Genomic DNA, 72,089 nt, shown 5'->3' with positions numbered 1-72,089 from the left:
TTAATGACTTAGTGGTTAATGACTTAGTGATTAATGACTTAGTGATTAATGACTTAATTATTAGTGACTTAGTGATTAGTGACTAGTGTTTAATTGGACCGCAGTGGACACAAGCTGGCCAAGAGTATGTGCGTAGCTCTCGCGTAGTCACGACCACCTTAAACAACCATACAAGCAAATGGCCTTTGTCTCAATTTGGACCTGGACTAAACAAAGCCAAATGGCGATGATATCACCAATAACTGGGCAAGGTTGGTGAGTTGGAAGCCTTCAGCCCGGTTTCACATATTGGCGCCGGATCTATGAGAATCGTCTCCCAAAGCCACATACGACATAACCATCTCAAGCCAAATTCGATTTGAAGACGTAACCAATGCTCGGACACGAGCTGGAGCCGACGACGATAACTAACAGCATTTCTTTAGTGACGGTTAAGTGCCAGAATCACCATCAAGCGGCGTTGCTTTGACTCTCGGGTGTTATCTTGAATAACACATTTCAGGACTGCTCTTCATTCAACGGCACCCAATGGTTGGCATAATTCTCAAGCAACAACATTTCAAATGCAAACGGAAACTTTACTCTGCTAATCTCGATGTCAGTGGTTTAAAGCCTTTACACGTACGCAAAACTACCAGTACCAGGAATAACTTATCAGAGGCTTTGTCAGTCTGAGGATAAAGATGCAATAGGCTACCACATACAGGCGAGTGAAGCTTAATGGCTAATACTGTAATATAAAAACAAATTATGCTTTTGATGTGTTTTCACAACAAAACGAAACCTCATCAATTTACTTCAGATAAAACAAACAGCAACGTCGCAGATGTCATTACACATTTTCGTGCAACAAAGCGGATGCCGCAGATGTCATTGCACAAAGCAACTTCGAGATCTCAGTTCACGTGCAGCGAATTTGAAAACCTCTCTACGTCTAACGTCAGTAATTTCCTGTGTGAGTTATAGTCATGACGCAAGGAAGCTACCTCGTCTATTCTTAACTTCAACTTCCTTCAAAACAAATTTCGTTATTATGATCAAACAGACAGCTTGTTCAACAACTCTATGCACGCACGAAACGTTGTTGTTTGTTTTTTCTTAGTTCCTCTGTTTTCCATTACGATCAACCACTGTTGGGAGTTAAGACGATGATTTTCATACTGTTCCCCTGCAAGTAACATCAAGTAAAAATGTGAAAGTAAAACACAAACGCTCGGAATTCGATTCAAACTGTTTGCATTGCACAGAAATGGTTCAGACAGAGTCTTCTAGAGCTCAACAATTCCTGTGCCGACAAGCAGTAACGTTTTGCTTTATTCGTTTTAAGCACAGAGGGCAACACATTTATTACTGGAGTGGCTTCAATATGAAAAAGCATATTTGACCCTCAGTTGAGGGTAACTGAAGCTGAATGAATTCTTCCACTCTAAAGTCCTTGATTCTCCCAATAGGTGCAACATCCATGATGTCGACCAAGTATAGTCTTGCTGGGTTGACGTTGTTTTCACACAATAATATGCTTGACATATGTGTAAACGTTTCAACGGAAAAATATCGTTTATTCGTCGTTTTTTTAGTAATAATGATAATGCTATGGTTCTATGTATTGTCGCTCCACAATTGCTGAGATGTTTTTGCCACAAGCCTTTTTTCTAATTTATATGAGGTTTACGATTTCATCACATTGTTACTCGATTCATTCTCACTGCGTTATGCAAGAAAGAACAATATAAGTACAGTTGTTAAAGTCTTCTGTATGATTCGACCTAGAATCAATTTATAACAGGTTTGCGAACCGTGCCAAATTCCTTTCAACTTAATAACTTATTTTGGTCAAATACTCAGTCATGGTGTGGTGCTGTATGCCAGAACAATAGATGCTATGTTCTTAAAAGATTGAAAAAAAATATTGTACACTTGAAAAGTTATCGAGTTTTTTCCGTAAATAAGGAGCTTTGTTACGTTAGTTTCGTCATAACCAAGCAATTAACAGATTTGACAACAATTAATAAGTGATAGAAACGGTCATTTCATATTCCAGTTGTGACTTCACGCTTAAGGATATCTGAAACATAAAAGTGTTTTAGAACTTAGCCAATTATATTATACAAGTGAATAGTTCTACAGGCTAGCTTACATTTTACAGAAACCGAATGGTCATAAACAAGTTGATAATTTAGGCCCGGTACAAATGAGATTCTCAGGTTTCAAATCAGGACACTTCTAAGAAAAACGCGCTATATGCAAAGAATAGGCGGTGGTTTCTTCAAGCTCCCTGACCCCTTGAAAAGGTTACGGGCCTCTAAAGTCTTTCCGGGTCCGAATCCAAAACTACATCCTACATCCCCCTGTTAACCTAGACCCCTATGTCAACCTAGACCCCCTGTCAACCTAGACCCCCCCCTGTCAACCTATACCCCCCCTGTCAACCTAGACCCTCCCTGTCAACGCTACTGGTCATTAAAATGTCCTTGCAGCATTGAAGCATTAAGATAGTTAACCACGTAACATAAACATATAACTTACATTGTTGTTAGTGAGATTAAGGTTTGGATGCAGCAACAACGGATCTTTAAATCAGAGGATTAAGTTAAGCGTTCGATTTTGTCATCGCGACTGGTCATTAAAATGTCCTTGCAGCAGTGAAGCATTAAGATAGCTAATCACGTAACATAAACATATAACTTACATTGTTGTTAGTGAGATTAAGGTTTGGATGCAGCAACGACGGATCTTTAAATCGGAGGATTAAGTTAAGTATCTTATTAATTGTTCAAAAAAACAGTTTGCGCAAACTTTTTATGTCGATCAAAACTGCGATTGTAATAGGCCGATTAAGGTAGGTGCAAACTCAACCAATATAGTTCGTGAAGTAAGTTGCTTAATCAGCATCAGTAGAGTAAGTAGAGTAAGTGGTTGGAATTTCTGTCCAAAAACATGTTTTTAGTTAAGATTAAGTTTTGAAGATTTTTTTTATGATTTGAAAGCATTTAACAAGAAATGTTTATTAGCTTTGAATGCAGTAAATAAATTTTGAAACTTTTAGATATGTCAACACCTTAGGCAGCATTCACAGAGTCTTTATGGTCTTTCAGAGGCTCAGCACTCTACATGAAGACATGCGGATTCAACACAGCCAAGTACAGTGCTTCCCTGAATCTATTCCCTTAATACGTCATCAACACTCGTCATAATTTGATGACGTGCCAAGACCGATCAACCTAGCAATAATTGCGTATCAATCCTTTTAATTGTCTTTTTTTTTTTTTCTTCTTCGCTCAAAGCAATTTTATTGTCTTCATTTATATATATTTTTACTACCAATGTTTTTTATTGTCTTCATATATTTTTTTATTCAATTTTTTATATGTTTTCACTTTTTTAATTTCTCAAAGTGATACGAAGAAGAATTAACGAAGTCCTCCTTTTTCTAAATTATTTAAAACTTTGCGCGCGATCATTTTTGTCTATAAGTTGAATTTTCATTTTGCATGTTGAGTTGATTTCAGCAACATGGTCCTGTGTTTTGCCATGCTAGACAGGTAGTCACTACCTGGTCTAGCCCCCTGAAGAAGTCAGTCGTGTCTGATTGACGAAACGTCGGAATAGAAGCAGATTGTCACTGTATACATCTTGTGATAGTTTAGCTTAATTTGCACCAGTAGAACATCTCATATTGTTTAATTTAATGCCTGGTGAACAGCCTCATCCAATTTTCAATATATTTTAAATATTTACAAATAGTTTTAACAGTCGAATGTTTTCGGCTTAACTTGAGAGAGAGAGAGATGCTTGTTTATTTGCCTTTCTAATACGAGTCGAGAAAAAGAAACACAATTACATAAAAATCAAAATATAGCAATAAAAATGTCTGGCAGCACCGAACAACCTTGCGGTTAACCGTATCTGTTACTGCTTGCTTTTGGCGGCAAGAGTTACTGGCCGATACCATCAGGTCTACGTCTCTCTTATTGCTAATTACTCCGTCGGCTTATATCAAATAACAACGGAAAAAAGTATGCCATTGGTCAAAAGCCTTATCCATCACTTCAATCATTTTATTTCGCAATTATTATATTCGTGATTGTGTATTTTAGGTAGAAAAGGTGATAAAGACTCGGTTTTTGACCTATTTTCGCCATTTCTTGGTTAAATTTCCCAGTTCACATTTTATTTTGAAAGTTCTCTTGCATTGAACACAGAATTTCATCAATTTTGTTTTTCCGTTTCGGTGCAAACAGTATTCCATGCACTTTTTGCATTACAAACCAGTTTGCGCCAATAACAAATTACCTTCCTTATTGATGTCTGCCAGCAAAGAATGACTAGTATTGCTTCAGAGACCGACTCTCTACACAGACAGCAAAATCGACATTGAATCAATGTAAAAATGACAGATTTTGACGCCTGGGTAGGAAATGGAATTTTAGCACCGTCACGTAATGACTGACAAACACAACATGAAATCGCACGCTAATAGTAAACCGTCAATCAAGCTATTGAATATATCAGCAAATTTCTTGCATTTCATAACTGGCTGTGACAAAAGGTTTATTGTGAACTTCACAATTATCCGATACCAACTTATTCGGTATTAAAAGTTGGGGCAAGTAAAAAAAGTAAAAATCAAGAAATCTCAGGTTTCTAGCGTCACTGCTCTATGTGAAATTGCTGAATTAGCAGAGGGCGAGACCATAGGGTCTACACCAGTAACAGGTACGGTTAACCTGTCAAGGTGCTTCTTATAGGCCAACTTAACCGCCTAACTTGAGCCCTTATCAGAAACTTGAAAATAGTTATAAAAATGCAATAAATTTCAACTTCTTAAGGTAAAATTACATTAGGAAAAGGCAACTACATGAATAACTACGAAAAAATTGCACCACAGAGAACGTGATACATCAAGTAAATGTTGAGGAGAATGGACGCGCCTCCAGCAAATAATTGTTGATTTAAATTTGGGTTGTAGCATTTGGTTAACCCTTTGAGGACCGTTAGTACATATGTGTACCATGAACTTTTTCCACGATTTCTAATCTTTTTCTTGTAGTTATCAAAAAGTATTTGTCTCTAAACGTTTCTTAAATAGATAACCTATTTATAAATAAAAAAAATTTGGAAATTGTATTTAGTTTTAGCTTTGCTTTAACTGGTTTTGTTTGGTGAACTGGTCAGGGTTTGAAGCGGTAAACTTTGAAAGATCAACAAGACAAGTAAAAAATAAAAAAAAAATATAATTTTTATTCTACATCAATGTTTAGTGATCAATCTGACTTATCCCATCAGTAAAACCAGGGGTGTGCAACGTGCGGCCCGCGGGCCAAATGTGGCCCGCGAAGAAAAATTGTGCGGCCTGCAGAGATGTGCCAATTTTGAATTGCGTGCGGCCCGTGAAACGTGTTTATAATTTAGTTTAGTACGTGTGAACAATTCATTGTGGAGTGGATTAGGCCTATTATAGATTTCGCACCTTCTGTTAACCATTTTAGAAATCTCCCAGCGGCCACCGCTAATCAATTGTGTTTAATTATCTGAAACGTAAAAATGTATGGTCACATAAAAGGCTTTATGAACTAATTACGACTTTGGAAAGCTCACCTACAGATAGGAAATCTTTTCCACTTTCCAACTTTGAGAGACTACGGAATGCATTCTGAGAAGAAAACTAAATTAAAAAAATTGTTGTATCAATTTTTGGCTCTTCAAGGACTTCAAATCTCATGAATATTTGTTTGGTATATTCTCTTCGCCATTCAACACAGACATTGACAAAGCACCATCTGATATCCAGCTTGAACTGATTGATCTTCAAGAGAAAACGGATTTGAAAGCAAAGTATTTAGAAATGAATTTTGGCGATTTTTACCGAAAACATCTCAACCAAGATGACTTTCCACATTTGAAAAAAATCTATTGCTTCTAAAATGGCTCTTTTTGGCTCAACGTATTTATGCGAAATATTTTTTTTCTAAAATGGGCCTCATGAAATCTCCCTATCGATCGGTTCTGACAGACGAACACTTGGAAAATGGACTTCGAATTGCCAGCACTTCCATTAAAGTAAATTTGGAAAAAGAGTCGGGAAAAGAAGCCAGCTGCAAACTTCTCTCTGAACTCGTTTAAAGACTATGTGATAATAAATTGGAATAACAGTTTTCTTCAGAAATTTATGCGTCTTAACTTATTATTTCTGCAAGGAGATAACCCCTAATAATGCCATAAGAATAACATGAATAACAAAAAAACTCCTTTTTGTGCCTGCAACTAACTAGAAATCATATATTAAATAACCGTGCGGCCCGCGGTTTCACCCAGTTATTTATATCTGGCCCTCCCGTAATAAAGTTTGCACACCCCTGAGTAAAATTATAAAAAAAATTAAAAAACATGTTGCTAGACAATGCTAAACTTTTGTGGTACACATATGTACCAAAGGTCCTGAAGGGTAAATTCTATTAGTCTAATGGAGGGATATAGTTATGTGGGATAAACTTAAAAATTAAGACTGTTGTTGTGAAATTTTAATATAAATAACATGTAATTCTTTAGGAATGTATTTTAGATCTACATGCAAAGGTAAATTTAACTGATAGCATTACTTCTGGTTGAAAAATTTCTATCATTTGGCGCAAATTATGTCAATAGGCCTACTGTACAAGCAATTATGATTTTTGTCGTCGTCGCCGTGTGAGCCTCTGAAAACAGCCCTACCTAACCGAATAACTTTACAGACTTTTTGAAGCTAGTTTTTAATTCGCAGAGTAGCGATGAGCCATGAATGTAGAAGTGTTAGCTGTTATTATTGTAACTGTCTCCGCCGCCAGTGTGGCCAAATCGTTTGGCATCCGCTGGCTTCGATCAGTCTTTCAACAAGGTTGATAGGATCTCCATTCTGTTTTGTCCTTTGCGATGTTTTGCAATCGATGGAGATGTGGTGTGCTGAGCAAGGATCCCAGGCCAGCTTTTCTGATGTCAGATCTCAGCAGTTGTAATAAATTGGTACGGTGACGTCCGGTTCGGCCTTGGTACTTTTTGCTGCCAATTATTGCAAATTCAAGGGCTTTCTGAGGAGGTGAGTCCTGGTGAAGTCTCAGAATGTGTCCAAACATGTTCCATCTCATGGTGGAGATCTTGCAAGACAATGGTTCACTGTTGCATATTTTGTAGAGATTTTTGTTCGAGATAAGACTGTTTGGCCAAGTATGACCAGTTATGACACGTAAATGTCTTCGATGACAGGCATCCAATCTTTCAAGACTTGCTTTGGTAACAGACCAGCTATTACAGTTGTAGATCATAATTGGGATGCAGTACGCGTTGTACAATCTTAGTCGCAACTGTAATGGGATTCTCGATTTCTTGCTCCATAGTTTCCAGTGTGATCTGAAAGCGACATTGCCTAAATTGCAGCGGGATTTGACATCGGCAGTGCTGCACAAAAATGATCCCAAAAGTTTGTGTGTACGCCATTTTTCGTTTCCTCGAATCGGTAGGCTATCAGTATCAGTTTCATTTGTGTCTGCAAGAAATAAGTGGGTGAATTCAGTTTTAGTCTCATTCATGAAAAGATTGTAGTTTTTCAGGTTCTTTGTAGCAATAGATTGTAGCATATCAAGTGGCTGTCTTTCCTCATCTAGAAACTCAACATCGTCTGCATACTCCATTTCCAAAGGCATGCATGTGTCAGATATAGGGGGGTTTGGTCTGGAGGACTGCTCTCGCACTGAGCTCAATGCTGCAGATAGGTAGCAGGTGAAGAGTATTGGGGAGAGGCTGTCTCCTTGAGGGGAACCGATGGTAGTCTCAAAGTTTGCGGACATTTCGTTGTTAATGCGCACATACAGTTTCGTGCCAGCTAGCAGGGCGTGGGTTAGTCGCAGTTCATCTTCATCACAGCCAGCTTGGTCTAAAATTTGAAGGATTTTTTTGCGTTTGATGGTGTCAAAGGCTTTGGACATATCTATTCCCATTTTGTGGAAGTCCCATTTTCTAGCCATTACCACTGAAACGAGCATACGTTGTGCCCAGACAATGTCAGCACAGCTTCTGCCACGTTTGAAACCGCTTTGGAAGGGTCCAGTGAAGCTGTCAATTTTGTCTCTAATCCGATGCAAAATGATGATGGAGAGGATTTTTCTGATGCTATTGAGGAGCACAATGGGTCGAAGATTAGCTGGTGGTCCTTTTGGTTTCTTGGGTTTTGGTATAGCAATTAGTATGCCTTCGCCGATGGTGTCTACTGGTTTGTGTTGTTTGAAAGATTCATTAATAGTCTGTGATATTAAACCGGAGGTTATGTCTTTGGAGAATTTGAAGAGTTCGTTGTTGACGTTATCAGGGCCAGCAGCACGACGGTTTTTCAAAGAAGAAATTGCTGCAGACACTTCCTCAGTGGTTATTGGTGTTTGCAAGGGTCTTGCTTCTCCGGTGAATGGTTGTATTGGTTCATCATCTGAATCTGTAAATTGTTGCTGAAACCATTTTCTTACAATCTCTACTTTGCTTTTGTCTGAGAGCACAAAACTGCCATTGACATCTTGAATCATGATGGGGGTAGGAGGCTTTCTCGCTTTAAGTAGTTTTGCTGCTTGGAACATTTTACTGCTGTCTTCAGATGCGGATATTTCTTCTGCCAAAGAGTTGGCTTTTTCTATTGCAACCTCCTTTAATCTTTTAGATATGCTGTGTAGGATGTTTGTACGTTTCTTTCGGAGGTTAGAGCGTTCCATGTTGTTTGTGCTTTGATAAATTTGTAGCCTTAAGGCTTTTTGTTGTTTGGACAGATCTGCTACTTGTTGATCAAACGTATGTTGTGGTGGGTTGCTTCTTGTGATGCCGGCAGCTTTTATGGCTGAAACTTTCATGCAGTCAAGTAGATGGTTTATAGTTGTGTTTGGATCATCGTTGCGGTCTAATTCGCTCAACATATTCTTCAGAATTTTCCTATATGATTGCTGGGTCTTTCGATCATCTCTCAGACGATGGATGTTGATTCTCTGTTGCTTGGATTTCTTTGGATGGCGTTTGTGAATTAAATGAATTTTATCAATTCTTAGTTTCGTGGAAACAAGCTTGTGGTCAGAGTTTAGGTCCGTGCCTGCAAAAGACCTTGCGTTTTGTAGTAGAGGGCGTGCTTTCTGTTGACAGATGACGTAGTCAATTTGGTTGTAAATAGGCTTAATTAAGTTGGGGTTGTTTGGATCTTTAATAAAGTGTTAGCTGTAGAGTTAGAGTATTCAACAGGTTATAGGAAGTGCTAGTCCAGCCTAGGGCATCTCAAAATCACTTGAACCTTGTATGCAACGGCTAGGCTAGTCAAGACTAAGCTCAATACTAGTAAAGTTTGTCTCCAAAGCAATACTATTAGCTTTTTTAAAATACAGCTTAGGAATATCAACTTTTCAATAAAGTTTGAATGCATTTTTTCAAAATTTGGGATAAAAGCGTGCTCACAACGCACCAAATTTAATGTGATTTTTTAAATTTTTCTGGGAGGAGACCCCCCAGACCCTCCGTGAAGTTGTTCGCGTTCGGCGAACTCAGCGGCAGGCTTCGCCCCCCCTCCACTATTCATTGCAGCCCCACTGCTCACAAACAGCACTAGCCGCCACTGTGTAAAACCATACCAGCAATGATACTAAACACATTACCCTTAAAGACCAATGGTACACATATGTACCACAGCGTAACTACTATTTAAAATAAAAAAAAAATTTTTTTTTTCAAATACCTCTTTAAAGTGATAAACTTGTAGTAAAAATCATCAATATTTCAATAAAACATGTCTCAAAAGTTTATGGTCCTCAAAGGGCACTGCTTTCTGAATTTTAGTGTCAAATTGGGATTTTCCTTTGCGTAAAATTTTAAATGAGTCAGCAGAGAATTTTTGATCTGTGCGAAAAGAACACTCCATGATATGGTCTTTGATGGCACTTTTTCTTTCTCCCTGACTCTAAAGTTTAGAAACTTTAGATGCTCCCGTTTTCTCGAGCCAAATGTCTGCTGGACATAACCGATGTACCGTACGTCAATGCCAAGTCACACGGACAATCGGACATGTAAAACCAGGACCGGATTTAGCTGATGGAGGGCCCGGGGCACTTTTAGACCGGTGGCGCCCGAGCAAAAAATTTCACAAAATCATACTTTTCCACGTCGGGGGGCCCTTCAAAAGGGAGGCCCGGGGCATCTGCACCCTCTGCCCCCCCTAAATCCGGGCCTATGTAAAACTGTATAGGCTACGACATTTGAGCAGAGAGACAAAGGCGTCTGGGACTTTAGTTGAAAATACGAACTAATTTTGAATGTTTTGTAAGTAGGAAAAACGTCCACATCAAATTTGCTGTTTGCAAATTAGTGTTTTGTTTCAAACTGTTTTCGCACTTATTTGTGTTGGCAAACGGAAAGTTAATTCTATTTTGTCATACATAACGAAAAAGTCGAGATCTATAGAAGATTGCGAGAGTGGACGTAGGGATGAGGATGCATGGGGTTCACTAGGCCAACTTTTAATCTGAATGAGAGAGCGAATCCTGATGTATCGGCAACCGGTGGGTTGTGGGCCGTGAGTGCCTTTAATATTAATCAATGGGATGGGCATTGGCCTATTGTCACTGTCACTATTGTCGCAAATCACTCGGCCGATATTTCTGAATTAGCCTCCCACTAAATTTTTTTCTGGGTGCCCTACTGAGTTTACCACATGAGAATAGAAGACCTATTGACTATAACGAAGCTACACCCAATTGCAGCAACAATAAAATCAAAAATTCTGAAACTGTTTGGCCATACTAAAATATCAAAACACAGAGTCAGAAAAATCTACATGGAAGGTAATGTTAACGGAAAGATGAAAAGAAGCAGACCACCAAAGCGATGGCATGACAACATCCAGGCATGGGCTAAACTCAATTTGACGACACTGGGCGAGCTAGCTAAAAACCGTGACTCATGGAAACAGATAACCTATGTTGATGCGAAATCTTCTACAAACGATGGCGACTGAATATGTGTGATAGTTTCTTGAACTTCCAAACTAAACCTTCTAGAAACAAAATTAAAACGTCCACTTGCACGAAAAATATTAAATGTAATCATGCCTATTCCACGACAGGTAGAAATGGTTCCCCTTATCAACATAGATGTAACCGGCCTGCCATGTTTGTACCTTGAATTCAGCATCCTCTGCTTCCCTTGTAAAATAACAAGTTTGTACTCATTTAAATATAGAAGGCTCATTATCTGCTGTTTGATAATTTCCTTCTGTAGAAAGTGGAAGAGGCTGTTGGAGTTACAGAATTATATTACTTTGTTTTCTGACACAGATTACTGCGTTGATATTCTGTGTTCCACTGAGCGTTCTTGTACTGATACTAGCTATTGTACAAAAGTGGTAGGCTATATATAAGCAGTTAGGCCTATACCAAATTACGAGGCATCTTTTTACATAATATGTCACCCGTCAATCTGTATTTTGAGAACATCATATCTCCGACAATTATTTCTGACAATCAGCAACAATAAATTGGTTGGGATACTGGCTATCACGTGACAGATTTTAGAAAGGACACGACCTATCCAACATAAGTTAAAGAGTTCACATTACTACAACATCTGGCCACGTTGAAATGATGTAAAATGATTTTATTGTTAGTCGTTCATTGGCTTATATTTATTTCGCGAACAATAACAACGTCTACAATTGAACAAAACATATCGGCGAGATGTGAAGCATCTTTTTGATTGAAATCTGAAATCAATCTTAGACACCAAGAGGCCGATAAAGGTTTACGTGCATTCTTAATGCTGTTGAAACGTATTGTTCCATCAAAGTGCAAAAGATGAGAACTAAGTTTGCGATCTAATATCAATTTATTGTGCATGTAATATTTGAATTACGCCTTTATCTTCAAAAAATTATATCTCTTTACCGAAATAATATATATTCTGCGGGGTTACGTCTTTAAGGTTAGTTATTTTTATTTAATTTCAGAATTTAACTTCGCTTGATTAAAAGCTTTAAATCTAATTTAAAATGGTTCATTTTCATTTGATGGTTTATGATTTGTCCGATTTTACAAAAGTTTTACTTTTGAGATCAGTTTTTCTCTGTTTGCTCAAAGAATAACAATAATTACACTGAACTACTTCTGAATTTTCTGTCTTTCTGAGGTAGATAAGAAGTAAAGTTTTTTAAGCGAATGTAATCTATCTCCTGTAGCTTACAGTTAGGTTAATATTTCTAATCTAATGCCAAATCTAACCCTCGTCGTCGTCGTGTAAGCCTCTGGGGCCGTAGGTTTACCACCCCAGATTCACAATGTTCCCGGACTAAGCTGGAACCAGAGAGCAGCCAGTCTTTGGTTTCATCATCCAAGACACGCAGATTTCCCACTTCATTGGAGGCTTCAAGATGGTGCAGTTGTTGATGATGTGGTAAACACCGACTCGGGAAACTAAACATCATACAACAGCGGCTGAAGAACAACCGTGCGGAAGATGATGATGTGGACTAAACGTCGCCTCGATTTATTCTGGTTGCTGACTTAACTCCTTCTGTGCATCGTTTCGCTTTGATGGTCCAAATTGATATTTTAACTGGACTAATTTGGTATGCCACCATTGAAATTAACCTAGAAGCAGATGTGGGGTTCGGTTCGTTCGATTCGCGATTCATAGCCACCGCTTTGCTCAAACCGCTTCCTAAAGATAAAAAGCTTGTAGGACCGTTCCTGGTCAACTTTTTACTGAACTTGATATAATCACTAGGCTGTGCCAAAAAATGGCGAGGTTCATGGATTTTTTCTTAACTTTTTGAAAATTTGTAGTGGACTTTTACAAACACAAACGTGAAAAAAAAATTGAAAATAATGCCGTCACACGGTCGCGCTGGGCGTTTCTATGGCCCATTTTCATGAAAATTGTCATATTTCAAAAACCACTGTAGATAAAAAGATGAATATTACATCAAAAGCTGCAGAAGGGGCAAAATTATATCTGCTGTAAAAACACTTTTTATTCTAGGACTACTTGAAAAATAGTTATAACCAAAAAACTCAATTTTACTATTTTTTTGTAGTAGGGAAGATGCAGGACCTATTAGACATTTTTTTTCTTTTTTGCTCTCATTACTTCAGTTTATATCAAAATAAGACAAATGTTTTAGAGAATACGGCCAAGGTCAATATTTATTGACTGTGTAAATATCTTGACAATCGAGTTTATTTTTGTGAGGTTAAAACTTATACAAACTTTTTTGAAGAGTGTATATTAGCTATGCGCTGCACTATCGGTCATGGATCTGATATGAAGCGACTGGATCAAAAGCCTTTTATATCATTTACTTGAAGTCAATCAACAGAAATTGATCGCTTTTAACACTAGAACGGCCGAAAAAAAAGTATACCTCCAACGGCCGCTGGTGTCGAAATCGACACTTTTCACAAAATTTTTATTTTTCCGCAAAATTAACAATAAGAGTTCGTTTTATTTTACAGTGATAAAATTATCTGAAGCTCTTATTACTTTTGTCACCTATTTGCGCTGTTCATTTTTTGGTTTTAGACGAAAATTATGACGTAGGCTACCAGGTTTTGATCAGTTCGAAGCTTGACTGTATCTGTATCTTGACTGTTTCTGTACGATGATCTAAAAATTCAACAGAGCGAAGATATATTTATCATAAAAGTAGGTCGAAGTTTTCTTATTTTAAAGGAAAAAAATCAAACAAACCAACAAACCCTTTACGCAGTGCAGCCTTTGCATTCTGTAACTTTCCAGTCACCATTATCACACTTCCCACTTTTCGACAGGGACCGCAAATGGTAACTGTATTGTTTTTGCAATAATCTCAAACACATTTTCTGCGTTTTGTAGACTGTCGTCCCTGCTCTTTTTCTCTATATGCAGTGTCAACTTTCGTTTCAGCGCATTAGCAGTTCTCAAGCTCTCAAGGAGCTAGAGGATAAAATCACGTCGGTTGATGTTGCTGCCGGAATGTTTTCTAAAAATAATCGAAGAGTCAAAGCCGCAATATCTAGCATATTTGTCCAAACTGCAAGAGGCCATCTTTTACTTGCTGCATGTGTGGTGTATTTTCTTGTCATTTGGTCAAATACATCAACTGCTACTTTGTTCTCGCTATAAAAATGGATCACACAGGGTTTATTTTTCTCTGTTGCATCAATACTAGGGCTGTCATCAGGGGCGCCGGAACGATTTTTGACTGGGGGGGCAAGATTACAAAAAAGGGCACTTTTGTTTACTAAAAGGCCAATTTTTTTTCAAGTTTTAAGATAAGATATAGCGATAATGCTAATCTATCAGCTCACTATGTAGGCTATTGAGTAATGATAGCCTACAAGTGTCCGGTATACAAAAAAGGGCATTATGCCATGTTATAATGATGTAACCTACTGTTAAGCCTTAAAGCAGCCTGTGGCCATGGCCGCTAAGTAGTGGTTGAATGACCGCCGGTGCTACCTCCTCAATCGGCCAAGTTTGGCCGCCGGTCTAGCCAATTATTTAATTTCGCAATAGAATGATCGTGGATTAACTGTCGAAATTATGTAGTATCAAAGAGTGACCCAAAATTAGGTCAGCGCGTCATAATCGCCACTGTTGCATTGTGCGGGAATATTTGTTATTGATGGAATGGAATATTATATATCCATCTGCGATCACCAGCGCTGTAAGTCTTGTTTGTAATTCCCGACATTTATTTTAACAAAGTCTTAATCCGAAGTGCTAATTTACATCGGCTGGCAATATTGTCGTTTTTATGTCGATTCGATGTTGCCGGACATTGAATCGTTGTTAAAAAGGAGAACTAGGTTAGTTGACATCCAAGGGGAAAATTTTTTTGATCATAAGTTATTTTGCAAAATATATGCTTCTTTTAGTAATGTCCTTCACATCATTGAAATAATTATTTTATTACCTTGCCGTCATCGTCAACCAGTGCTTCCACTTTTACAAAGCTAGATTACCACTTGTATTACCACATTTGTCCTCAGATTACCACATTTTTTACCGTGATTTTCTTCCAGATTTTGACCGTATTTCGACTTACTTTTAAATTAACAAAGTGGCTATTTTTACCCACTTGTTGCCATGGTTTCAATCAGGTGTTGCCAGAGTTAGGATTAAAGTTAGGAAGGGTTAAGGTAAGAGTTAGACTTAGGAATAAGGTTAGGGTTTTGATCTTTACCCAGAACTAAAAAAAATTCCAAAATGCAAGTTTTTATTTTCAACAGCTTTAAACTTTTCTCAAATTAGGACAGAATTCCTTATCTAGCACTGGCAATGCTATTATTTGGCTATATTTACAACTATTATTTGCTATTATTTGGCTATATTTACAACTATTATTTGCTATTATTTGGCTATATTTACACTATATAGAATAAAATAAGGTCTAAAAACAACTACTCAGTTTATTAACAGTGCCGGTTATTAACAGTTATTAAAACGTCCGAAATAAGTAAGCAAAGTACTGTACTGGACAACGCGGCTAGAATCTGAAAGACATCTTGATTATGAATATGATCACCCTACGTGCAAAGTCAAAAGTCAGGACGCATTCCGAAAACAGCAGAACATGCTAGTCGCCAGGCCCGGATTTAGGGGGGGGGGGGGGCAGAGGGGGCCCCTCGACGTGGAAAATATGTGATTTTGTGTTATTTTTTTTGTTTCAGCCTTTGAAGTTTCTGCAAAATTCAGTGCTGGATTAATGCTACTGTAGACGTAGAGGTGGTTTTTCGCGCCGAAGGTGCGAAAAAAATGTTTTGCACGGGGGTTCCCCGATTTAAAAGTGCTCCGGCCTCCCATCAGCTAAATCCAGCCCTGCTAGTGGCATGCTATTATGAGTAGTTTTTTTGCATATCTGTTCGATTTCGGAAGACAACATTTAAATGCTCTTATTTATTGATAGTATTTTATGTCAAATTTTCAAAATTTGTAATTTCCACATTTTGGCAACATTTCCACACAAAATTTCCATATTACCACTAAATTACCACAGATTTTTCATTACCACATTTTTACCACAAGCATGATGAAAATTCCACAATTGTGCTAATTACCACCACAGTGGAAGCGCTGTCGTCAACACATGTCGAACGTTGTTTTTCGTTGCTAAAAAGAATTCTAGGGGAGTGGCGAACTTCTTTAAAATCAGCCACATTGGAGACACTCGTGCGAGTGTCGTTAGATGGTCCCTCACTACTGGATTACAATCCCGATAAAGCAGTTACTGCGTCGTGCAACGATTCTATTGTAGGACGTCGCCCAGGCCCAGACTTCAACAACGCTAAGTGATCATTTTAGCATTGTTGCAAGTTTAATTTTATTTACTTGTGCTATCGTTATTTTTATTTTGTATTTTGGCCTCCAAGCACGCAGATTTGGCCGCCGAGAAGGAGCTCCCGGTAGACCACGATGGCTGCCGAAAAAAAAACGAGTTTTAAAACCTGTAGCCTACTGTGTTGCAGTTGCAAAATTTTGTGCCTTAAATATTATTTTGAGGCAAAAATTAAAGATTATAAATAGGCTAAAAGCGAACAGCAGAAATTGTTATATTGCAAAATGTGCAGTAGCTTACATGACTTTAAAAGGGCACCATTGCCCCCCCTGCCCCTCCATGTGCAGAAAAATTGAGGGCAGGGGGGGCATCCGCCCCCCTGCCCCCCCGCTTCCGGCGCCCCTGACTGTCATTCATACCAGTGGAAAAAACATTTGCATTTTTTTGCACTGATAGTTTACAAGCATGCAGCTGTTCGTTGAATTGTAGAAGAATTTACTGGAAAATATTTCTCCTCCACCCTTGGTCATCTGCTTTTTCAGTTCTTTAATGTCATAGCTCGAACAGTTCCAACAATTGTTACATTTCTTTCCTGTAGCAAACCAGCAAGATTCACCCTAGTAAAGAAGTTAACTGTTGTGACGTTGTACCCGCTTTGTCTGTGTAATGTAGGCTAGTGATCTTTAACACTAGCCTACATCCTCGGGGAGAAGCCTTCCATTTCGTTGCTTTCTTTCAATAACTCCGAGGTACGATACGTACGGTACGGTATTGCATAGGCTACGTATTTGGAATGAACCTTGGCTAACACCCAGAATTTCATGCCAAATTTGTCTTGTTTTTGTTTGGCATGAACACGATAAAAGGACATCTGTTTTTCATTGGAAATAGCTGTTCATCGATTGGCAGGCTCCAATCCGGAGTGTAATTGTTGATGCAATTAGCAACAAGTCCTTCCAGTAGCTCTCGACTATGAATAAACTTATCTGTTGCGAATCGCTAATAGATTTGTGGAAGGAATCTGTAAACTCATTTGAATGACCTAAAATCAAGCCGAGCCATGACAGACATCCAGCCGAGCGTTTTACCATTACCATGAGAAACGCTATAAGTAACTGTAAAAACTATTGAATTATTTTTTTTTTCACACAGGAAATATTTTATACTTTACAAATCTTCTTAAATTTCGACACTTTTCGTTATCGATTTCGACACCTCGGCCGTTGGAGGTGTCGTACATTGTTGATAACATTAAATAATTTTTTAGAAAAAAAATACTGAACTTTAAAGTGTAAGCATAATTGAGAAACTACTGAAAGTTTGAAAACGTTGCGATAATAATTAAGGCCCAAAATAGTGAACTAAACTTCTAAAAGTGTCGATTTCGACACCTCGGCTGTTCTAGTGTTAAAGTGGAAGCAAAATGTATGAATAAAAAAGATCTTAACAAGGATGAAACGAAACACCAAAATCACGTCTACACGCCGTTATAAAACGTTGCTTTCTTGTAAGATTTAATCTTTTTCATGGCCGCCGTTAGAGATCGTCACCCCAATAGAAAAATCGACCACTTTTTTCATTTTCTTGTAAACTTTAGATTTGTATTTAATTGAATGTAGCATAGTCTGCTTGACCTAACCAATTATAATCAATGATGAAATGCCATTAAAAGAAAATATACACACTACAGAGTTGGCCTCAGGCTTGTAAGTTATCGAATTCCCACACGTAAACTATCGGAATCGGCGGTGATAATGTGAACTAACGATTGCTGTTGTGATGGAATTGGTCAAAGAGCATCATTAGTACTGACAGATTTAATTTTTGATGGCGTTTTCTTCGTGTATTGGATTGAATTGATGGAGGAACTTGAAATAGCAAGGACAAGCAAAAAAAAGAGAAAGAATCCGTAAAAAAAACAGTTAAATGTTGATGACTGAAACTGACACGTCTCACAGAAAACTTTATGTTTTTTTGTAGCCTACTTTTCGCAGAGTTTATAGATTGTGTAATATCTATTATTGAAGCCTAGGTCTAATTGCTGTCGACTATTGGATTGTCAAGTAAAGAACTTTGTTACTCTTCACTTAATATTTTCATGTAAGCGTAAGTCTACAGCAGCGGAAGTAATCAAACTATTACAACTTTACTTCACACATGAACTGTTTTAGCCTGATGCTGCAGACTAGCTGTGGCAGTAGCGGCTTGCATAAGTATTCAGAGCATATTGCCTGATAGTTCTCTCGGTTCAGTTACGACTTTATATTTTGTTTATAAACCACAAAACACATTTTTGAAAGTTTGATTTTTTTAAGGGGACACTCCTGATGGAAATCATTCTTTTATCAATTTTTTTTTTTCTAAAATGATGTCTTTGTGTGTCAAAACTTGAAGTGATGAATGTGGGTAATGCAGCTCGTGTTTTAATGGGTGTTTTTCAAATGCTGTTTTCTTCGAAAGTCATTTTTTGATGTTTTTAACAACTCAATTTACAACTACTCATTTATTTCTTGTCAGAATGGCATGAAAGTTTGCATGCATAATTAATCAATATTTACTGGAAAAGTGATGTATGGGGGGTTTCTTGCATAGATTCAAAATTCTTTTATTTCTGTGTAGTTTCAATTAAAATTTAAAAAACAATTGCAAATATCAAGTTCTTATAGTGCATAGATTCAAAATTCATTTATTTCTTAAATATACACTTGTGGAAGAAAATCTCTCATCATTATATGGGGAAGGGATGGCGACAATGCCAGCAAAACGTTAGGAATGATGTAAGTTCTTCCTTGAGACTTATTAATTTTATTATTATTGGTAAAAATAAAAAAAAAAGGAAAATCTTTTGAATTACATTCACATTTCGTTTTCACAGAAACGTTTTTCATTTATTTAAGTGTCATGTTTTGATTGCAATTTTCATACTCTTTCCAAAGATATATAATATGTTGGGTTTTCTACAAGTTAAGCACACTTTTCGACCAATTTATTAAGGACGGTGCAGAAAATGATATTCCATCAGGAGTGTCCCTTTATTAAATTTTCAATTCTCGCAGCTGGCTCTTCAGTTTTTGATTTTAAATGGCATAGTTTTTTGCAGAAAATGTGGACAGAAAAGACTAGTTTCGGCCATCTTCGCACGGACATTCCTGGTTTCCTCTTAACAGTTCACCAACGAGTCGTCTTTTGTGTACACCTGTAATACATATGCTACGTCACCTAGAGGTAGGTGATACTTAGGAACAGACAAAAAACTATTTTATCGACTTGGAGCAATTACTCTATAGCTTCCACGACCTACTCTTACTCGAACACGGCCAAATATGTTCTGGAATTCTAGCCATAAGCTATTTCGTTGCAGGCTTTTTAACTGAAATTGTCATGTTACTCCTGCTCTGTTTCAACTTTTTCTCTTTACGAAGTCTTTCTTCTTCTAGTAGTCTTTTCAGCACATCTTCTTCTGTCAATGCTTCTCCTGCATGTGCCTGGACTCGTTCTCTTCTCTTTTTTTTCTGTTCCATGGCTGCTACAGTTGTCCGTGATGGGGTTGGATTTATTACTCCAACAATTGCATTCCGCAGCAACTGCCTCGATGAGTCTGCGGATGTGTGGGCTTTGCTAGTGTCCCATCAGTCCTATCTTGTGTATCTTCTTCTAGGTTTACAACCCTTTCTATTACAGGTCTTCTGTCTGGAAGATATAACCCAGTACTTCAGAAAGCGTTGATTGCAGTTATTGTGTCTAAACGTGACCAAAGTCTTGACAGCAAAATAGGGAAAACTGCTTTGTCAACAGCTTCCAGTCGTGACTTTGTAAATCAGGCATTAAGAATCTTCTTCCACATAAATTTCACAGCTTTGAATACTCCGACATCCAGAAGCTGAAGTGCATGGGATGAATTGGTGTGCGACACAGGATAATGACATCATTGTCCATAAAACTCTTGACAGTTAGATGTTTAGACAGTTGTATGTTAGATGTTTATGATGTTTTGTTATGCCCATCAAAGGTCAAAAGAACTGGCTTTTCAATATCACTGCCATATTTTACAAAACTGTAAAGAAACCAATTTTCAAAATTAATATCCATCATCCACCCAGATTCTGAGCAGCTGTAACTTTTGGGTCTCCGACAGTCCAGCTCTCATAGAGGTGTTTTGCCTTATACAGTATGTACACCGTCAAAGGAGGAAGATGCTTTCCAGAGGCAGAGATACAAAAGAGCACTGTGTACACAGTCTTGCCTGCAGTAGGAGACCTCATGTAGGCGTTCTCGCTTTGTTTGGAGACAAAGAGTGCCTCATTGCTTCTATCAGTGCTAAGTACAGTCTCATCCAAGTTGAGATGCGATGAGGTTGCTCTTCAAGTTTGTTTGTTCCAGAGTTTTCTCATACATGCCAAAAAGGAATTCACTGCGCCCGAAGTTGAAAGATACTGGAAAGTCTGACTGTAGTGTAAATGACAATTCTTGTGATCCGTATGAAAATACAAACTGAAGTAATCACAATATTAGACTATTCGTTTGATGTTTCCAACCTGCCCCGTTTGTTTTGTATATAGCATGATTGTATAGTATCTTATTTCAATTGTTAACTATAGACCCTGCTGTGACTTAACACCTTCTACTCTGCTTATGACTGCCAGTTTAAAATTGAACATTTTTAAAATGTTTCCTTATTCATATCGTTCAAATTTAGTTGCAAAAAAGAGCAGTGCAAATTATGTGTTCTACCTTTACCTAAAAAGGGCGAAGAAGGCCTTTATGGCTAAAATTATTGAGCATCCCTTTAAAAAAATACAGGCCTGTTATAGAATAGCAAAAATGAAGTTCTTTCCTTGCCATTTCAACGTATAGAAGTTGTGGCCCAGCTTAGTACATTTTTTCATGTTTTTGCAAGTTTTTTAATTTTTCTGAAAAATATCTGATTTCATTACTGAAAGGTGTAATGCTCTGTGGTAATTTTTTTTTTTTAATTTCATCATAGGTGTTATGTGGCTTTTAAAAAACTGAAAAAGTGTCCCGTTTGACCCTGCATGACCCTAGTCCAAATAGAAGAAAATCATTTACACATACTGTTCCATTGATACTATATATCACTTATTCTAAACAAAATCTTCAGATCATACTTGGGTATGACAGTACACTGGATTGATGAAGTGACTCTGCAGAGAACGAAGGGGGTACTGGCCTGCAAGCGCTTAAAAGGATCACACACTAACAATATATTGGCCGTCTTGATGTCTGAAATTCTCTGGAATTATCACATAGAAAACAAAGTTACAAAAACCAAAACGGATAATGGTTCCAACTTCGTAAAAGCATTCAAGTAAATATCATGGTTTTATCAATTTCTTCCTGAATAAGGAAAATATAAAAATATTGGTTACAACTTGCAATGAAAATTAGAGTAATGCCAAATCTAGTTTTTAAAGCATTGCAATCTTCTAATATACTGTATACCATCGCACTTTATCAAATTATCGTATAATCTACAATTCTACACTATTTATCCTTGCGTAACAGTCAGGACTCTGGTAAAAAAGCCTTGATATTTGATGTTTGTGGGTCTGCTACTATTCGGTGAGTCCGATTCGGAGAGTTCCCTATTCGGAGGCAGCCTTTTTCGGAGAGTTCCCTATTCGGAGATTTTTTGAAATTTTTTTTGAAAATTATCGGGAACCGTAGCCTAATTATCATTTTCGCCGTTACATCGTTTTAACGTCGCTAAACGTTCAAATCGTGCAGAAAAAAAATAGAAATAAAATGTTTGAACAATTAAATGAAAATTCGTCATGTCAGTTCAGTTGAATTGTTTTTATTTGTGACCATCATATCAAAAACAATACACGTCAACATAGCAAAGATATTTAAGATATGAAGTGAGCATTCTGTTGCTCCGGTTTTCTTTGGTAAAGTTATGAATATGGAACGTACCATATCACTAGGGTCTTTCCGGTGTCATAAATATGATTTAAGATCTCAGTGGTTAGGTCGAAACCCCACTCATCTAAAGCTTCGAGAATTCCAACTATAAAAGAAACGATATTATGGAATAAAACACAAAATTCTCTACTGTAAATAAACAGAAGGCGTCGTTGGATTTAGAATTTTGTAATAGTTGAGGATTCTAATATATTCTAAGTTTGCATGCAGAAGGCGACGCAGGATACATGTCAATTTTATCTGAGCAAACATTGATAGTTCAAAAATAAATTTAATTCGCTTTTTAGTCTAAGATCTCAATGGTTAGGTCTGAACCCCACTCATCTAAAGCTTCGACTATTTTTTTCTGCACGATTTGAACGTTTAGCGACGTTAAAACGATGTAAAAGCGGCAATGATAATTAGGCTACGGTACCGACAAATTTTTATTTAATTGTTCAAACATTTTATTTCTATTTTTTTCTGCACGATTTGAACGTTTAGCGACGTTAAAACGATCTAACAGCGGCAATGATAATTAGGCTACGGTACCGACAAATTTTTATTTAATTGTTCAAACAGTTTATTTCTATTTTTTTCTGCACGATTTGAACGTTTAGCGACGTTAAAACGATGTAACAGCGGCAATGATAATTAGGCTACGGTACCGACGAATTTTCATTTAATTGTTCAAACAGTTTATTTCTATTTTTTTCTGCACGATTTGAACGTTTAGCGACGTTAAAACGATGTAAAAGCGGCAATGATAACAAGGCTACGGTACCCGATAATTTTCAAAAAAAATTTCAAAAAATCTCCGAATAGGGAACTCTCCGAATAGGGAACTCTCCGAATCGGACTCTCCGAATCGGACTCTCCGAATCGGACTCTCCGAATCGGACTCTCCGAATCTGACTCTCCGAATCTGACTCACCGAAACGGGCCATTCCGGATGTTTGTAGTGTTTTCGGAGTGCTGGAAAGCAACAACGATGATGATGAAGTTGAAGTGCCAGATAAAGTTACTGAAGATCATGTTGTTGAAGAAATAACATCCATATTGAAAAGTATGAACATTAATATTGTTCCACATTTCAAGTAGCCTAGGCCTATAGTATAGTTAATCATTTCAAGGTAGTGTACGGTACTGTATTATAGCTTCCGGTTTTACAGTGGGTCGTGGTGAGGAAGTTGATGAGGATTTTGGAATTACATTACCAAAACATGGACGGTGTGCTGCCCACTAGGGTGTACCAAAAATCCTTTCTTTCACTGATCTTGCTGTTGGCTGGCAAAAAGTTGTGTTTGGGGTCAAAATTAATGCTAATATAAAATTTTTAAATTTCATTGTTGTTTGAAACCTTTTTTCTTTGCGTTTCCATGGAAACAACCCAAATTTTTAAAAAATAGCTTAAATTGAAAACCACTATAGTTTGAAAGCTGTAATAAACACCAAAAGTTCCAGAACACCAATATTCCTATGAATGTTTAATACATTTTATGGGTCTAGGTAATATAGTTTTTGAAAAATTTATAAAAACCTAATTTTAATGAGATTTAAAAGGAAATAGTCTTAAGAAATGTATCTTAACTATGATATTTAAAGCCAATTAGCACCTAACTACTCACCATGTATTTTAGATACTGCATTGCATAGGTTCACTGTTGTAAATGCTCATATTTATCAATATGAGCATTTACTAGTGAACCTATACAAAGCAACTTATCTAAAATACACGGATTAGACAAAAAGTATGGTTGATTGAGAAATGTACTCTTGTATCAGATGAAGATGAAAGGAATACTTTTAAAGGAGCAAGCCCACTCACAGTTGAAGCCTACTTGAATTTTAGAGCACAGCAAGACTTTTTACAAACAAGCACAAACGGAAACTCAGAAACGTATGACGTAGCAAGAAGGGTGATTTTAAAGTGATTGAATGGTGGAAAAAAACTGGAATTTTGACTAACTTGCTCCATAATTGAAATGATCACAAAAATTCACAAACAATGGCAAAAGCTTAATTGAAATGATCACAAAAATTCACAAACAATGGCAAAAGCTTTATGCCTCCAGAAAATTGAACTCCAATTTCAAGCAAAAAGAACGGCAAAATTTCATTGACAAACTAAAAGAAATATTTTGGGCACCATGCCCAAAGTATGAAGAATCACTTGAACAATCAACAGATTCGCGATTACAAGAAGATTACAAATATTTAGAGAAACTGAAAAATACAGAAGCAAGTCTTTTAGGCTCAGACAGTTACGTGTGTATGGCCGAAAATGTTTGTAGTTTGTAGTTTATAGTTTGTGTTCAATTTTAATGGATCATGTTAAATGCCGTGTGGTTTCTTGGTTGTATATGTCTGTGTTTCTGTGATGTCAATCAACCGCAAAACACAAGAAACTTGTGCTGCAGTTGGTAAAACGATTGAAGCTAACCACCAAAACATAATTTCTGATGAAAGCTATTTTGTGCTGCAGTGGGATGGCAAAATGCTGAATGGCCTGCAACACATTGACAAAAAAAGAGAGCACATTGCAATTACACTTAAACCTCTTGAAAACTTAAAAACAGAACTGCTCCTATCAATAACAGAACTTGCTAACAATGGTACCGGTACTGCAGAAAATGAAAGTGAAGCCATTATGGAGCAACTTGATGAATACCATATTGATAACAACAAAGGTTATTGCATCGACACAACAGCAATTAACACTGGTATAGTTAATGGAATAATAACAAGGTTGCAACAATATCTTAGTCTTTTGCTGGTTGCATGCAGACACCACATATTTCAACTTGCAAGTGGAAATGCATGCAGATTGCAGAGTAGTATTTGGCCCCACAACATCAAGTGAAAAGACCGTTTTCAATCTGTTGAAACGCAATTGAGAAAAAATCAAACTGGATGATTATGACCTGTTCAATTGTGATAGTTTGCCACGATATTTGAAAAGTAAACATGAAGTCTTACAGTTTTGCTACAGTTGGATAAATGGCACAGAACAACTGTCTATAAACCTTCGTAAAGATTACATAGATTTAATTATGCTCTCAATAAATTATCTCGGAGGAACTTTGAATGCCAGACAAGTGTTCCATTTTCAAGCTCCAGGAGCATCACATCATTCTCGTTGGATGAGTAGAATAATATATTCTTTGAAAATATCTTTATTCAAATCACAATTGCTAAAGTTAAATCTGGTATCTGAAGCAACATTGAATGAAATCTCATCTCTGGCAGTTTTTCTAGTATTATATCATATAGAGCCCTAGTTTACTGCATCCAATTCTCTTGATTCTCCAATCAATGATTGAAAACTACATTGCCAGTTGAGGAATGACATGAAAGAGATGCCAAAATATTCTGCAACTATACCTCCACTTTTTATTGAAATAACCTCAGCATATTTGGCAAAGTTTGATAAACATTTGTGGCACCTTTCTGAGCGCCTAGTTATTTTTGTACGGTACTAATCAGCGATCATGCTTCCTTGGTTCATATGATTATGGAACTCGTCAGAGATCGAAGCTTCACCCTCACCACCGGTAGCTCACGGCGAATTAGACGGAGACGCCTGAAAAACGGCGTCCCACAGGGATCGGTCCTGGCTCCACTTATTTTTAACATCTACATCCACGACCTGCCAACTATGGTCTCCGCAAAATACTCTTATGCGGACGTCTTGGCAATTCTTCACTCCACAAAGTCGTGGAAAAATCTTGACAATAAGAAGTGATCCACTATTACTGTACCTGTTTTGCAGGAGTAGCAAGGTAGCGATGAGATTCAGAGTGAAGTTGGGATATTGCTCAAAGTGGCTACAATCACTCGCATTATCGCTAAGTGCAATGTTAATGGCGTATCTCAGTAGCTTGCCTGTAAGTGAAAATTTGTTTGGTCTACGGTTCAAGAACATGACGCTCACTCCAAGGTCATGTGTTTGGTGCCCTGGCCCCGTGGAAAGGTAGTTGTGGTAGTTACCTCTGGTTGGCAACAGGAGTTTCAAATTTAGTTATAACCATAAAAAAGTTAATAAACAAGTCAAGCAGACTGTAATTATCTTAATATCAACGAAAGTGGGTTTGGACAATTGCTCGACAGTTTCTCTGAAACAGTGATTCTCAACCTTGTAGTGGTTGCGTACCACCTAGCAAGTTTGACTATCGCTGCGTATCACCCAGGGGAGCTTAATTCAGGACAGGGTTGAGCTTAATCTAGACAGTTTGCATACTTGTAGAAGCTTTGAACCACTGACACAGGCCGGTTACTCAGTTTGACAAAGTTAAGTTCCCGATTGTTGTTGAAGTGTTGTTTATAAAATTTTCTATCTACTACGTGGCGTTGAATGAGGTGTAATGGAGTGCGTTGGTCAAGCGCACACCCCGAGAAGAGTCGAACTAACGGCGCTTGATCTTGCAGTTTCTTCCTTTGTAAATTTAGGCGCTTAACTAACTGAGCTTTCATGATTTAGATTCAACAATATATCCGAAACGTCACACTGTCAACCCAGATGCCGGGCCTGCGACATTGATTCGAAGCCTTTACAAGCATGCGAAACTGCCAGAATTAAGCTCTCAAAAACATGGTTGGAAAAAATCATGATTATTTTAAAAAAATCAAAAAAATCGGATGTTTTTGATATAAATCGGATTTTTTTGATTTAAATCAGATTTTTTTAAATTTCTTTTAGATAAAAAAGCGTCGAGTCTACTTGGGGGAAGCGATCATTTTAGTAAGATAGCAAAATTATTTTTAACCCCTTGATTGGTTGAAAGGCTTTGCTTTGCAAGTGTTTAATCATTTTTATTATCATATTGTACGCTAGCCTGTCTATTGCACATATTTTTAAGTAGGTGTGATATGTTGCTTTATACTAAATCATAATGTGCAATGTGCATATCGAGATTGAGGTACGTCTCAGACTGTCATCTCACTACACTAAGATCTTTCCTTACGTTTGAGCGCACATCACTTTGCTTTTTTGCTCAACTGATGTATAGCCTACAACCAGACTTTTTGCAAAGAAAGCTTACCTGTATAATATATGTTACCGACGTACCATATCTAAACATTAAAAGTTCAAATGACACAAAAATTGCAGTTTATTTGCATTGAGAAATTTGTACATAATTATACAAGTTCGCCAGCTTTTGCAGTGTGCAATCGATTTCAAACTTCTGATTGAACCAGACCAAAAGTGGAAAAAACTCGCTCAACGTCAGCACTAGAAGCTTTTGCTGCCGAAACTTTCAGAGCTATCTTTAACATATTACTGCTGATTCTGTCAGACTCAGACTTCCACCATGCCAAAGGGTGTTACTGATTTGAGCACATCTTCTTGAAACATGCGTCTATGGTTTGAAAGGCCCAGCTTTAGCACAATAATTGAGAACTTCTGACAAATTGATTGGGCTAATGTCACCAGCAAATTCCATTGCCTCATCAATTTCTTCCAAATATAGTCTGCTACCTCCATATTGGGGGTCCAATATATTGGACAAAAAGTGAGCCGGAGCACAAGCTTGCTTCATGCGATTTTTTAACTTGGCAGATACATTGGAGTGGCCAACATTTCGTAGATCTCGTTCTAAATTTTTCCAGACATCTACGGCTTCACTTATGCAGCACTTTTTTTTACCTAAAAAGCTAGTAGCCTATACCGGTACTATGTTTAGTGAACAACACTGTTTGTGAACTACCAAGTGAACTAAGTTACCTTTCAAAACATGCATAGCCTATAGCTTTAAGTATTTAAATATAACTTTTGTATTACAGAGAAGCAGTGAAACGTTTGTTGATGTATTTATTTTTATTTTAGCAAATAAAAAATCATTTGATTTTTTTAATTGATTTTTTTGATTTTGATTTTTTGATTTAAATCAATTAACCCTGCTCAAAAAACGTTTTTCAGGTCGAGGACCCCGCAGTATACACCTAACCCGCCCGCCCCTAGCTACGCCACTGCTACCCGTGACTCATGGAAACAGATAACCTATTTTGATAGGCAAACTGCTTCTAGCAGAGATGGCGATGGAACATAATCACACGCCGCCGCTATAACTCAGTGGTAGAGCACTGATCTCGTAAACCAGGGGTCGTGAGTTCCATTCTCATTGGTGGCGATTGAATACGAACGTTGCTTTCATTTCCAAACTAAACCTTTTGGAAACAAAATCAAAACGTCATCTTGCACAAAAAATATTAAATGTAATCATGCTTGTTCCACGGCAGATAGAAACAGTTCCCATATCAACACAGGTGTAACCGGCCTGCATGTTTGAACCTTGAATTCATCATCCTCTGCTTCCCTTGTAAATCAACAAGTTTGCACTCATTTAAATAGAGAAGGATCGTTATCTGGTGTTTGATAATTTCCTTCTATTGAAAGTAGAAGAGGCTGTTGGAGTTACAGAATTATATTACTTTGGTTTCTGACGCTGGTCACTACGTTGATGTTCTGTGTTCCACTGAGCGTTCTTGTACCGATATTGGCTATTGTACAAAGGTGGTATATATATAAGCAGTTATGCCAAATTACGAGACATCTTTTTTACATAATATGTCAACCGTCAATCTGTATTTTGAGAACATCATATCTCCAACAATTATTTCTGACAACCAGCAACAATAAATTGGTTGGGATACTTGTTATCACGTGACAGATATTAGAAAGGACACGAGTCCACGACCCACCCAACATAAATTGACCATTTCACATGACCACAACATATGGCCACTTCGAAATGATGTAAAGTGATTAAGTTTCATTCTTAGACGTTTAGTGGTTTATAATTTGTTCGCAAACAATAATAATGTCTACAATTGAACAAAACATCGGTGAGATGTGAAGCATCTTTTTGATTGAAATCAATCTTAGACACCAAGAGGCCAATAAAGGGTTACGTGCATTTTAATGCTGTTGAAACGTAGTGTTCCATCACAGTGCAAAAGATGAGAACTTAGTTTGCTATCTAATATCCATTTATTATGCATGTAATATTTGAATTACGCCTCTATCTTCAAAATATTATATCTCTTTACCGAAATAATACCGATTCTGTGGGGTGACGTATTTAAGATTAAATTTTTTTTTTTAATATTTAATCTTAGAATTTAACTTCGCTCGATATTATCTTCCTTATTATGCCATATTTACCATATTAACCAAATGACCTTACAGAATTCAGTAGTAGCCTATCTATTTTTCAATACGCCTAAAAGCTGCATTAACAGATACTCAAATCGAGCGTGTTCAACACATCACAGTTACCTCACAAGAAATAACAATAATAACATTCAGCTGCGTCTGAATTTTCTGTCTTTCTACGGTAAATTAGAACGAACTTCATTAGCGAATGTAATTTATATTCTGTAGCCTACAGTTAAGTTAATATTTCGAATGTAATGCCAAATCTAAACCTCGTCGTCGTCGTGTGAGCCTCTGGGGCAGAGGGTCTATCATTTTTCCACCCCAGATTCACGATGTTCCCAGACTACATTCGAAAGCTACCAGAGAGCAGCCAGTCTTTAGCTTCATCGTCCAAGACTCGCAGACCTTCCACTCCATTAAGTGGTTTTAAGATGGTGCAGTTGTTGATGACGTGGTAATCACCGACTCAAGAAACTACACATTATACAACAGTTGAACAGTGGCTGAGTAACAACCATTGGGAAGGTCACGATGTGGGATGAACATCGCCTCGGTTTATTCTGGTTGCCGACTTAACAAAACAATCAAGTGAAAGTTGAATGAGGCTGTTCACCATTTAGAATTAACCTAGAAGCAGAGGTGGGGTTCGGTTCAAACGATTCGCGGTTCGTTCAATTCGCGATTCATGTCCACCATAAATAGACATTTGATTCTTTGCTATAAAGAGATATAATGAGGATACTTTGCTACCGGTTTGCTCAAACCGCTGCCTAAAGATAAAAAAGTTTGCAGAACTGGTTCCTGGCCAAATTTTTTCACTGAATTTGATATATCCTAATCACTGTATGTAGGGTTGCCAGATATGGCTAATTTCAGTCAAAGCTAACTGGATTGAATCCCGCTACTGCCTGGAAGCAATGCGCTGCACCATCGGTCATGGATCTGATATGAAGCGGCCTAATCAAAAAGCTTTTATATCATTTCTTGTCACGCCAATAGAAAAAAATTAACCATGGACCACTTTTTTTCATTTTCTTGTAATCTTTAGCAGTGGCGGCTCGTGCCATGGGGATGCAGCCCCATCTGAAAGAAAGAGAAAATATGATTTCCTCTGTGCTTGTCCTACCCGGTTACTTTTTTAACTTAAGAATTGCGAATCGAAAATTAAAATATTAAAAGTTTCGTTTGGCAACGCCGATTTTGGGCAAACTTTATTGTAGCCCGAGATTCTGGATTTCAAGCGTTCTGATTGGCTAAAAATTATCCTTGAAGCTCCACCTCTTTTGGTATTTTACAGCAATTTTTGAATCTGCTGGCGCTGCATAGAAAACAGCCCCACCTAACCGAATAACTTTGCAGACTTTTTAAAGTTAGTTTTTATTTTGCAGAGTAGCGATGAGCCATGAATGTAGAAGTGTTAGCTGTAGAGTTGGGGTATTTAACAGGTTATAGGAAGTGCTAGGGCATCTCAAAATCACTTGAACCTTGTATGCAAGTCAGACTAAGCTCAATACTAGTAAAGTTAAATACAGCTTAGGAATACATCAAGTTTTCAATAAAGTTTGAATGCATTTTTTCAAAATTTGGGGTAAAAACATACTCAGAACGCACCAAATTTAATGCGATTTTTCAAATTTTTCTGGGGAGAGACCTCCCCCGCGAAGTCATTTGCAGCGTCACTGCTCACAAACAGCACCAGCCGCCACTGATATTTAGATTTGTATTTAATTAAATGTAGCTTAGAATGTTTGGCTTAACTAATTAAAATCAATGATGAAATGCCACTAAAAGAAAGTAGGCTACAAACAGTTAGCCTAAAGCTTGTTAGTTATCGAATTCCCACACGTAAGCCATCGGAATTGGCGGTGATAATGTAAACTAACGATTGCTGTAGCTACTGTGAAGGAATGGGTCAAAAGGCATCATCTGTAGGCTACGCGGAAATTAGGTGGAATGCGGGTGTAAAACACGTAGAATTCACCACCAAATATCCTATGTGTAATACACGTGAAATAGCATCGACATTTCTACGTGAAAATTAACGTATCATACACGACCCAAGCTCCGTAGCATCTACTTGAAATTTCTAGCTGGGTTCAATTTTTCTCTTTCCAGACTTTGTCTGCTCAACGTTTTTTGTTTTATTGTACAGTGTACACGGTTGAACATGACTGCAACTGAAAACGTGGCATGCAAAAATGCGCGTATCTAATGGTTGGCATGTACTAACCTATATTGGGCAAGCATACATGTGCCCTCGAAACATAATCTATCCTACTGCATGAAACTGCTGTTTGATTTTAAGTCGTGTATCTATTACATATGTGTTTAATTTGCAGGTTCTAAACCACTGTTCAGACTATTGTATGAACATTTACGAGATTGTGAATGGTATAGCCTATGCCTATCGAAGCTGTTGTATAGGCTATAATAGTTTTGTCCTCATTACAAATCGTACCTTTACATTTTATACAGGTCGACTTACAAAACAAGTCAATAGATACTTCTATAGTCGGACGTGTAATTGAATTAATTTTGCCTTTCTCAGAAATCATCATGAACAACCCAGATCAGAAACGTGAGTGCTCTGCCGTTCTCACCGCCGGAAAAGAAATGCTTTCAGAGCCAATGCTGCAGCGTCTCTCTAGCGCCATACAACGAATACAAAAGCTGCCTTGCTGTGATGATGTCAAACGGCGTTGTTCGACAAATCCTTGCGACGAAAAAGCAAGACAAAGCTACATTATGATCAAGCCACTCGGCATAGTCTGTTCTTTAACAAAAAAGTGTCAGACAAACAATGAATGCCTCCTAGGGCTTGCAACGGCGCCCATAAAGCAATGAAACTTTTCATACAGCGGACTCATATACACGGCACAAACTCAGACATTCCTTTGCCGAAGGCGGTGGAACAACGCAAAATCACTTCGCGACACAAACACAACAATACATTATAATCACACTCAACATAACGATTTATCCAACATGTGTTACGATTTTGTGTCTTACAGCTTTTTATCTCCTCAAATTTGAACCCAACTTGGTAACCTTGGTTCCAACTTATCCCAAATTTGAAGGGAGTCCTAAATATAAATGCTACCACAATATAAGTTAGCCTTCGTAAGTTTGACTTGTTCATTGGCATCCGATTGTGGTAAGGTCCGATAGCGATATATACAGGTGTTTCGCCCATGAGGCTGGGCTCATCAGTATCGCACCACTAATTCATGCCACGTAGTATCGAAAGCCACCTTAACCAATCAGTTGAACTCTTCACCTTTTTAGGGTTTCTGACAGTCAGGTAGAACACTCCCTTCTCCAAAAGTTTGGCTTGTTGATTGAATGTTCTACTAGTTGTGCGCATCTATGACGTTGTGTAGAATGAACTAGGCCTACCAACTAAAGAATGCGAATAACACACGTGCGCAACAATGGAAAAACGACGCAGAACAACGTAATCTAAATGAAGGATCCTACAACGTCACAAATTTGTTAACCTGATGCATAGTTTGGGCAAAAAAGTAAGTTCTTATGTCATAACAGTTGTGTTACAGGAGTGGTCTCTCCTCTTCTTACCAATGTGGCGCTGAGCAGGGACGTAGCCATGCGGGAGGCTTGCAATCGACCCCTAAAATTTTATCTTGTCACCGCAAAAATATGTTGTGATACTATTACGTCTATAATTCATGTTGAATTATAGACCAATTATATATCAGACCAACGATTGCGCCATCTTCAAGCCACAAAACTGAGAGGAAGGTCTGCGTGTCGTGGATGATGAAGCCAAAAATTGGTTGCTTCTTAGTAGACTTCCAGTGCAGTGGTTGATTTGAATGTTTATCCACGGTCTGAACAGTTCTGTGCTGGAATACTGTGAACCTGGGGTGGTAAAAGGACATACATTCGGTGGCAAAAGCAAGAAGAACACTGCAATCAGCAATTCCGACACTTTTTTTAATTTTTTAAAGAGAAAAGTCGCAGCCTTCGTTTTCATAATTTTGCAATTTACATTTGGGTTGTCTTGCAAATGTTTATCGTCGGACCGAGAAACGTTTTTTTGAGAGATTAATTCTGGCAGTTTCGCGTGCTTGTAGAGCAGTGATTCTTAACTTTTTTTCCCTTATTATCCATTTCTGTCCAGATCAAAGTCTCATTACCCAAAATCTAATTTAATCCAATTAGCTATTTTGCCATATTAAAAATGTAAAACAGCGTTATTCAACAAAAACAACATTTAATGTAAAGAACGACATCAATAGTTTCAGTCAGACATTTGCTCTTGTTTTTTGTATAGGCCTACAATTGGTGCAATACTGGTGCTGGCCACTTAAAACAACTTTACCACTTACAGCAGTGACATTGTTTTTTACATGTACTGTATAATTCTAAATATTTTGGTTCAGCTGACTACCCACCTGCTATCCTGAAAGTACCCACATGTGGGTAATTTCAGAATAATTCCGCCCCGTTAGCTCAGTGGTTACGCGTCCGGCTAAAAATTACGCGGCGCTGGTTCGACTCTCGGGGTGTGCGCTAGAGCAACGCATTTCAGGACTGCTCTCCATTCAGTGGCACCTAGTGAATGGAATAATTCCCCAGCAAGACTTCAACAATCGGAAATCTTCACTCTGACAATCTCGATAACCGGCTCTGGGTCAAGAGCCTCTACAAGTATGCGAAACTACCAGGAATAACTTATCAAGGCTTTGTCAGTCGGAGGATAAAGATTCAAAACCAACCAACCAACCTAATTACCCATAGGCTAAAAACCACTGTTGCAGAGGCTTCGAATCAATGCTGCAGGCCCGGCATCTGGGTTGACAGAATGAAGTTTTCGAATGTATTGTTGAATCTAAATCATGACAGCTCAGTTGGTGAAGTGCTTAAATTTACGAACAAAGACGCTCGTATTTAAGGAAAAAGAAACTGTATAATCAAGCGCCGCTAGTTTGATTCTCGGGGTGTGCGCTTGAGCAACGCATTTCAGTACAGTACCATCAACGCCACCTAATGGATGAAAAATTTCATAAACAAAACTTCAACGACAATCGGGAACTTAACTCTGTCAAACTGAGTAACCGGCCTAGGTCACGCCTCTACAACAGAGATATCTACAAGTATGGGATTGCTAACCAGAAAATGGTCTGAGAAAGCCTTTGATAGGTTACTCCTAGTAGTTTCGCATACTTCTACTGTAGAGGGTTTTGACGCAGGGCCGGTTACCAAGATTGGCAGAATAAAGTTTTCGATTGTTGATATCAGGGATATCTACAACTACGGAATGGCTAACTAGAAATAGCTGACAAGAGCGGGCCGACGCCAAATCACCACATTGTAAAGATACGAAGCAATGAGGAGGCACTCAGTCATCTATCTACAAGTACAAGAGTGTACCATATTGACTAACTGTGTACAGTATTTATGGAATATCGAAGCTTTCGTCGGCATGTAGCCAACGTAATCAGGCAGAAGAAAGCTCTACCCAAAACTTTAATTATGAATAGGGCAAGCAATGAGAGAAAACAAAATGAGCATGCATCATAATAGGATTCATAAATTCAAATTAAAACCTGTGCAGTAGATATGAAGCAATAAAACAGACAGTTTTCTTTCAGTTACCCAAAATAAGGGCATAAAAAGACTACCCTAAAATACAATAGAGCAGTGACGTAGTTGGTATATAGCGAATGCAGTAAAGTGTCAAAGTAAGCGTTGACAGTGACCAGCTCGTCTGCAAACCACTGATAACCAGGGAACCTGAAAGGTGTGATAATATTGCGTGGACTCCAACTTTCATGAGCCATACATCTGAAAGCATTCTCGCTAATGTGGATATAATGCTTGCTTAAAACTGCCATGGGCTCTCGCCGCAGAACCCAGACCAACATAAACAAAATTCAAAGAAAATGAAGGGGTGTACCAGCAAACATCTATAGGATTGGCCCATGATACAAGAGAAGGATCCCCAGAGGATACACACTGATATAAATGAATCAACAAGTGAATAAAAAATAACAGTTAACCTCTCAAGTACATGTAGCTCCACACAGAGTGAAATTTACATGCCTTTTGACTCTTTTTTATTTCTTTAAAAGTATTATTGACCCAAAAAGAATGTCTAAAAAGACATTACGAAAAGTAACTACGGACAAAGGCCAGTGTTTCGATCTTCCGATCTCTTCAGCGTAGTAAAGTAAAAGTAGAAAGTTGTCTTGAAGGGTTGGTCGAACAACATAATTTAATTAACATAATTAACAACATAATTTAACATAATTGTTTATGTTGGTCAACATAAACAAGTTGGAAAATTTTTATTTTCAGTTATTTGGCTGATCATATCTTGTACATCAAATAATTAGTACAAAAAACACATTTGATCATTTTTAGGGGGATTTTTTTCCTTGTGACATATATATGTATATATGTCACAACGAGTATTTACAGTACATTTTGACTTTTTGACCGCAACCAACAAATCAGCCATTTTTACATTGATTCCACGCTTGCAGACGTTGAATCAACGTAAAAATGACAGATTTTGTTGTCTGGGAGATTAACGTAATAATGGCCAATAAAATACAATAGCAAAAAAAGAAAAACGAATGGACAGTTGTACACAGATCTCAATTTTGAACACTACAACCGATCAATCAATCTTGTAAATTTAGTAAGGCCTGGGCCTGTATGCATTTCAGACATGGAAATCAACAAAACAATTTCTTCCTTCCACAAAACACAATCTTACATTACATTTAGAGCATGAAGTGTTTGTATTGTTTTTTTTTCACATAATCTACATCGTCCTCGCTTATCAACTTTCGTGGGCCAGTGCGAAATGTTCTTTTCTGACATCTGCGCATGGAAGGTTAGAAACCAAAGGAAGAGGTAATGCGTTTACTCAAAGGAAGAGGTGATGCAGAAGCAGAAGGACTGCCACGCTTCCTGGAGGTATTTACCAACATCAAGGCTGATGCAACTTGGCCCTGAAAGTGACGTTGAGGTAGGATTTTTTTTTCAGGTAGTCCCAGCAACCGGTAGTGTCTTCTATAGAGCAGCCAACTGTTGACCAGGCCAATATAAACGAAGTGCCAAAATAAACAAATGTACCATCTTCGGGATCGTATTCTGAAGCGATATTTGGCAAGAAATGAATCCAACATGTCTATTAGGGTGTCCCACTTTTAGGCAACTTTCCAGGAAAATTAGGTTCGGGTCAAATTCTGACTGGATTTTTGTCACTGATTTCAAAAATGACGTTATTTTTTCATTATGACGTCATCTTGATGCGCCAGCTAGCGGATTTTTTGCTATTTTGGCCTTATCACGAATATGGTAAGAGCTAGAGAGTTGGAACTTGCGCCAAAATGACCAGTAGGGACGATTTCGTATTTGTTGTCAACACAATATGAAACGCTAACTGCAACAGAAAAGGAGTTATTTTGAAAAAACATGTTTTTGGACAAAAAAATGAGAAACATGGCAATTTTGCTACAGTGACACTTTTATTTCGATTAAGTTGCTGTGCTGCGCCACATTGTTTAACAATTAAGTACAGTGGTACTTGGTAGTAGTCTACTAGCATATTGTATTTAGAATTAATTACCTCAGCATTGATTTTTGCATGCATGTTGCAATTACTAATACTAGCTAACTTTAAACCCTTGATCATTTAGTTCAAAGATCTATCAAACACAACCACTACTCAACAACACAACAACCATTGCAACAACAATACAACAACAACAACAACAACAACAGCAACAACAACACAACAACCAACACAACAACACAACCACATTACTAATACTAGCTAACTCTAAACCCTTGATCATTTAGTTCAAAGATCTATCAAATACAACCACTATTCAACAACACAACACAGATCAATGGGATTATTTATCACACCATACTGTGCAAAGCAGCACAAATGCGCAAGTCTGTTTTGGCCAAATCATCTTGGTCATCTCGAATCAAGCCGTTCACAACGCCTTTCAGTCTTCCAATGAAGCGCTCTGTTGTTGTTGTCGATCATACGCCAAAACACTGATGGAGATGAAAAACATGCAATGCATGGAGCCATCTTACTTTCTTCAAAGAAAAAATCATGTAAGTTGCCACGTTTCAAAAGCGTCTGCTCGATATCAATGTTCTTGGAAAATTTTTCTGTCTTACCGCATCAGCAGCAAAGGCGGAGCTTCAGCGCGGGAACTTAAAGCAACGTTTTTAGTGCTCAACCATTGGGATGCATGCTATTGCTTAACGATGTATCAGAACAGCGTTGAATACTGGTTCAGTGGTTCATCAACATGATATATTTATCTGCAAGTAATAAATCTCTTGTGAACAGTACAATTGAGGGACCTTCAGCAGCGGAAGGTTTAAGATGGATGACCAAAGATGCAGGCAAATAAACACAAACAATGAAAGAAACCATACGTTGAAGTTTAGGGATATCCTGAGGCTCAACACAATACCCAAAAATCAGCATTCTTGATTCTTAAGTAACCACTCGCTGTTGTTATCCAACGCGCATGGGACACGCCTTCTTGAGGATAAAAAAGTAGGGGTTTCAAATGTCCTGGAACATCCATCAATAAATGAGCTGCCAGAGCAAGAAGACATATAAGGTCGCTCCGAAAAGATGAATCTTTAGCTTCTTTCTTGTGCTCAGAAAACCATAAGATCTTGGCTTTTAAATGATTTGCGGCTATATCTGTGATGGAAACTTTACAATCTTGTCGGATTTTCAGATGTTGGGGCTTAGGTTTTGGTATTTTCTTAATTCTGTTCATCAAACCACCTGCCAGACAAAATTTATGAATCTTGTTTGCAAAATATCCCAAACAAAAATGATGCAACATTGCATCATTTTCATTTTAGAATGTACTGTTTATGACATAACAATCGAAATAAAAGCGTCACTGTATTCTATTGTTAAGCTACTACCTCTGTACTTAATTTTAAAACAAGGTGGCGCAGCTTAACAATCGAAATAAAAGCATCACTGTAGCAAAACCCAAGCAAAATTGCCGTGTTTCACTTTTTTTGTCCAAAAATGACCAAAAACATGTTTTTTCAAAATAATTCCTTTTCTGTTGCAGTTAGCATTTCATATTGTATTGACAACAAATAGGAAATCGTCCCTACTGGTCATTTTGGCGCAAGTTCCAACTCTCTAGCTCTTACCATATTCGTGATAAGGCCAAAATAGCAAAAAATCCGCTAGCTGGCGCATCAAGATGACGTCATAATGAAAAAAATAACGTCATTTTTTAAATCAGTGACGAAAATCCAGTCAGAATTTGACCCGAACCTAATTTTCCTGAAAAGTCGCCTAAAAGTGGGACACCCTAATGTCTATGCCCACCCATGTATTGGTTGTAGTTAGTAATTATGGATGGCACAGCCACTTGTACATGCTGTTTTGTTTTCTTGTCCCATTTGTTGCTGTTCTTCTGTGGATCAATGCAGGTTTGGGTGGAGAGTAGGGTGACAGCCTTTTTGTCATACCACCGCACAGCAGCAATATTATGATTAACTTCCACTCGATGGTCTACTGAGCCTCGGCCTTGTTTTTGAAGTTCTTTTTCACTTGCCAAAGTGCAGTTTCGCAATCGATTTTGTCGAACAGTACCAGAGTATAAAAATCCATATGCATTGAGCTTTTCCAGAAGAGGGAGACTAGTAAACAAATTGTCTGCAAACACCTTATAATTGGAACTTTTTTCTAATGTAGAGACTAATTTTATAATAACATCTCCACCTTGACCGAGTTGGCTACGTGTTCCATCACCCCCTTGGTATACATCAGTGGTTCTCAAACTTTTTTTTGTTGCGACGCCTCTGGAAAAGTTTTCTGGACTTGCGACGCACCAGCAAATAAAAGTTAATGAGGAAACTTATTATTAAAGTTTTGTTTGTTGATACAACAACAAAAAGCAATGCATATTATTTAATGTGACGTGTGGGCTTGTTTGTTTTTACAAAGTTCATTAAATCTTGGGAGAATTTTTGAAATTGCCACCCGCATTTTTCTTTCAGTGTTTATTGGTGATCGAAATTTGCTTTTTATCACCGCCAAGGCAGAAAATCTTGCTTCACATAAATATGACGTGACATATGGGATAATAATTCGTAGTGCTTTCTTCACCAAAGCTGGATAATCGCCATTCATTGAAATCCAGAAATTTGCCGGATTTCCTGAATTAAACATCCTTTTCAGGGAATTGTCACAAGAAAGGTCAATGTAGGCTTCTTTTTCTTGTGCAGTAAAGACAGTGGAGTAGGTTGGACAAAAGGATCACGAATCCATTCGTAGTTTGATAAATTTTTCGGGAAGTATTTTGCAAATTTCGACTCGAGCTTGGACAAATGTTGCCCAAATATGCTTCACAAATTTGAAAGCAGCGTCATACTTTTCTTTTCAAGCAAATTGGACAAGAAAGTGAAATATCGAGAGCTTCCAGACAGGTTTGCTATATCTTCCTTCCACAATAGCAGCTTTTTAACAAATGCTGCAATTTTATCTGAAATGTCATTTTTATTCGGCCCTTGCATAGAAATGTTCAGTATAGTGAAGATATCACACAAGTAAAGTAAGCCAATTTCAATAAGAAATTGTTCTGAGCTAAACAATCTGCAAGTGGATTATTTTCTTGCTGCAAAAAAAGCCTGAAGTTCATCCACCAATTCGTAGAAAAGTTCAAAGAATTTTTTAAGCGAAAGCCACTTGGATGAAAATTAAAAGAGCAAACTCCGATGCGCTGCATTCATTTCTCCACAAAGTTTTTTAAAACTCTTGACTTCAGTGGGCGTGTTTTAATGAAGTTATCAACTTTGATGACAACTGAAACTGCTAATCAAAGGATTAACCTCATCTTTATAAGATAAACTGAATTCATCTACGAAACGAAACTCTTCTGCGACGCCCTTGGAAAATTGAAACGACGCACCAGGGCGTCGCGACGCACAGTTTGAGAACTACTGGTATACATCAAAATCATTCTAAACATGACGCTAAAACCAGCTCTACCCCATACCTTGAATCCCCATGGGTGAGGTTTGCTTTTGATGTATTGTCTGATGGGGCTGGTCTGCCTCCTATATTGGCACATCATTTCATCAATTGAGCAGTGTTCTTCAGGTGTAACTTTCAAACATTGCTCCCTGATGCCAGTCAACTATGGCCTTAATTTCCAAAGCTTGTCTTTTTTGTCAATATCTGACACCCCAGTATTATCAACAAAGTGAAGCAAAGTCAATAGCTGCTGAAATCTATTACGAGGCATCACGCTGGATACCGGTTCATAGTTAGTGTCATGTTCCCAATACTGCTTTACACTTCCCATTCTGACGAGTCCCATTCGAAAAAACATACCTATGACTTGTTCAATTTCTTTCGTATTTGTATTTACATTTTTTCCAGATCTTTGTACACTATATAAATTTGTGTTTTCTACCAAGTTTTCAATCATATCAGAAGTTATAAACTGTTGAAAATATTCAAATGGAGATTTTAATTGTTCATCATCAGGAGTTTGGATTGTAGGGCCAGTAAAAGTAGTATTGGGTGGAACAAACTCTTTCTTTCTCCACTGATAGGATACACTTGATCTGAAGGATGAGCTGCTGGCTGTTTGTGGAATCAAGTGAGACAGAGGTTGATCATCATCACTAGTGTCACTTTGATGTTTACCAACAGTCTGCAATAGTTTCAAAAATAACATGTTTTTCAATAAAATTAAGGTTCTGCAAAATCTATCATTTTTACATTGATTGAACTTCTGCAAAGATTGAATCTATGTAAAAATGATGGCTTTTACTGTTTGAGCATGTACACAAAACAATGAAACACAGGCCCACACACATAAGCGACCTTGCATGGATTCTATCAATAATGCTACTATTTGATTATGTGAGGTGTTTGAGTATTTGTCACAGCAAACGTTTACAAATTTTTAAAAATAAAATTCATATTTTAGCACTAGTCCGGTTGATCAAAAAAGTTTGCAAGTTTTGTAGCAATTTGGCCTTAGTGTTGCATGGCCTTAGTGTTGCATGGCCCTATGGTTGCCGACCCCTAATCTAAGTCGAGGTGTCTCATCATCTTGAAGTTTAAAAATAAGTACCACATTAAATTAGTGACCAAGTTACTTAGGCTAATACCCGAGAATCTTGACACCAGTCGTCATCGGAGTCACTATCTTCCGCAAATCCTTCAACCTCACTGTCATCTCCATTTATCATTTCAAATATATCCTCCATGCTGACATGATTCCGAGAACCCATAATAGGCTATTGGAAATGCTTTTAGGATGTTCCTATAAGAAAGATTTTTCATTTTAACTCATTTGGCCAATTATTCTCCAATATATAGCCTAAATAAAACAACTCAAAACTAGCCCTACAACCAATTTTTTTAACAAGAACCTATTTTGACTAGATAGCTATGTTTTATCTAAATTACAGCATGTAGATCTATGTGAATTATCAAAGCTAAAGAAGCTTGCTTGTAGTTAGCCATGTCATCATGCAGAAATACCATGTTACATTCTCAGTACAAAATATACTATAAAAACTAACTAAAAATACTGTGTCTAAAACTCTAAATTATCACATGCTTGTCTAGCCTACTAAGTACTAACATTGCATTGCAAGAAAGCCGGAGTGACACCGGTGTAACAGTAAAACCTTTGTTGATGAAAAATTGCTAAAAGAACACACATTTCAACAAAAATCAGTTCAAACAAAGCACTAATAGTTGTAGAACAGTTATATCAAAGTAAAAAGTGATAAACTTACTTTTAACTAAAAACCTACTGAGAGCATGCAGTGAAGATGTCCGTGAAATGCTGCTTGGGTTTAATGAGGATTTCTTTAGTTTGTTAGCAACCTTTAATGCCTTGTCTTCTTCCATAGCATACAGACGAGACAAATGATAAAATTTTGTAATACATGTGGTCACAGCGGTAAACCTTAATCTCTTCGTGGGAAAATTGTAACATAAGATTCCCAAATCCGTTCGTCTGTATATAATGACCAAAGAAACACACACTTGAACTTCTTTTCAAACAGTGCATTTCTGTAAAATTAGCCCGCGGCTATCGAAATGGGTATGCAATGCCTACACCTCTAAAACTGTCACTACGATACAGATTACTTGGATAAAAGACGGAGAATTTGTCCAGCTAGCAAGCACCAAATAAACCAGTTAAATGTGCGACCGACTTCCAACAAACAACTTCGAGAATGAATCAGAAAAATTTGTGATAACTCAAAGGCACGAGAGCAGTTCGTGACGCAATATTTCATGTCCAAACAGGTCTCAAACTGAAACAGGTTTAAACCGGTCTGACACGAGTCTTACGGACGATGGTGCAATTTTGGTTCATGTTTTAGGAATTTCCATGACGTAATATTCAGTAGACCCGAACGGTTTCTACATGACGTTTGACCAGGCGAACAACCGTCTGTAACAACATGACTGACCAAGCAGGTGCTCATGGCCAGCACAAGGGAGATGCAACCGTTTTCTTTTTACAGAATTGTTGTAAATTTCTTCAGATTATGCGTAAAATCAAAACATAAAAACAGCTTTTTCTGTTTTCTCGATGGATGCTCTATGCTGTGCAAAAGCTTTCCACCACATAGATCAACAAACAATTTCCTATAAAACAAAAAGTATAATATAGTTTAAATGGTGATACTGTAATGGGTGGTATATAGCAATAGATGGCATTTTGTTTAAACAATATTTGTAAAAAGTTACAAAAGCAACAGGCAAAAATTTGCCTTCTGTAACTGCAATATCAGGTTAAGAAAAACAATAATAAAAAAGCAAAAATCGTATTTCATTCTATATTAATCAATAAATTTTAGACATGTAGAGTACTTGTAATGCATTTTTCAAACTTCAAGTTTGATGTTTCCACTACGTTTAATGCATTTAATTTAAAGCTATTTTCTCATGAAAAGATCTATCAAAATGTATGCAAAGGGGTCATTCCATTATATTTCAGGTCAAAATTAGAGGAAATGCAACCCATACTCTCCGATTTGGTTGATTTTGACATATATGAGAGATGGCAATCCACTGAGCTCAACAAAAAAAAAAAATTTCGAAATTGGTTGAGGAGTTTTAAAGTTACACCACTTTCAATTTTAACCACACGGTGGCAGTATTTCAGCTCCAAAGAGTAAAAATGCCCCAATATCTGTTATACTGAAGCTAGGAAGTTGATGAAAATATGTAGAATACCATTTTGGGGGATGAGGAATCCAAATTTGCAAACAGAATATAAGAAAAACATGTAGTTTTGGAGTAATTTGATTATAAACATTTTTTGAGGTATATATTTTGGGGAGAAATTTTCCCATGTAGCCGAAGAAAAAAAAAACAATTTTTTTTGGGGGGATGTTAAGTTGGACTTATATTTTAATAAACACCCTCCAATTTTGTTGTTCCATATTGTTCCTTGCATAGACTGGTGGTAAAAATTCTTTCTAAAATTTTGCAAATTTTAAATGCTTTTTTAACATTGTACAGTGGGGCATTCCATTTATAATCATCAGATTTTTTCAAAGTTTGTAACCACTAGTCACAGATTTTACTTATTTTGTACATACTAAAGAATGATGAAAATAGCAAAAAAAATTGAACTATCTTCATTGGGGGCCGAGATAGAGCACTTTGAATTTTCGGCCACTAGTAGGATTTTGGGAGCTGAGCGCAGCCATTATTTCATTTTTTGACAACAACTCTTTGCCTTGAACGATTTTCGTACTGAAAACATGCATTTTACCAATTTAAGACCCAAGAAATTCATTTTTGCAATTAAAAATATGCTAAGATGAACATTTCAAATGGTAATTTAGGTTTAAAGTTTTTCTTAGTTTATTTTTGATACGCTAAGTGTGGGGGAATATTTCGGAGCGTTGAGAAAATGATCCCAAAAAAAAAATTTTTTTTTTCAAACAAAGCGATTGAAGTATAATATAATGGCAGTGGCTATTTGACCGGCTCCGGTCTTTGAATCTGAAACACTATTTGACCGGTCATGACGTCACTACATAAGCACTTTTTTCTTTTTCTCTTTTAAAGCAAAAGACGATAAGCGCGTTAAGTTTTAAATTCAACACGTTTTATTCAACTGAGTCCGTGGCGCATACGTAACGTCTCGGGCTGTCATTCTAGAGGGAATGAGTTCGATACTATCCGGAAGCGTTCTTTTTTTTTTTTTTTTAACTAAATTTTGACCCAAAGTGCATTTTTGTAGTCAATTTTTAATTTGAGTAGCCTACAGCCCATTTTTTTAAATCTTTCCAAATGTGAGTAATAAAGTTAAGTTTTTTTAATTTGTGAATAAAAGAATAACAGTTAACCTCTCAAGTACATGTAGCTCCACACAGAGTGAAATTTACATGCCTTTTGACTCCTTTTTATTTCTTTAAAAGTAATATCTAAAAAGACATTATTGACCCAAAAAGAATGTCTAAAAAGACATTATGAAAAGCAACTACGGACAAAGGCCAGTGTTTCGATCTCCCGACCTCTTCAGTGTAGCGTAGTAAAGTGAAAGTGGAAAGTTGTCTTGAAGGGTTGGTTGAGATGATGATTTGAAACTTGACTGATTGTTGTGCGACAATGAGACTGGATTTAATTTTTAACTTCGGACTTCAGCGAAACGTTATCTTACAGCCTATTAGAAGGTGTGATTTTTTCAGAGAATTTGTGCTAAGAAATGAAAGGAATTTGTTAAAAATAAAGACTAGAAAAAACTTTTTTAATTCGTTTTGAAACTTTTTTATTCACTTGTTGATTCATTCATATCAGTTTGTTTCCTTTTATAGTTAAAAAAAAAAAAAAAAAAGAACGCTTACGGATAGTATCGAACTCAATCCCTCTAGAATGGCAGCCGGAGACGTTACGCATGCGCCACGGACTCAGTTGAAGAAAACGTCTTGAATTTAAAACTTAAGGCGCTTATCGTCTTTTGCTTTGAAAGAAAAAAGTGCTTATGTAGTGACGTCATGACCGGTCAAATAGTGTTTCAGATTCAAAGACCGGAGCCGGTCAAATAGCCACTGCCTAATATAATATTTTCAGGAAATTTGATTGATGTAAGTTTTGCATAAACCATAATATTCAACTTAGAAAATATCAACCCATACATATAAAAAAAATGAAAATAATTGAAACGATTGCAGCGCGGAAACAATCGGCCACCCCCACTAGTGGGGAACAAACTGACGATGGATTATGATGATGATGAATTGAAACATAACTGATGGTTTGTCACAATGTTTGCAGGGTTGAGCCATATTATGGTCCATTTCTTTAAGACTTAGTGTCTTTAACACTTTTAGTCGGCAGCAGTGGCCAAGTGGTTAGTGCATTGGGCTCGCAGTCGAGAGCCTGCGTGTTCGACTCCAGCCACCCGCATTTGCTGTTGTTTCACTGGGCAAGAAACTTTACGATAATCGCCTCTACCTAGTGATCGATTTTGAGTAATGGGTAGTACCAAATTTAAGTCACAAGTAAAGTAGACACCCGGAAACAGACATTACCGTACCGTCGGCTGCAGCGTGAGTCAGGTCAAGATGCATAGCGCACAAGTCCACTTTCCCTGCAATGCAGGATAAAGATAACAAACTTGTTTTATCTGTCACTCAATCTACCAATGTTTTATTATTCAGCTGATATCACACAGCCAGTCTGATCAAGATTTTACTACCGTTTCTTATCAAACCAGCACCTGCAGTCCTGCACCCTTATCATTTCTGAACTAACTTTTTATTGAAGTAGAAAACTGCCTGGCTGGGCCTATGATGTTTTTATTATTCAGAAGGAAAGGACTTGTTGAAAAGTTTGATTTGGAAATCATTTTTTTATTCAGTTCAGTTCCAAGTTTATTTTATTCAGTTTTAAGTTTTATTCAGTTCAATGAACAGAAAAATGACATGAAGTTATCTTTCATGCATCCTCAAGGTCCTTCCTTATATTTTTTTTGGCCAAGAAAAGACGATATATGCTAGATGCCACCCACTTCTGCACTTTGAAGCTAACTCTACTTTCTACATCCAATGGTAGAAGTTACACTTTTAGCTCGCAAGAACTGAACAAACTTGAAAAACTTTTTAACTAGACTGATGTGCAATTTGGTATATTTTTATTATTTGATGCTCACTCAATAATTTCTAAGCTGTACCTATGGAATTTAATTATATATACTTTTAACTTTTTTGATCATATAGATTGAAACAAATCACTATCAGATGACAGACATTGCAATTTGCTGTTTCAAAAATGCCAAAATTTCATGTCAAAGAAATTGGAATTTTGCCAAAATGAGTATCAGTTTTAAACTGCAGTCCCTCTCAAAAAACACATGGAACAACTAAAATAACTCATCATAAAGACATAACATGAACAGGTAAATAATTTCAGAAAAAAAATTTTTGAGTTTGGTCATGGCTACATGACCAAAGCACCCCCCAAAGTTATCCCCCCAAAATTTTTTGAAACGTTGTTTTCATCTATAAATGATATCCTTTCACCAATTTTGACTGGAAATTCAGATTCCTTACCCCCAAAAATGGTATTCTGCATATTTTGGTTGTTTTTTTAGCTATAAATTACGAGATATTAGCAAAATTTGAATTTCGGGGGCCACGATACCCCCGTCAGGTGGTGAATTTCAAACCCCCACAACTTCTAAACAACTTAATCAATTTCAAAAAATTTTTTTTTAGTGTGCTCAGTTAATGATTGTGAACTTACTGCCAAAGTATGAAACATTTCCAAGAGTATGGGTTTTTTCATGACCTGAAATATAATGGAATGACCCTAAAGGCAAAATAGCTCTGTTTGTGTTTTCAAGAAGATGGCAAAAGTAGCAACAATAACTATGAACTTATCAAACAAAATAGGAGAGTCTAACTGTAATCTTTTCATCACTTTTCTGTAGACAAAATTCAGCAACAGAAACAGTTTAATCTTGATGTAGGCTAAGCCCTAATGCAAACATTTGCGAAAAAATGTGCAACCAGACAACCACTTAGAATAGACTAATAATAACTTAACAGCTGTGTAGAGTGCTTTGATAGTTTCCATTGAACAGTTTTAAATAAAAAACCTGAACAGCTGGCATCAAATTAGTATGGAGCATCAAGTTGGATGGGCGTCTAATTTCAGTTCCCCAGTGTCAATGTACCCTGAGGATGGCAATCTCTTATTATAATGAACCCATTTCAAACTTAAAAATGTCTTTGACTGAAGTACTTTCAGTTCCAGATAGCAGGGGACCCTATTCTCAGCCCATTTAGCTCTCGCAATCATTTTAACTGTTTTATTTTAAAGAGTTTTTATTTTGTTCAGATAAGTTAAAGAGACTATATATCGATTATCGAGCATATGAAAATGAAAGTATAATAAAACATTTTATTTAAACAATTATATGAATTTAGCTTTTAAAAGTATGTAGTAAACACCCAAACAAACTGCTATGATGTAAATTAGAAAAATGTTATCTTTCTTGTTGCAGACATGATTGTCTGCAGATACAGCAATCACAAAAAGATATCATTGATTGCAAGCATCACACGTTCAAACCAACTCTGTAACAAATTAGTGTCAAGTTTTTCAACTGGAATATGAGACAAACAACATCTTTGTATTTTCCACTTACTGATTGGACCATAAATGTCAGTACTTTCTCGCCTCACTGCAACTATCGCAAGTCAGTCTATCAGCAGAAAACAGTGTCTAGTCGATTTCTTTCTGCTGCTTTCAACGACTTCAACCACATACGTTGCAAGTATGTTCAACATGCTGAGCAGTATACACTTAGTCTATCATCAAAACGACAATTTGTTCCCAGTGAGATAATTCAGATGTTCGTAATCTTAAGTATCCTAAATCCAGTTTTGCAAAATCAATAATCATTCCAGTAGAAAGCTGACAAAGACGGCTTCGACAAAGCAATACAAAAAAATTTGCAATGTTTTATAAAGGGATGAACTGGTCAGTTGCCATAAAAATGCAGTACCGTAGTGATAGTATTGGTGAAATAGCGTCGAGCGTTTTTTGGTACTTGGAGTAAAGATATTTGTTGCAGGCCTACAATAAATTTCAATAAAGGCACACATGTATTTTCATCACAAAGGGTCAAATCTAGGCTATGGACGCACATTGCTCCAGACATGATGCAGCTAACTCTAACAACTGAGTATGATTTACACTATCAAATGACTTGTTGCATAGTGATTTAGAGAATGCCAGTAAATTTATAAGCTTAGAAATGATTGTTATAAATTGAGAAATGAAGTGTTGCTTAATGAACTATGCAAAGCAGGACTGCAAAACACACACATGCTTGAACTTCCATGCAGCAGCAACAATAACAGAGGCCAGAAGTTTGGGTGCAAATGTGGAGTCTTCAGAAATGGCAATGTAATGAAACTGGGTATTTGATTCTTTGAAAATAACGACATAACCACTTGGTAATACTTCATTCTGAATATTTGTCTTAAATGAAGCAAACTGTTTGATCACCTCTTGTTGAAACAGATTTTTAATTTGTTGTTGACAGAATTTTGTTTTTTCAACCTGGCTGGTGCAATTGTGGGAGGCACAGAGCTTGCCTTTGTCAGATACATACTGGGGTAAAACCAAAACAAAAACATGAGGAACTGCAACAGATTTTATTCGCTTTCTTTGTAATTTACTGGAACCCCGTGCTTCCATTTGCAGGGGTTCCAAGTTTTTTTTTAAAATCCTTGATGATAGCAGAACCGCTGCTGGCATAACCATGCTCCGGTGACACAGAGGTAACGAAATGAGTCGCAAGGAATTTCGTGTGTCTGTAACTGGCTGCATGCATAGTTCCAGCCTTTCTTCAACAAACATTGTATATATTGCTTTTCAACAAGGGATTCAATCTTCCTCACAGTTTCTGCCACTGGAGTTTCCACGATGTCCCTCGTGTCAAGGACCAGTAAATCTTGAGAGCTCTCTAGAAAGGGATTTCTCATCTCTTGAAACACTTCTATAAGCACCCAGACATCCTTCACAAAGGCTGTCTGCACTCAAGGTTTCTGGTCATGGTGAAGATGCCTGATGTCGTCATGTCCTCTCCTCGTGGCCTGCTCTTCCAACTCTGTAATGATCTAGGCTATTTCTGGCCCTGCCACCATCCAGCGCCTGAGTGCTCCGAATTTCCTGTCAGTCCAATAGCTCCACCAGACCCTTTGACCAGGGGCGCAACTAGGGGGGTCGTCTAGTCGGCATGACAGCCCCTTTAAGATTTGCAACTTCAAGAAGACGGACGACTAACTAGACTAAGACTTACGTACTACTTAACGTGTGTCAGTTCAAGCTACGTTCTATGCATACCAAACTTGTTTCACGCTCAAGTCACATAAACCGCAATACAAAATATTAACAGACCGTCATATATTCACGCAATATGATGTCATAAAAACAAAATGGCTGAATTTCCAGGATAGTAAAACTTTCAGTGCGGGAAATCGGTTCAGATTTACGCTTACAATGGCATGAAAAAGAAGCTTTACAAAGCCATCATTTTAACAAGTTCTCATTCTCAAGTTCAATCGTTTTCTTCGTCTGCCTTTGTTCTCTCAAAACAACACACGCGCGCATACACACGTAAGGGGCCTCTGTTAATCACATGAAGAAACGGATTGGCATGCATGAGTGCACGACGCATGTGACTTGCAGGCGTTTTGCGGACAGCGGAGCATTTTTTCAAAACATTTTTTTTTCTTTTTTTTTATAATTTTTTTCCTTTCTCCGTATTATTTCCGAATCCAATTACCTGATAAAAAAGCGGTTTTTAGATTCGATTCTGGATGGATTCGAATCTAAAGGATTCGAAATTCTACTTTGGGCATCCCTACTTAGGATGCAATTTTATTAACCCACAAAACGAAACTGCAGCTGGCTTTAGGCTAGTCTGATTTGTAATCTTCGTATGGTCGCAACTTCACACATTCTTAAACCAATTTTATAATTTTGGTTTCAAAAAGACGGCAATTAAATTTTCTTTACAATCTTGTCAAACTTGACGTGTATCCAGGCCCTAAGCTTGTGTGGACTACTTTTTAAAATGCGGGCCTGGAGAGCAAACAATTTGCTGCCTAATTTCGAAAGCGCGGGAAACTTTTTTTTGAGAGTAGAAAGCGCAGACAGAGCGAAAAAGGTCGCTTCGCGCGTCACAGAATTGGATCATTGCGCTGTCAATTTACACTAGGCTAATATTCTAACAATCTAACTATGATATAGGCCTACCCACTTCTACAAATAATTGTTAGTTTTCTCTCTCGTTGCCGACCCCCTTTGAATTTTTCTAGTTGCACCGCTGCCTTTGACCATAGCGTTGTTCTGCTCATGACATTGGTCAATCGCCATGGCAGAGAACTTATTGCTGGTCTTGTGTACCACAAAGTTTCCAGACTTGAATTCTGCAAGGACATCTGGGTGCTTGTCAATGAGGTTTATCATATCACGGATATGTACAGAAAGCTACCTGGAATAATGATTTGTGATCTAAAGCGAACGTCCAGGGCATGATCTGTGTCAGGGTTGCACATAGAGCTCAAAGTTTCCTTCACGAAGCAATCAAATGTATACCAGCAAGAGAACCTCTAGTAACAGCACATGTAGGCAGACCATGACACCCATTCCTCTATGGATTGCTTCTCTAGAGCTGTCCTAGTCCTTGGAGTCCGTCACTGTCCTCAACCACCAATACTCTCGTGTACAGCAGCTTTAGCAGTCAGCTTTTATCAGGGCGGAAGCGGGACCTATGTCTTTCTTAAACAAGAGAAGTGTATCTCGGCCCTGCAAATGCGCTCTCAGATCAGGAAGTGCAGAAAGAAGCCTATTCTTCAGTCTGGTTGTATCTACCATGTTGGTTACCGTGGCACCCAACTGCTCTAATCTGGTGTAGAGGTTAGCCAATAGCCACGTAGTAGAGTTTGAATACAGGGGCATTGTCCTCATCTTCATGCATATCCTCCATGAACACCACCAGCTCAGCAAAGGCTATGCCATGAAATCGATTATCGTCCTCATCTTTGAGTGATGCTAGTCTGATTTAGTTGTATAATGTATGGAGACAGTTGCGATGGTATTTTGCCTAGATGGCAATCAGGTCTCCAGCAAACAGATTGGCCAGCAGTTCAGTGTCCTCCAATTCAGTGGCAGATCTTCGAACGTTCTTGTCAATTCCCATTGTAGCTTCTTGGTGAAAGTCTGCTGTGTCAGCTGGCTTATTGTAGAAGAAAACAGATAGGCTCGGTTGACTGTGGAAGCCTGTGGGCAGTTGCTGATCGTGTGCTGCGCAGGGTTAGAGTACCAGTACCAAATTGTTGTCCTGAAGCGGATTCTGCTCTGTTCTGCTGGTCAAATATTTTTTGTTGAACTTTAAACGACATTTCTTGTGCCACTGAGCACTGTGTCTACTCAAGTTAGCTTCTATGTCATCGCCATCATCCAGTCTGTTGACGTCGAGTTCCACTCAGGATTGTCGGTATTTTACCCGACCCAAAAAAACCCGGGTGGTTTTTTTTAAAAAAACCCACTTAAAAAAAAAACCCAAAAAAAACAGAGCATCATATTTGTCCAGTTTTTATTAGAAAATTAAAAAAATGAACAAAAACACTACAAAGCACTTAAAACAAACTTTAAATTAGGACAAGGATGTGATTGTGAAGTAAATTTCCAAGAATAAACTGAATACGCAGTGGATATTGTACAGTACACAAAAATCAAGTACGGTAATGCCACTTTGTGTATACTACACTAAAACTTATTTATGCAAAAAGGCCTTATAGTTAAACTGGTGAAAGTACTACTCTTCTGTAGTCTGTATATATGATGTGAAATGCAATTTAGGAGGCTATTTACCAATTACAGATTCTGGATTCTAACGCATGGCTGTTTCAGAGCATTTGCCTAAATGCCCATTGGCCACGCAATCGCTCAATTGCTCATCCATTATTATATAATATATATATAAATGATAAAAAATATTTAAACATGATAGCATAAATGCTCCTTCAAATCTAAAGCAAATGATACAATAGTGTGATTTCTACCACGGTAGCATCAACTTGGTATAGAAATCAGTGGATGATGCAACATCCAACTTGATCTTGAAATTAATGGATGATGCAACATTCAAGCAACAACAGCCCTAGTGCATTATTTTATTGAGTTATGCAAGCATGTACTGTGAGTGAAAGGCACTGCATTCGTAAAAAGTAGTTTTGAGGTGAAATAAGCATGAATCTACCTTTTTTTGCATCTTTTTAAAAAAAAAACAATAAAACCCAAAAAAACCCGGGTTTTTCTAAAAAAACCCGGGCGGGTTGGGCTTTTTTAAAAAAACCCGGGTTTTTCTCATCCCTGGTTCCACTGGCATGTGACGAAGTTCCTTGAACTGGACGAGGTCTTCTTTCAATGATGCATAGCCAACACCTCTCGGTTTCATGGTAGATCTTAGTGGGCACTGCAAACTAATACCCATCCCTACAAGATCAAGAGTGCAAGACTTCCATCCTTGCTGCCTGCACACTCTGTACATGCGCGTTAACAAATAACAATCACCACAACTGAAAGAATAAAAGACAAGTGTTGCCATTGTGGTTTCAATCTTACAAAATACAGTAAGCTGAATGCAAAAAGCCAAACAGAAAATTTGGAGCCAAACCAATATGAAAAAAGCCAAAATAAGGCCAAAAGGCTAAACTCAAATTTTTTGGCCAAACAATTTCAAAAAGGGCCAAATTTGTGAAGTTTAGCCATAAAAGGGCCAACCTGGCAACTCTGATAATAATGACCAACACACTAACACAGTCAACACTCTTTAGAATGTGTAGACACTGATATTATAACACATATGCATGGTTTGTACATCATACACACACCTTTAAGATTAACCAATGACGTCAAATATCAATATTCTGATACTTTGAGGTCATTGACCTCTCAAGGTCATCACAGGTCAAATCTGACTTACCTCCCAATCTTAAAATGACCCTTATGGTAGGCTATGCGCTAACACTGGGGAAAATTTCATGCTTTAGTCATAATTTGCACAATTGGTTTGATTATGAGAGGTTATCAGCTGTACTAACATGCAGGGCAGGCATAGGATTGTTGTACTAGTACCATACAAAAAGTAAATGGCATTTAATGCAGTAAAAAAGACAAAGGAAAAGTCCATTTACATTGTCAGATTACAAAAATGGCAGTGGCTATATTTACACTATATAGTGTAAGTATATATAGTGATTCCCCTAAACACGAATTTTTGGTAAAATAACCCGAAACACGAATTTCAAATAAAACAGGCTAATGTTTGTTTAAACTCAAAAACTGAAATGGCACAGACAAGAAGATTGCTATCCCTATTTCTGCACTAAAAATTATACCAAAACCGCTTTTCAGATTTCAGCAAATATTTCACCTAGGTCCAAAACCCTGTCCCTAATAAAATTGAAAACTTTCTGACCGTTTGCACTAACTTTGCTGTTAAATCTCTTCTGGTGAACCTAGAATTGCCATTGAAACATCAATAAAATCGGAAAATAATACTCTAGTGCCATGTGGCAAATAAAAGTTCAAAACAGCAACCGCTAGATGGCGATAGTAAATATCGCGCATTCGAGCAATTTTACCAATGTGCAAGAGCGGCCATGCTTTTATTATATCCGTTTTGATCTGGTCATGGAAAAGGTAAGGAAGTGTAATGAAGAGTTAGCCTTTGCCTAGGATGCAGATACATAGGCGCCGACTTTTATTTTTGCACGGGGTGGCGGATAGCACAATATGGCAACCTAAAAACTTTCAAACTGCATGTTTTTGTTTGATTTTTACTAAGCGTGTTTTGTAGATGCAATTGTTTGTTTGTTTGTTTGTTTATCTTTATCCTGCATTGCGGGAAAGCGGACTTGAGCGCTATGCATCGGTGTACGCCTTCCGACGTACACCTGACCCACGCTGCAGCCGACGGCAATGTCTGTTTCCGGTTGTCTACTCTACTTATGACTTAAATTTGGTACTACCCATTACTCGAAATCGATTACTAGGTAGAGGCAATTATCGTAAAGTTTCTTGCCCAGAGAAACAACAGCGAGTGCGCGGGTGGCTGGAGTCGAACATGCAGGCTCTCGACTGCGAGTCCAACGCGCTAACCACTCGGCCACGGCAAATTGTCTTTTCACACCTGATTTGTAGCTCGATAATTTACAAAGCAACTTTAAAACAAAGCACAGGAGGTATGTCGTGAATTTTATTGTTACGTTGCTGCTCTGACACTTAACATTTGGCAAAAGTATTTTTGCGAACAGCAGCTCTGTCAATCCAACTGTTAATCAACTGGTCAAGTTGTAACCGTGAAGCTTCAGCTTGATAAACATTTAAAATTAGGACGTGGTTCAATCGCTGTTGCGTCATGGTAAATTGCAAGTAGGTTTTTATGCGCCTGAGTGCACTAAACGATCGCTCCGCCTCGCAGGTGGTGGAAGGCAACGATAAGTATATTTTCACAATGCAGACCACGTTTGGAAGCATTAATGAAATTGTTTCATTGCTTGCAAATAGATCAAGCAGTTGCGACGTAGTTGCAAATCGGACAGAATGCTCTATCTTTGCATCTATCGTATTCTAGCCACGGGAATTCGCTCTCCCACGATTTTTGATAGCTTCTCCCTTCAACAGCGATTATCCTGCTCGTGCTCGGTTCTTCCATCTCCCTGATCGTGCTAACGCCTTTTGGCAGTGGCACACTTTCGTTTCGTTCAGGCGTTTGGTCACTTTCATGCTGGCTGAAATCCTGACTAGACGCAACAAAAAATGACTCAATGGAGGGCTGCATTTTTGAACGCTTTTTCGGTGGCATCTTTAAGCTGAATAAAACTGGAATGTCGGCGAAAACTTTTACTATACGACTTTTCGTAATTTTTTCTATGAACTAACAAGCAACTCCTATGTCAGACCAATAAATTCCCGCCTCCTTTTATAGGATGACTTTTCGTATATTTTTCTATGATGTAACAAGCAACTCTTATGTCATACCAATAAATTCCCGCCTCACAGTTTGTCACGCATTGACACGCAATATTACTGCATGAAGTAGATAACAAAGTAGAAATTAAAGCATGAAGTAGATGACAGTACACTCCAATTGAAATCGGAAAATAATTCAAAATGCAAAATCTTGAGTAATTAAAAAAGGTTGCTTTTATTATTGGGAATTGGCAGGGGGTGTAGCTTTCCTCGAATAGAATCATGTAAACGTGTAAATTTGCAGAACGTTAAAACTACTACTTTACTAAGTGCACTTTTAAAATAAAACTCAAAAAGTTTCGAAAATTGCATTTTTTTAATGAAATTTGAAAATATATATTCATATAGGGGGTGGAGCTATCAATCATCGAGATAATTTTATTTCCAAGTATTTTATAGCTGGCATAATTTATAGCAATATTATGAGCAGTTTAAAATTTTTCAAAAAAGATTTTTGAGGGAGGCAATGGAAAGATCGTATTTTATTGATTAATAAATCCCATTGTAAACCTAACAAATGTAACAATGACTTATGACAAGTAACAAATAAAACGATCGCAACAACAAGGAATAAACTCGTAGCCACGTGTTGCGTAATCTTCACGTAGCTTGCTTGATGTTACGCCAGTATCATGCTTTTGACAAAAATAATCATTTTCTTCGCAATACTGTATTGGTTCACCTCTTGCTTTACGTTGACTTGAAGCGAAATCCAATCATGAATGATCAAAAAAGATTTAAACGTCCGTTCAAATTACATTTATTTGCAGTAAGTAATGTAACCTAAACGGGGTGGCTGCCACCCCGCCACAGCGGTTACGGGGTGGCGTGGCCACCCCGTAAGTCGGCGCCAGTGTGCAGATATATGCATTAGAGAATGTAGAAACTTATTTAAACATGTTCATTATACAGGCTAGTGTGGGAGTGTTCAGAGCCGGAGACAAATTTACAAATGTCAATCAATCAATGGTTTATTTGTCAGAAACATAGTACATGTTTGAAATGTGCAAGTATATTAATATAGGCTGTGGATATGCCAAGGTCTCCTCCGGTCCAGGTCGTGCTGACACAACAGTGTTAGCCTCTTGCAGTGGTGCCAGTAAAGCTCTTCCATCCTTGATCGTCTTCCAAGGCAAGAACCTCCCAAACACGTGGAAATTAGTGTTAGGCGATATATCGAATTTTCGATACGATATCTTTTCAATATCGATATTTATTTCAAATTTGTTCGATATTTTAACTAATACAGCCCTAACTCGTAACTGCAAACCCCTACAAAAACGTTGCCAAGGCCAAACGGCAAAAGTTGAAATTGCCTCGGCAATTGCTGTGAACGTTCATAACGAAAAAATTTGTACCAAAACATGTAAAACAAGAAGCGAAAAATATAGAGTAGTCTATCACGACCCATGGACTTCTAAATAGTATCAGGACTGGAAACTCAGTTGACAACAGTAGGCCAAACAGTTGGTACAACAGTTGGCCAACAGTGGACCAACAGGGTTAGTTACTTGGCTGTTGGCCCACTGTTGGCCAACTGTTGTACCAACTGTTTGGCCTACTGTTGTCAACTGATTTTCCAGTCCTGATACTATTTAGAAGTCCATGCACGACCGCACTGTTTGATTTGTTGTAATGTAATAATACCAAAAGGTAGTGATAAAGCGAGCAACGCGATACGCACGCTGTTACGTTAATTCACGTTGAATAACTCACGGGTAAAAAATTAAGTTAAATTTGGGTTGATTCAACATTCGAGTCAGTACAAATCGATTTCATTTTCCCGGCGGGTTATATTACGTAACAACAATGCTCAATAAGAAATTTATGTTTGTTTTACATTAATTCGACATCTAGCGACGTTGAATTATCATCCAATAACGTTAATTGCTCAACCAGGTAACGGTAACAAATCAATAGCTCCCGGCGAGAAGATTGCCTCGATTTACGTATGCACTAACATAATTTATTTCTCTATGGTTCACTAACATAATTTCGGCACAATTGGGATACTGCGAGCAACACAAAGTCTGTTTGATAGAACTAGCTGTCAGAATCGGAATCATCAGATGCTGCATCGAATGATGAGGTTGTCGCGTCATCACTGGAATGGAACACATCAAGAGGCTCATCGCTTGGCTGTAAATCTACACTCCCTTTACCGTTCGCAATGAAGCGTCCACGTTTTGCCGTTTTCGTACTTTGATACCCATCCACACGCCTCTTTCGCAGAGCTCCATCAAGGTGTTGACTAAGGAGCAAATCTATGGCTGTGGCATAACGACTGGAAGGAATGTCTAATCCTAACCTTATTTTTCTTGCCGACGCTAATGCTCGAGGTCCACTGACTGCGTTAAGGACGTGGCAACTAACCCAGGAATTTTAATAATGGTCCCGGATCATTTAAATCCGGACATCTCCATTTTTCCAGCATGTGACATAATATCTGTTGCAGCCATGCTCCCTCTATTAAAGGCAACAAATGGCAATGTACTAATTATGCTGCCATAGTACGTCTCGCCCGCACTCGTCATTCAGAGCGAGTCAAAATATTTGAAGACTTTGTCAAATCATTTTAACTCCCCCGTGTTGTTTTCGTATTTCTTATGCTGTGTTGTTGATTTCAATTTCTTTAATAAATCTATTTTTTCCACTATTGCGTTGTGTAATGGCGTCCGCCCCGTTAGCTCAGTTGGTTAGCGCGTGACTTCTGGAATGAAGAAGCTTCAAGATTAATCGGCGCTGGTTCGACTCTCGGGGTGTGCGCTTGAGCAACGCACATTAAGGAATTCTCTCCATTCAGCGGCATCTAATGGATGGAATAATTCCCTGGCAACAAGACTTCAACAATCGGAAACTTCACTCTGTCAATCTCGGCGACCGGGCCTGCGTCAGTGATTCAAAGCCTCTACAAGTATGCGAAACTGCCAGGATTAAGCTCTGCAAGAAGCTTTCCCAGTCCAAAGATAAAGATTCAATCAATCAATTGATGAGTAATGTCATCACTGCTATTGTGTTCTCAAGTCTTTTAAATGTTTGGATTGATATTTTTTCACTAAATAAATAAGAATCAGGAAAATTGCGGATACGTGGTAATTTATACATATTTTCCTACAGACCAACATCGTTTTCGGCATCTATTACGCCAAGGTTTGTTTTTTTTTTCGAATGAAACTATGTGAAAATAATCAGTAGGTATGCAGGAGGTAACCATGTCAAATGGAAGCAAATTTATTCCAAAATAAACGCGCAATTGAAAGATTTGTTGTATCCACGAATTTTCCCAATTGCGCATTTACGCATTAGGGATTTTTCCCCTTCCACGAAAATCCTTCTTCTATATCACGATCTTCTTCCGTATTTCCGAAGTTGATGGAGTTTTCGCCTGAAATAAATTGTTTTGTAAGGTAGACGCAAGTAGCTAGAAGTGGATTACCACCAAAAAAATATATATTCAGAATTAAAGAGTGGGTGATGAAAAATATTTCGTGTTTCAGAAAAAAAATTCGTGCTTAGGGGAATGACCATACACTATATAGTGTAAATATAGCCAGAATAGCATTACCAGATAAAGAATTCTGCCCTAATTTTAGAAAAGTTAACCCTAACTCTGGCAACACCTGTCACAAGTAACCATGGCAAGAACAAGTGTGTAAAAATAGCCACTTTGTACAAAAATAGATGTTTCTATATAGTTATGAATAGCCTAGATTCAAGTTTTTAACGATTTTGACTCAGCAAAAGTACGGTATCAATGTTAGTTAGCACGGAAGTTTATATCTTAACTTGCATATCTTGATTTTGCTGAACCCCTAACCTAGCACACCATTTTAGTAGCCAGCCAACCTAAGCAAAGAAACATTACAAAGCTTTACACTTAGTCACTTTACTTAAATCATAACCAAGAAACAAAATTAATTCTGCAGAGACAATCTAATAAGCACAGAGTTTTGAAATCTCTGGCCAGTGAACTGCAAGCTTGCAAAGGAATTAAAGGAAACACTTCAAAAATAGTGTCAGCTCGCTCTTGACAAAATTGCTGATCATCAAATGTGAGTTAGTAATCCTGTAGTTTCAGATATCGCTGTTGTAGATGCTTTGATTTAGGCTACTGAAGCAGACCGGTTACTCAGTTTGACCATCTATGACTTGACAAAGTTAGTTCCCGATTGTCGTTGAAGTTTTGTTTAACTTAATTTCCATCCATTAGGTGGCGTTGATGGTAGCCTACTGTGCTGACACGCATTGCTCAAGCGCACACCCCGAGAATAAAACTACCGGTAGCGGCGCTTGATTTTACAGTTTCTTTTTTCTAAAATACGAGCGCTTAACCAACTGAGCTGTCATGATTTAGATTCAACAATACATTCCGGAACTTCAATTACTTCATTAGCTGTCAACCCATCAAGGCTGTAATTCTGGAATCTGGATGTTGTGATGTCGCCAGCTGATTGGAGGAGGGTACAGGAATGTTTTGTATTTGTGCTGTTTTGACTTGTTGTGGTGTAAGTTTAGTATTATTATTATTTATTTGTATCAGACAAGGTTGTCCATATTCAACCAAAAAACACAAAAAAGAAAAACACAAAAAGACAAGACGTAAGGAGTCACTTGGATGACATGTGCAAAATATCATTGTAGTGCTTAAAAAAAGTCGTTTTATAGAAAGCGTCTGGGGACATTAATGCTATGATAAGAGAATTGAGAGATTTGTAACAATGTTGCACAAAGGCATAAACTGTTTTCGGCAATTAGAGCATCAAAAGTTATAACATTTGCATTAACTTGACATTCATGTGCACTAGGGTGCATCATCTCCCCCTTATTTTGGAAATTGAATTTGATCCATTGATAAATGGTGTCCATTTAAGGTCAAAAGACACCAAAAAAAAATTGAGGGTCAGGGGACCGCCCCTACCACCACCTCCTGACACCCCTAAATCGGCTTTTTGAAAATTGCCATAACTCAAAAACCAAACAACATAGACATATGTTGTTTGGTATCAAACTTATTGCACCTAGATCATTCAATTCAAATCTGCACAGAAAATGCATATTTTCTTATGATTTTGCTTTTTTTTATTTTATAACCGAGCTTCCAGTTTGTATGTTTAATAAACACAGTTGAAAAATCATCAAATTTTTCAATAGAACTTAGCCACGATTTGTTTTTAATGTGCAGTGCTATGTATTTAGGCCCATGCTATTTAAATTCAAATCATAAGTGTGTGGCCCTGGTTTTATTTTTCGCTGAGACTTTTCGGTCATTTGTCCGAAATGACTTGAAAAAATTCGGTCATCTTTTATTTATTTCGGCTATATTTTCTGATGAAAATACTTCCTTTCAGAGAAACATTGTCGTGTTTTATCTAGAAAGGGGCATTTTGACCGAATTTACAAAATATTATTTCGGACATTTTGACCGAATTGATTATATTTTTTTCAGACATTTTGCTAAAAAACCGAAAAAAAAACCCACTTTGGCCAAACTGTTGACTGGGTCTTACCAAAAACAAAGCGAATACGATACATGATATTGAATTTCTTAACACAAACCAACATAATTAACATTAAATTTGTCAACACACTAGAGGCATTAAAGAATCTTTTGGATTTGATGTATGTGGCCTTTTCCTCAAGTTTGGCCTGCTTGATCAACTTTTCTCCTCCACTTGAAGTGTATTCTCAAAGTTTTTTTGTACTTTAGAGGATGTTTGAAAATCTGAAGCCAATTTGACTCCTCGTTCGGAGCAGTCGTTTATAACAGTTATAATTTTCGATTTCTTTCTTCCAGTGACGCACTGTTTATCTTTTGGCCAATCCGTAACATCTTTTTTCAAAAAATCTGTTTCTATGTTGAGCAGCTGAAAGAAATATCACGAATCTTCTCCTGTTAAGTCGGCCAAGGAAGATTTTTCATTTACCTGGACTGGAAAAATTGGCTTTCCATTTCCCTTCCTCTTTTTAGGGATTGTGGAAGCAGATTCTTTTACAGCTAACAAAGCTTTAGCAATTTCTGTTTTTTCTTTGTCATTAACATGGTAATCGAACAGTGCAAGTGGCACCATCTCTTCTGTCAAGTACCATTGATGGAGCTGTAGGTTTTGTAAAGCACTTGATGCAACTGTTTCATCAATCTGCTTAAACCTAGTATATGCAAGGTTTTAATCAGTGTTAAATCAGCATGTGGTGCAGACATACGCGCCGACTTCCGGGGGGGGGCCGGGGGGCGGCACCCCCGTAAATTTATGGTTGAGGGGCAACAAAAATGATTATTACAAGTGGTGTTTCAAAGATAAAATACTTCGCGAATCGCGAAAGAGATTTAGATCATTTAAACGGACTTAAAGAATGCTGAAAGCGAAAAATAGTCTACGTTGCTCTTGCCCGCAAAACAGCAGTTGATCGCATAGCTTTCTCATAAGCAGTGCCGGTCTTTGGGGTGTGCAAACTGTGCGATCGCACAGGGCCCACAAATTAAGGGGCCTGCAATGTAGTGATTTTTGTCATTTCCAATGGAAAAATTTCGATTCAATCCTTGAAGTCAGTTTCGGCTTCAGCTGTGTTTCCGAAAAATGCCAAAGAAAACGTGATCTTATCGTTTTGCTATGCCACCGAACAGGGACAGCACCATTTTACAGTAATATTCATACTCAAATTTTTGTTAAACATGCTCTCAGAATGCAACAAATACAATGTAATTCTTCAAAATTTTTGCCCGCCGGCCGTCAACCTCCCCCTCCCTTTCAAAATACCTAGCTACGCTACTGAATTGGATCATTGTCATTGGGGCCCGCAAAGGATATTCCGCACAGGGCCCGAAATACCCTAAGACCGGCACTGCTCATAAGGTATGGAAATTTCGAAGTAGGCTAGATGGTAGAGTAACTTACGCTGCTGGAATAGTCACGTAACTATTCACTGCAATATTAAGTAAACCAGCTAAATTAGACGCGCTGTTTTCAACGAGGTCTTCCCGCTGTGAGATCAATTATGATTCAACAGAACGCATTGTTTTGTTCGCAATGTGTGAGAATTAAATCGAAAACCGATAAAAGAAAAGGTGTTTAATAATGGTCTTGGTCGCAGATATTGCTTGCTTTAACAACATCTTTTACCGCTATTATCACCTAGCCAACCTGACATCATTATTTTATGCGGCCGCTAAGGTTTGACATCGACTTCAAGTCTTCAACGATCATGGAATGTTACGTAATTAGAACGATTATTATTATATATAATATATCCTACATGCAAAAACAAAAAAAAATTGATCTCTTAAAACAGCTCTTTCCGCTGTTTTGTCTCGTGAGCTTTGCATATTGCTCAACAAGTGCGTAAAGTTTAGAATTGACAAGAAATCATTAAATTTGAAAATTTAATTTGAATCACTGCAAATAAACGTATTCAAAACTTTTATTTCGGCCGACGCCATTGCACACTCCGTAATCTACGTCGGCAATGATTTTGCCCTATAGCAAAAATGTGTTCATTCTGAAAACTGCCGAGCTTGTCCCGTGTATAAGTTGACCTGCCTTTTTGAGGTGAAAATCACTTGCGAACATCTAGACCTATACGCGGTTTTCGATTAGAGAAAACACTTCGTGGTTGTCAACGCTTTGAAAGTAAGTAATTAGCAAAACGAAGCTAATAAAACTGATAGCGGGTTTCCACTCTGCTTGAGATCAGGATTTTTTGCGTTTTATTTCGATAATTTTGTTCTTGATCGTTGTTATTCATTCGCACGAAAAGGAAATGAATCGGCTTGTTTTCCAACTGTTCCAATTATGAGCTAACAATATCAAAAGTTTCACGAATAGGCGTACTGCATGTGTAAAACTAATCGTTTCAAGCAGCGGCTCTAATAAATTCGGTTTGCGACCTAGGTGTCAATATAAACAAGACACTAATCTAGTGTAAATCAAACACTATTTTAATGGAGTAAAATAGCGTTATGGTTATGACGTCATCACCTTTCTCGCCCCCCAATGTTTTTTGAAAAGTCGGCGCCTATGGGTGCAGATATTCCTGAACTGCAGCGGAACCACCAAGGAACGTATACAAATACATATAAAAGAAACATAGAAAATCTTTTAAGTTTTTTGTGTCCTTTTGTTGCAAAATCAAGTGTTTTCTTGCATTTTCGGATTCACAACTTTTTCTGCCTCTGTGGATAACAAGGTGAGTTTAATTGTGTATGTAACTATGTATGATATATAATTATATTACCTTTGCCATCCAGCGAGCTTTGTGGATTGCACCAGGCTTCTCCAATTTAAATGATGCATGTGGGAGAAGTGTTCTAAAGCTAATTAAGAGAAGTTCCAAGAGCTCTTTATAGTCTTCTCTGGGTATATCATTGTTGTCTTTTTTTGTAAGCAGCTGAGTAGCAAGATCTGTGGCATCTTCTTTTAATACATTTAGAAAATTTATTCCGTTCTAAGGTGAAATACAATCAGGTTCATTTAAGTAAGGAGGAAGGCACAAACTGTCTTGAGGCACATGACCCTGAGAAAACCACCTTAAAACGACAATAATGAATGGTGGCAATAACATGGAAATATACAATGGCAATAACAGTAACAACAGTTTGTCTAGGCAAGACATTCAATCTATGTTGAGTTGAGTCTTCAATCTACTTGGGGCTCTTCTTCAATTTCTGAATCCGATGATGGGTCATAATCGGAATCTGATGACGGGACGATCACGGGGTCATGATCGGAATCCGATGTGTGTTTGTCTGGCCTTGTTAACACATAGCCAATGTCGGGCCTTCTTGACCTCACAGATGAATCGTTTGCCATGGCAGGTTTGGGGTCGAAATCTTTTATTTCTGCTGACTGTAGCTGCATGGACTTTTAAGTCCATGGTAGCTGGATGGTCAGACGATCTATTACGTGGTCAGCCCGGAGCCTTGACCTCAGCTTCGTTTTTCTTACGATTTAACACCGTCACGTGATGTTGCGATTGCTTTTTTCTTACGATTTAACACGTGATGTTGCGATTGCCTTTTTCTTACGGTTTAACACAAACGGATCACGTGTTTTGTTGTTTGAAGAGAAGCGCAAATGAGAACCACTCACTCTAAACCAGGGGTCACCAAACTTTTTTCTCTGAGGGCCGGATTGCTGCGAGATTAACAGCTGTGGGCCGGATGCAAATTGGGAAAAGATACAACTATTTAGAATCTCCATTGACTTGAATTGAGCACAATAATCAGCGGTGGAATAGCAAAGTTGTGATGAAAATCGAAAGATTGCTGGAAAAGTTATCCCCTGCTGTGATACACTACAGGGCATCGTGCTCTTGAAAAAACATTACATCTTTCCAAATTTTGCCTAGGCTGTCCCCATTTGTGGTGGCCTAATGATAAACACAGAACACCAACATGTAGGCTGCCTGGTGGAAAAATGTACAAACTAAACATACAACAACGAACTATAAGAACGAACAATTTTTACAGAGAAGTCTCTATTACACAAAATGGCAAAGCCAAAGACGGTTGCTAATGCCAAGGGAAGCACATGTACAGAATTGTAGAGCAGCTGTAATTTCTGCAGAACGTGGCGGGCCGGATGAAATCAGTTCGCGGGCCGGTTCTAGCCCGCGGACCGTAGTTCTAGCCCGCGGACCCTGCTTTACACGATCAAACGACATAATACGATAATATTTTCGCACTGGACAGTCGGACCAGTGCGAAACGATTCGTACTGGTCCGCGGGGAACTCGAACTAGACATTGGCCAGAGGACCAGTGCTAAGATCGAACCCTGTTATAGGCAACTCTAAGCCGATTGATCGATTATGAGTTTGAAAGAGTGAATAAGCGTAGGCAAGTTGGTTGTTTGCAAAATACTTGGCTTTAGGTCCTGTAATTTTGTGATAAAGTTGGCTTTCACTCTTTATACCCGTGGCTAAAAGCAATAAGCTGTCGTCTACAATGACATTTTTATGCAGTACCGTACTTTCATTTTTTTCCTCACATGTGTAGCCTATTTAATTTGATTAAGAGATGAATTAATTTGTTTAGAACCGAGCTGGTAGGCTATTGGTCGAATTTCATTAACTGCGCTTTCATAATTTGGTCATAGTCCTCCCAATCAATTATAATAATTTCACCAACTTTATCTGATTGACAAATTACAATTACTTTATTTTCTATATGATGTTTTAGATGTTTCAAGCTGTTTTGTTGAATCAAATTGAGATTGTTTGAAATTATCACGCTAGATTTATTTAAAATCATTTTTTCTGCTCTTTCTAAACTTATTGTTGTTTTAATCGATTACGATACATTCTTCTATCTTTTCGTTTTTTTTTTCTTCTTTTTTCTCGGTTTTGTTTTGAGCCAGTCAAACTTTTTTATAAAGTGAAGTTTAAATGATTTCTGCTTTTGGAGAGCAAAAGATTTTTCTATTTTGGTTAACAGTTTTCCTTTTTTGGGTTGGTTTAGGCCAGGGTTGTCCAAACTTTATGGGACGCGGGACGCATTCGGCAAGGAAATTAGATCGCGGGCCGCAGTTGACATTTTTCCTCTTATACACTGTCTCACCGTACCAGATGTAAAGTAAAACACGTACATGTGTAAATGAATCTTTATATTTATCATAAAAACATATTGGGGAATAGATTAAAGAAGCTAAGATGTGAATACTACGAATAAGAGAGTTTTGGAAATTTTAAGCAACGTCAGTAGACCAGGAAACCTTAAAAATAACTGACAAGTATGAATAAGAATAAACCATAAATTTATTCGTAAAAAATATTTAAGGAAGTACGTAAAACGGTACAGTTTACTTAAAATTCAGTGAGATGGGTGTGCCTGCATTTTGGAAGCCAGCTCCTTTGTGTCAATGTCAACTGAGGTTAAGGCTAAACGAAGGCAGGCTTCGAGAGATGTTTGTTTAAGTAGATTCCTCTCTTTGGATTTAATCGACTTCATTGCGGAAAATGCTGCTTCACAAAGGTAGGTACTGCCAAACATTGACAGCAAGTGCAATCCAAAACGGCATAAATTAGGATAATGCTCTTCAGAAAGAAGAGGCCAAAATTGAGTGATTGGCAGTGTAGCTTTGCTTAATAAAAACTGGTCACTTTGCAAGTCACACAATTCAAGCTGCAAATCGTCATCGGCTTCTGATATAGTTATAGTCAGCGGAGCATTGAATATATTGAAGTTTTTTGGATTTAGCCATCAAAAGTGATACATCATAAGAAGCAATGGTTGTAGAAGACGAAGGCTTCACTAATTGAAACATGTTTTCTTGACGCTTAAGCAGGTTTGATTTGAGATCATTGAGTAGGGCTCGCCGCGCCTCACCAGTGTATTTATCATAGCCAGTGACATAAAAAGTGCTGTAGTGTCGTTGTACATTGTACTCTTTCATAACAGATATCATTTCATTACAAATTAAACATAAAACTTATATATATGCGGATTTTTATAAATTTACCATTTTAAGGTTGTTTTTCTAGGGTCGGCTTATATACGAGGATATACGGTAATTTTTAAAAGTTTTCTAGAAGAGGCGGCGGGCCGCATTGAAGGAGGTCGCGGGCCGCATGCGGCCCGCGGGCCAGGCTTTGGACAACCCTGGTTTAGGCCTATGTAGTTTGCAGTGGCAGCTGGTGCTGTTTGTGAGCAGTGGGGCTGCAATAAATACTCTGGGGGGCGAAACCTGCCTCTGAGTTTGCCAAAGATGAACGATTTCGTGGGGGGTCTGTTGGGTATACTCTAGGGTGTTGCAGGCGCCCCGACGCTATCGGATTTTGCTTACCTTTTTTGTGGTACTGTGTTTAGATCAGTAGACCACAAATATGAAGTTTCATAAATTTTCATCGACGTTTACCTCCACCGCCGAGGCCATTTTGAGGCCTACTTTTTGGATTTTTGTATGTTGTTTGCCACTAGAGGGCAGTGTATAAGTTTTGCAATATTGGGGATATATTTAAAAGATGCTCTATGATATTCAGAATTGTTAAAAAAAAAATTGGAGAAATGGGATAAGTATATCCAAAAATATTCAAGTTTTGTCACTAGTTTTTTTGCACAATACTGCCCCTAGTGGTGAAAAGAAAAATTAAAATATCTTAAAAACTACTCATCATATTGTTATGGAACTTGCATGCGCCCCCCCATTTTCATGGGTAAGGAATTTGATTTTAGCAATATTATTGCAAAATATTACCACTAGAAGGCGGTAATTCAAATTTTGAACTATTTTTCTGTAAAAAGGCGATATTGTTGCATTTCTTGAGCTGTGCTATCTGAAGAATACAATTTCATGGCTTATGCACAACAAAATTTATTCAATTGTAAAGAAAATGCATGTACATACTATATCAATAAATCCAAACAGGCAATGTGAGTCTTAGTTAACACAATTTCCGCAAAGGCAGTTGTGTGTCTTTATTGTGTTGATAAACGACATTTTCTAAGATTTGGTACCTTTCTTCGATCCTCCACCACCACTTGAATATAGTTTTGCAGATTTTTTTCTTGCTTTGCTAGATGAAGAAAGTCGGATACCAGTTTTACCCCTCTCTCTGCTAAATCATGACAGACTCTGAGTGCACTTATTATACCATTAGCAGAAGCATAGCCATCATCTATTTCCCACTCTTTCGGGTGTAAGGCAAGAAAAGTTTTTGAAATGAGCAAAAGTTCAAAAAAAATTTTGCTACTGGCATTTCCATAGGAGCACAATAACAATGAGTTTTCATTAACAATGTCTGACAGCTCTGGCTTACCATATCCATTACCAAACCTGTTTGTAAAACCTGGCCATGGAAACTCGCATTTAAACGCATCAGTGTTCCAGCCAAAGCTTCCTTTTCAACCATAGTGACTTGTTTGTCCCATAGAGCTAAGGGGATCAGCTCCTCAGTTACATACCATGTGTGCCTACCTAAAGCTCTTAAAGCAGCAACACTGATAATTTTGTCTACTGCAGCATAGCTTTTGATGTCACTTACCAGTTGCAAATCTTTTCGGGGTGCTGATGCAGCAATTGGACAGTTGAACCACCATCCATTAAATTAAAACAAAAGTGCAAAAGTCAACAAATCGCTCTATGTTTTGTATTTGTGACTTGGAAATGACTCCTTGTGGTAGAAAGTCTTGCAGCATTACTATCTTGTAGCAATAGAGTTGCTTTCCCATCCACCTTGCTCGATGGACTGCACCACATTCTCCGATATGTTTTCTGCATGCTAGGCAGAGAAGTGGCTTGTCTAGCTTTAGTTGAAGAGAAATGCATGCAGCAGAGAGATGGCCTGAAAAAAAAGAAAAATTTAAAACAACACCCAAAACTTTTTTCAAGCCATCTCTCTGCTGCATACATTTTTCTTCAAATAAAGCTAGACAAACCACTTCTCTGCCTAGCATGCAGTAAACATATTGGATAAGTTATACTTTCTCATGTGTGGGAAGCCCTGAAAGTCGAAACGTCAAGATCTCCAGGCATTGAACTATTTGAAAGATTCCGGAGCAAAGGATTCGATGCAACCCCCCATGCTGCAGCTGTACTGCACACCAAAGATCCTCAAGAGTTGGGAGAATTTGTAACAAATCAAAGCAGTAAAGTTGAAGCACTTATAAATTTCGGTCCCACGAATTACCCATAAGTACCCATAAGCACCATAAGTACCCATAAGCCCCGGGTCATTCCATGCCAAATGAGCAAATTTTTTGGAAAAATTACACCACATGTCATAAATTTTATTGAAATTTGACATACTTGTAGATGTCAAAGAAATATGAAAAAAGCAAAAAAAAAATTGAAAAATTTTGAACATTGGTGGAGTTGTGGTCATTCGAAAAATCACCATTTTTGCCTGTTCCGCTTCAGTGATTTTGTCCAACTTCTTGTTATATTTCTAATTTCTTAACTTACAATCATACAATATGGCTGAAAATTACTAGACAGACATTTTAAGACCCGAGGAATTCAAAAATATATATTAAAAAGTCGTCAGAAAGATACTTGATGTGATTATAGAGGTTTCAACTTGATATGTAAATGCATTTTTCGGAGGCCAAACTTTGGGGGCCTATAAAAAAATGGGTATAAAAATTAAGAACTGAAATTCGTATGTTTTATACTTATATCAATACTCTTTCATGTCAAATAAAAAATATGAATTAATTTTGATAACTATTACGATAAAAACTAAATTTTTTGACTTGCAAATTTTGTACTTTTTTACACTCATTGTTCAAGATTTTTGTCTATGACATCACAATTCACATTATTGCTTGTTGATGACATCACAATTTACATATTGTTTGTCATGACAATTGTTATGTAGCTCATGAATGAATTGAATACTGGTAATGCACTTAGGTTTAGTGTTGTAGGCCATGCACCATAGCCATAGTAGTGGTAACTTGTAGAGGTAATTACAGTACTCTTTTAACTGTGATTTCAATTTTAGGTTGTCCTAAGTATTAATGTATTATTCCTAACATGCTCGACAGATCTTGCAACCAGGAAATACACTTTTCCCACTGTTCAAGTGTTCAAAGCCCATCTATCTGCTTGAAGCAGAGAAATGTCAATGTTCATAACAAACATGTTCATCTGTTTCTGCAATTCCACCAATGTCCACAAACCCACTGCTTCTAGCAAAGTGAATTTTATGGGACAATTTGCCAATTTTTTTCCAATGCCGCGTTGCTGTGATGAATAATTGTGTTATTGTAATTAAGTAAAACTAATGTAGTACTACTAATAGGACAACCTAAAATTGAACACCAAACGTAAGTGCATTATCAGTATTCAATTCATTCATGAGCTACATCACAATGTCATGACAAACAATATGTAAATTGTGATGTCATCGACAAGTAATAATGTAAATTGTGATGTCATAAACAAAAATCTTGAACAATGAGTGTAAAAAAATACAAAATTTGCAAGTCAAATATAGTTATTACTATCTTGATTTAATTCGCTCTGCTTTGCTTTTTTGCTTGGCTTTGAGCACTTTTTGTAGTATTAATAGTTTTAATTGTTTTAAATTTGCAAGTCAAAATTTAGTTTTTATCATAGTAGTTATCAAAATTAACTCATATTTTTTATTTGACATGAAAGAGTATTGATATAAGTATAAAATATGTGAATTTCAGTTTTTAATTTTTATACCCATTTTTTTATAGGCCCCCAAAGTTTGGCCTCCGAAAAATGCATGTAGCAAATTGAAACCTTTATAATCATATCAAGAAGTTCTCTATTAACTTTTTAATATAAATTTTTGGATTCTTTGGGTCTTAAAATATCTGTCTAGCAATTTGCAGCCATTTTGTTTGATCACAGGTTGAGAAATTAGAAATATAGTAAGAAATCGGACAAAATCACTGAAGCAGAACGGGCAAAAATGGTGATTTTTCTAATGACCATAATTTTACTAATATTTAAAATTTTCCAAAATTTTTTTTTGCATTCTTAATATTTCTTTGACATCTACAAGTATGGCAAATTTCAATAAAATCTATGACATGTGGTGTAACCCATTTGCTCATTTGGCATGGAATGACCCCCCCATAAGTCGCGTCAAATTACCCATAAGCCCCATAAGTCGCGTCGAATTACCCATAAGCCCCATAAGTCGCGTCGAATTATCCATAAGCTGCATAAGTCGCGTCGAATTACCCATAAGCAACGCGGAATCACTTAGGCCTTCATGTCAGCGTATATGTAATCTGCAGGTCGCTGCAGCAGACGGAGTGTCACACAAAATAAGGTGTTGCGACCGTGCCATATTTTAAACCGTAGCCTATGTTTTAAACTGATTGTCCTGCTTTGGTATCAACTTGATAATTAAAGAAAAAAATAATATTGGCAAGGGTGGGAATCAAACCCGTGTCAACAAAGTCAATAGCTTTTCGGCTAAACCACTCCGCCAAGCAAGCGCTCGTGAAATCATCGCTTAATTTGGTTTATATAGGTAATGTTTCGAGAACGTTCACAATATTAATATTATCAGTTTAGTTTGTTTTTATTTCTGACTATCACAACAAATAAACAATATACGACAAACTTAGCAGAGGTCTATAAAAGGTAGAAGCGACAAAACGCAGACGTTATAACGTGCATGATACCAAAGCAGGACAATCAGTTTAAAATATGACACGGTTGCAACACCTTATTTTATGTCTGCTCCGTCTACTGCAGCGACCTGCAGATTACATATACGCTGACATAAAGGCGTAAGTAATTCCACTTTGCTTATGGGTAAATCGACGCGACTTGTGGGGCTTATGGGTAATTCGACGCGACTTGTGGGGCTTATGGGTAATTCGACGTGACTCATGAGCTTATGGGTAATTCAACGTGACTTATGGGTAATTCGACACGCGTCGAATTACCCATAAGCAACGTGGAATTACTTACGCCTTCATGTCAGCATATATGTAATCTGCAAGTCGCTGTTGCGACTTGCGATCGTGTCATTTTAAACAGATTGTCCTGCTTTGGTATCATGCACGTTATAACGTCCGCGTTTTGTCGCTTCTACCTTTTATAGACCTCTGCTAAGTTTGTCGTATATTGTTTTTTTGTTGTGATGGTCAGAAATAAAAACAAACTAAACTGATAATATTGTGAGCGTTCTCGA

At 37.6% G+C, this 72,089-nt stretch overlaps 1 protein-coding gene across 2 annotated transcripts; it reads left to right on the top strand.

Annotated features, from left to right (window-relative positions):
* Nucleotides 1–18,080: 18,080 nt before the first annotated feature.
* LOC145769760 (uncharacterized) lies at nt 18,081–28,660 on the top strand. Of its 2 annotated transcripts, none has more exons than XM_082581394.1 (5): nt 18,081–18,209; nt 19,401–19,525; nt 21,420–21,626; nt 23,185–23,288; nt 28,143–28,660. In XM_082581394.1, the coding sequence occupies exons 3-5, from the start codon at nt 21,433–21,435 to the stop codon at nt 28,220–28,222; spliced, it is 378 nt and encodes a 125-aa protein (XP_082437520.1). In that variant the 5' UTR covers nt 18,081–18,209; nt 19,401–19,525; nt 21,420–21,432; the 3' UTR covers nt 28,223–28,660. The 2 variants fall into 2 exon arrangements, with proteins under 2 accessions (XP_082437520.1, XP_082437519.1); XM_082581393.1 differs by lacking the exon at nt 18,081–18,209 and adding an exon at nt 18,279–18,400.
* The last annotated feature ends 43,429 nt before the right edge of the window (nt 28,661–72,089 follow it).

Source organism: Aplidium turbinatum, chromosome 1, assembly GCF_918807975.1.
Source record: "Aplidium turbinatum chromosome 1, kaAplTurb1.1, whole genome shotgun sequence".
Classification (NCBI taxonomy): domain Eukaryota; kingdom Metazoa; phylum Chordata; class Ascidiacea; order Aplousobranchia; family Polyclinidae; genus Aplidium; species Aplidium turbinatum.
This window is presented reverse-complemented; position numbering and strand designations above follow the sequence as displayed.

Bases quoted from the DNA above. Each gene is read 5' to 3' on its own strand.
- LOC145769760 (XM_082581394.1), top strand. From the start codon at position 21,433: ATGACAGTACACTGGATTGATGAAGTGACTCTGCAGAGAACGAAGGGG. The intron at 21,627-23,184 runs GTAAATATCATG...GGATGTTTGTAG, and splicing joins AACTTCGTAAAAGCATTCAA to TGTTTTCGGAGTGCTGGAAA. The intron at 23,289-28,142 runs GTATGAACATTA...AACGTTTTTCAG, and splicing joins AATAACATCCATATTGAAAA to GTCGAGGACCCCGCAGTATA.